Genomic DNA, 58931 nt, shown 5'->3' with positions numbered 1-58931 from the left:
ACATACACAATGGAGAAACATGACACTCTGTCCTATAAATGACAGGCTTACATTGTAAGATTTCTGACTGAATGTGAATGATTTCACAGACACAGATGGGAGCCAGCTTCAGGAGTTCTAATGCTACTAACCTTGCCAATATGAAGGGCACATGTAGAGAGAGCTTTCTCTTAAGTGTCTTCTGAATGATATTCAAAACTGAAAGGAGCTGAGCTGCTTTCAAGCATCATGTTCATACATTCTGGACTGAACAATAATGGCTGAACTTCAGTAAGATTTTGTTCTCCCTGTGAACTGCTTGTCAGATACGATTCTGGCACAGTTATCTGATGCAGCTTAAATATTGATACACATAAAGTATATAGTTGGGTATTCTTTCCAAGTGTTTGGAATGTGTTCAATTGAGGATTGCAGGAGTTAAAGTGTAAACATTTTAAATTTTAGAATATTAACAAAATTAACACATACAGTGTATACTGTCTCAATAGATGCAAAACTCAAAAGTCCAAAAATAGAACAATCAAATCCCCTTTATATGATTAATAAAACAGTTATAAGCTTAAAAGATTTAGATGACACGTCTCAATGTAGCACCTTATACTTTGAAACAAGACTTCAACAATGATTTATTTTTAAACTTTAAATTGTTTCGAAACAACACTTGTCTTTGAGCCCCCCCCCCTTGCATTTTACAATACATTCAACTGTTGGACTGTATTTTGGAGAGGTGGATGTATTTTTGGGTAAACATAAAATCTGGCAACACAACCTTGATGTCACTTTATACGTAACCCTAAATATACATGTTTTTTTCAAATGCCCAGACTCAAGCTCAAGCTTGTTTCCTCCCATCACAGCCCCCCTCTGTGTGTATGTGCATCCATGTACGTATTTACTGTATGTGCGTGCACATGGGGGGAACATGACCCCTCCATGACCTAGGAGGTCCCTTCAGATGTTGTTCTGGATCAGTGCAATGTTTTGCCCTGTGTCCCACTCATCACAGCAAGGTAAGTGCACGACAGACTGCTGGGAGCTGAAAGGAAGGAAGTTTCACCCTCCACGGACCCACTTGCAGATGTTCATCTTTAGGGGGGATCCAAACCACTTTTGCAAACACAACCTCATGAAGATGGTCATTCTCATACTCTCTGCTTAAGTGTAAGCCAGGTTTTCCTAACTGACCTTAAAATGTATCCAGTGTTAAAATATATTGCAATGTTAAACAATGTGTGAGTCATGGCATTCGGTGTATGGCGTGCATTTCTTCTTATGGTGAGCCGATGACAATACATAGTACAAATAGTAGTACTGTATAGCCTAAGGATGTGCTGAGAAGAGACGGGATTTTAAGATGAAAAAAAATCAAAACAAAAATCAAGCATTACTAGATAAATTGCTGCTGCTTGCATTGTGGAGCAAATTAATAAAATTGATTAGATGTTCTATGGTCTTGTTACCAATCAAACTGACTGAACAGCTGGTGAGTAAGTGCAAATTAGGACAATACATTGACAGAAGGTAAATGGCAATTTATGGGTCAATGCACAAAATTATTAAAAGATTACAAGAAAAGTAATTGGAGATGCCTTTCATTCATATGGCAGATAACAAAATGTATAATTTGATTTATGCGTGGTTACTAAGCAACAGCAATTTTTAATTTAGCTGTGATGTAACTTAGTATGGTTTAAGAGCAACATTACAATCCTATGCTGTCTCAAAAGTGTCCATGGTGATTGTGGAGCCAGATTTACTACCAATGGAAAAAGAAAATGGGAACACCTGAGGTGAAGTAAAAGAAATTACCCAAGTAAGGATTTCAGTGTTACACAGGAACCAAGCCCATCTCCATAGATGTTAGTCATAAATTGGTATTGACCACAGCCATTTGTTTGAATTTTGATAGTACCCCCTTTACCAAACACAGAAAATCACAATCATGTATGTATTAAAAAAATCCAGAAATGTATTGAATAAGGTCATTTAAGTGGCTACATTAAGACCAACAACAAATCAAGGAGCCCAAGTGGAAATTAAAAAAGTGCATTTAGGACATAGAATAGTAAAGCACTTTGTTACACAATGTGGTTCCCTATACTTGACAGAATTTTGAATGAGATTATCAGCTCAACAAGTTAATAGAAACCAAATGAGCAAGATGGGCTAAATGGCCTCTCGTTTAAATCCTATCTTAATGTTATTCTTATGATTTCTGTTGTCTTGGATTACCCTACATTCACCGCATCACTTGAAACTAGTTACAGATATGGGTTTCTGTATCGTATAATCCCATATAAATACATTGTGATTCTATATTGTAACACTGTAAATTTGAAAAAGTCCAAGGCGGGTGAATACTTTTAATAGCCATTGAATGTCTTTGGTTTATGGAAGGAAACCAGAGTGGGAATCATTGCATATCTCTTATAATAAACTACTTAACCAGAGTACTTCAGGGTAAAATTGCATTGAATAAAATGTCTGATAAATAATGAACTATTTTAATTTTTTTCTGAAATAATCCTTAAAATCAGTACAGATGACTACTCTATTTACATCATTTCAGACGCAATCCAATTTTGCAGGGAACACTTGAACTCCATTAAAAAATATGTATTACTTCCTCAGCTGAACAGTTCAGAAATATACAATAAGACTCTTCAATGGAAGAATGGATGTACTTTATTTATCCCATATTTCACATTTATTAGTCCCTACTTTCTTTTTGTAGTGTAAAGCACTTTGTAGTGTGGCTTAACTTTACTAGAATTTGATTTTTAAGGGATGAATTGTTGCTGTGGAAATATGTTGATTTAAGATGTGTGACTGCCTTCACAATGTAGTAATGCTCAGGATGTTCATAGACTGTATATGTCCTTACCTTTGCTGTGGATACAGTAATACAGTAATGTGATTTTGGGTCATATTCTAAAGATAGAAGAATTAATTCTTAGGCAGAAGCCCATCCATCTGATAAATAAACACCACTTTATCACAGAGCACACACAAACAATTAACAGACACCAATTAACCTAGTTAGCATGTCATCAATCAATTATTTATTTTCTTACAAAATAATAAAATCAATTGTGTACTTGTAAACAAACTCAGTAAGACACGGATTGTTTTTGCATCCTGACAAGCCTACAAGATCTACAGTATTCTCTTGGGTAAACATTGGGATAAAGCTGAAGAAAACCACAAAAACCAATCCATAAACAGGAAAAAATCTATTTTAAAATTAAACCCATAAAGACCTGACTTAAGACTTCTAAGAAATCCTCTTCACAAAATAAATAGGAAATTATCACATTAAAATAATACAAAAAAAACCTCACAGCCTCCAAAAATTGCTGGATCCAACAATGCAAAAGAAATAATTTACAACAACAAAATAAGTAAAGCTGAAACAAAGGGTAAAAATTAACCTTTGGATCAAGGATGACACTGAGCTGACGCTATACTTTAGCCAGAAGCAAAAGTGCTGTACTGCATGTGCAATGCTTCTGGATCCAAACTTACCATTTTAATACAGCCTCTGAGTTTTCCATTAGGTTAAGAACAATCGTAATAAATATATAGAGAATCTCATGCGCAGTGAATGAGTCTGTTTTTCAAAGTTTTGTACAACATGCAAGGAATCTGCTACTGCATTAGCACCGGGGTTTAAGGTTCTGCCTTCGACCAAATGCAGATCAACGATAACCGAAAAACTAATTTTAAACATTTTAAACATTTGCTGCTTGATAGAATATGTATTCTTTGTACTGCTGATTTCCCACTCGGAAACTGTCCAGAGTCATCACTTCGAGCAAGATCAATACTTTGGCCAAAACTTTGCTCCTCTGCTGTTGCTGAAAAGAATGGGGGTGATGCATAACATTTGGCCATAGTTTTGAACGCCCATAGAATAAATATTCTGCTGGATACAGCAGGCCAAGCTACTAGGTACTAAAATGTTTTTATTTGTTTTATTTCCCATAACCTGTCTGTATCAAGGTGCTACAGTTTAATAAAACAGGATGCGATATTAATTAATTTATTGGCTATGATTGCTTCCAACAAAAATGATTTAGGACTGTTTTGGGGAATGCGGGCGGGGGGATTTAGTGGGAAGACAAACGCTACTCAGAAGCTCACTTTAGTATCCATATACACTGAAGTCTTTTAACAGTGGAAAACTGTACTCCACCATCCCATTTCCCAACTGGAAATATAAACTAAGCCTTTAAATTCCCCTTCAGTATGCCACAATGTTAATATTGTGTACATCTGAAGTTTAGATGTTTATGATACAAAACACACCTGAAATTCATGGTTTTATAAGAAGAAAACTAAAGTTATTGAAAATATATATACTCACTTTGTAAAAAACAGACCCATGTGTTGTAATCAAACATTTTCTCACAATCTTCCTGTTTCCTACCAATATCGAATACTTGATCTAAAAAAAAAACATTTTAACAAGCACCATTAAAGACAATTAGCCCTGAAAAATGCAGCAACTAAACTTTACTGTGCCTTATGTGGAGTGATTAAAATTACACCATTATGCCTACCATAAGTGTATTTACTTCATTTATGCTGTATATTTACACACTTTTTATATAGATTAACTCTATATGCACACAAGGAAAGAAGGGTTTGTGCACTGCTGCAATTTTCTAAAAAAACACAAGTACATAAAAATGCACACACTTGTTAATGTACGTATACAGGACTGTACAAATGTTCTTCTCTCTGTATTTCACAGTATTTTCCATTCTGCCATGTTAACATGCAGTCAATGCCATGGTAAAACACAAACACCTTTTACACAAACTGGATTTCAGATCTGAATTACAGTTAATGGCGCTCATCATGAATTACCGTATATTAGAAATCAGATATACTGGCAGAAATCAGATACTGTGACATTTCACCTTACAGAAAATAAAATATTTTTTATTTTTTTCATTTTTAGGACAGACCTCTCACATTACAAGGAGACAGTGGGGGAGCATACTACTATATTACGGTGAGCAGTACTGAATAGAGAGGAAATATCAAGAGATCCCATTTTAAAAAGTGGGTTTGTGTGTACTGCATGTAATATATAAGATTAATGTTGCCATGCAAATGGAGCCATCAAATAAACCCACACAATTTTAAAGTAACTTACATCCTATGTGCTGTATAAGGGGTCAAGCGACGCATTCAAAGGTTGTGATTTCTGCCCCAAAACATATTACAGAATCTACTCTAACTGAGCAGATTTAAAGAGGAAGCCACCACAATTTATATCCTTAGAGGAAAGCAACTGTACATTACCCTGTTCTATGAGAATAATCTAAGTGAAAAAAATGGTAAAACAGAAGCACATGTACAGCAAATGGTTTTCGCTAGAAAACTCTGATCTGACAGCAGAAGGGACCAACATTCAAAAGGCTGAACGTCCACTGAGCTGGGGGTCCCTGTGCCAGAGGTGGCAGACCCTGTGGAACAAGACTCGTTGGCAACATCCGGTGGTCGCTGTGAAGAAAGTTATTTCTATATCATGACTTAAAGTATCTAAAATTCATTAACTGTATTTACATATTGGTTTATGTACAAAATTCTTCAATCAGTGGCTGTTCTATAATAATTTGAAAAGCATTCCTATACTCTGAGGTAGCACATTAAAAAGAGTAAAGGATATGGCAGTATTTTTACTTAAGGCACTTTAGTGTTAGGCAGCTTATGATTCTTTCTCAGTCCCTAGTGCCACTCTTCACCACCCTACTCTACCATTCTTCCTTTCTCTTTCCCACAGCGATATTCAAAAATCTCTCACGTGAAGCATGGGTGTTCTCACAGCAAGTACATGGGAGACCAAAAGACAAATAGCAAATGCAAGTTTGTATATAAAAACCTTTCCTTAAAAAAGTGCAAAACCCTATTTTTTCATATGAATCTATTAGTCACATACTGTATATATTTGCCAAAAGAAACACAGGGGCAGGTACACCAACAGTCAAAGTCTAAAAAAAAAACCAACACAGGCAGGGGAAACATGACAAATTTCAGAATTACACTGCCCTACCTTATTATTAGGATTTTCCCTGGCACTGAAACGATTGTATTCAAGTTTAAAAATGCAAACATATAATTAAGATCCCGGAAATGGAAAACATATTTAATGGAGTTTGTGATCAAAGTTCTGGAGGAAGGCCAACCCTCGCCTTACTCGCTTCTGTTCACTTACGCCTAACGATTCTAGCACACCTGCCTGTGCACTGGCACTCCTCCCCATCAGCCTTGCAGCACTGCTGTAGCTCCGTGGCTCATTCCTCAGAGAAAGGGGACGGGGGAGGGTGGCTACCAGTATTTTCATTCCTTACAGTCAGGTTGTTGTTCCTTACAGTCAGGTTGTTGTAAATCTAACAAATCCATTCAATTAAAAAAAATAGAGCAGTTTTAAGACTTCACAGACATACATTTATATCAAAAGCTGAGGCTTTACTCAGCTATAGGAGCAGTGAGGCTTCAATACAGAGGAAAAAACCTCGTTGATTAGAGCTATGCATCCTTTTTCCGTGTTTCCACCAGCTTTTCAATGTCTTGATTAAAAAAAATAAATAACTACCAATTGCATTTCTGGGCTGAATATGCCTGAATATTTGTCACATCAAATATTAACAGACAGAAAGCACAGGGTGGGCTAACAGGTTTGTTGCTCAGTATCCCTGATGACATCTTTTTTATATATTTTAAAAATTGAAAACAGCAATTCTTAAAATACTTGTGTTGCAAATAGCTTACTAATCCTAACAGTTAACTGTTTTTGTCAATGTCAACTGATCACGTCCAGGCTAAATGACTAGATGGTTTTTAGGAAACATACTGTACACATTCCACATCCTCTGTGCTTTGTGTGAGTAAGCAGTCATTTTTGAGAAATCGAACTTGAAGACTGCCTTAGTTTGTTTTATTATCACCAGCTATCTGTTCTTAATTCACAACAGCTGGTTTAACAATGACAGCTAAGGCTTGAGACCTATGTGGACTGCTTGGAGATTAACACTGCAAATGCACAGCCCTACAGCTGACTGCTACTTCAACACCCTGAGTTAGATCACAACATCACAGTCAATGTTTGCTTAATAGCAAAGTTCAAAAACAGCAGAATGGTTTTGAGGGGCAAGCAGAAAAGATGAAGCAACTTCTCCTGTTTTGCAACTGGACCCTGTGACATTTCTGAATTCTGCTTCGATGAGGGCAGTTACAGGGATCAGAAACAAACATCACACAGCTTAAAAGCATGTGCTTTGAAAATAAATAAATACCTACAGTCCTACATTATTCAGTACCTGGGATTCTGCCAAGGATGCAAACTCCAATGGACTAAAGGTAGATCATCTGTACTGTACATCTCTGAAGCCTTGTGAAAGCCACTGTAATATTGTTTTCTGTCTTCATACATGGCTTAAATTGGAAAATGCCACAGCACTTTTTGAAGGAAATGAGGGATGAAGATGTATTTAAAGAAAGGCCAAATTAACATTTGTTTTCTTTTTGCCCTAGTTTTATGTTCCTGCTGGACAAAACCAGAGCAACCAACCACATTAAAAAATGGCTAACTAAATAAAAACATTAATCAATTAGTCAAGGACAATAACCCTGTAAATTATTTGGCTATCTTTTACTTTAACTGAAACAGTTTCCAAATTCATAAAATAACTGCTCTCTAGATCAAATGTAAAACAGAAAATAAAATAAAGGAATTGGGGTATTTGTATTCTTCTATCACTGGAGGTTGACTCCTTTCTTCAGGGAGATTTCCCAAGATTGATAAATTCTTTTGAGTGTTCAGTGAAAAAACATAGCTCCTCCACTTCCTCTCTGTAACAAACTAAGATCTGTGGGGAAATGACAGTAAAGGCAAAGAGACAGGATGTAGCAATACTGTCCAGCCCACAAGTGAAATAAGAGACTAAAATGAACAGATAGTAATTAGGTAGAATACATTGCACTGCCAGACTGATTTACATAATGTGATTACTTAAAAAAACACAGGGCAGGCAAACTGCCCTGCAAAAACACAAAGATTCGTTGCTGTTTGTTGCCTAGTCATTCTGCTTTTTTTGCACCAATTCACAACTTACACAACATTTCTCTTGCCAACATACAGGGTGAAAAGCTCAAAGAATGAAGTTTTCCCACTTTGTTTCTCCTTTAAAATTAAAAGCTATAAAACACCTTTGAAAATACATTCAATGTTCACATTACAGTATTTCCCAGGAAATAAATCTCATCAAAAACATTTCATTTGATAATAAATAAGGGTGCACACTGCAACTACCGCACTTTTTTAAAAAATAAAAATATGTACATAGTTTTCTTTTTGAGCTTTGGCATGAAATAAGTGCTCATAAGGATTGGCAGCAACAACAAACAGTTGAGAATGAATAACCACTAAAAGAGATACACAGGCTGTTGTAATGACTGAGTTCCGTAGCTGTGGCCTAAAAAGACCCAGAAGCCTCCTAAGGTCCTCGGGTTCATGATGTCACTGGCGAGGAAAAAGCCAGCAAAGACATCCTTAAGTTCCTGTCATGCCAACAGCATCTTCTGACAGAGCTTGCGTTTCAACAGCTTACAGAGCATGTGAGACAAACAAGCACTAAGCAAACATGTCGCAGACAATCCTGGTCAGTACGACACACAGAAAGTACACAGAAACCCAACTTTCTCTTGCAGGAAAAATGGTCATTAAGACTCTCTTCCAAGCAGGGGCCAAATAAAAAAGCCCTCAATGGCGTTATCAAATCTACAAAGTTGTTTAAACTTAAAAGATTCGATTCAGATGTAGGTTTGAGACATACAAGTCAACATATCCTTAATATACATAATTTTAAGACAAATGAAAAGAGCCAAGACCTTTTTTTTAAAAAGAAAACAAGACGATAGGAGAAGGCTGAAATGGTCATCTGAGCTTCTTGTTCAGGTGGTGGCCATTCTGGTCTAGGCCATCCAGTTTGAGGTGTGTGTGGCTGTAGTGTTTTATGAGGGCACCAGGGAGTAGGGCTACACAGGCAATAGCCAGGAGCTGCAGTAGGGTGCCCCAGGAGAAGATGTCATCCAGAGAGGAGATCTCTGATAAGATGGAGCCAGTCCGCACACAAATAAAGTTGTATGGGATTAAACCTGTGTGGAGAAGACGCACTGTTACAAAACAGGCCTTTCAGTAAAAGTGAGAAGCTGCAGGGTGGCCACAGAACAGATTGTGATATTAAAATGTCTTTTGACAGGTCCTTACACTGCACAGTATGTTAGACTTCCTGTGCTAACATCTCCTTACCGATGAAGACGGAGAAGAAGAACATAGTGATGGGTATGTTGAGGATGGGGGAGGTGACATTCAGGAACCAGTTGGGGGTCATGGGGAAGAACCTCAGGAAAAGCAGGAAGAAAAACAAGCTGCTTCTGTTTTCCTCAACCTGCCAGAAATAGGGATAAGAGGGGAAAACATTCCTTCAAGTTCATTCACAAATATATATGCTTTTTTCTTGGCTATCCAATGTTTAGGCATGGTTTTGAAATGTATATGGTTTTGTGGCACACAAAATACTCATGTTTCAAAGGTACCCGTTTTCGTTTGTTGACTTTGGTAACTGGTAATGGTGTTTTTGTTCTGACTGGAGGGTAGGATATATAGGATATATACTGTATACATATACGGATATATACTGTATACTGTATATATATGCGTTGAATGAAATAGCTTTATTCTAAAATGAACAATCTCTAATTGCTTATTTTTAAATGGGGGGATGCACATCTTTTCTACCTTTTGACATTGTTATTATTAAAAGAAGATGTTTTAAATTGAACATGTGGGTAACGTTTTGTCAAGGGAAGAACATTTTAAATTGTTACACGTGTTGAAGAGTTAAGAGTATTTAAGCAACTAGACATAAACCCTATAGATAAAAGTTTCCTTTTATGGTGTTTTATGTAAAGCAAAAACTTTAACTTTAAGGTGAACATGACTAAATTGGTTTCTAAGCAGAACAGTTATTGTGGTTTTGTGATCTGAATGTTGGGGAAATTTGTATAATTTAATATTATTTGAAAAAAATATAGTAAAATTCCTACTGAACCCTGCATACGAACAATGAAGACTGGGATTATATTGAATTACTGCATCACTGCTGTCATCTAGTGGGCATTTCTATTAATTACAGGTTTAATGTTAACTGTAACAGATCAGGATAATACTTTCTTGGAACAATGATGAACCACTGCTTTTTTTTAAGCAGTATACTTTTAAAGTTTGACATTTATAGATATGTGATAATGTTCTTTATGTTAAATATATATTCTTAATTGTGATTTTGGGTTTAACATAAAATATTCTAAGTCACTGTGCTTTTTGGAAACATATCTGTTAAAGACACCACCACTATGATGATTTTTAGATGTATATAAAGAGTTTTATATATTGTTTTATTCAAATGCTTCCCAATATGACTGAATCAGTTTAAGGATTAAATCTCATTTGTCCCTGAAACCAAAATAATAAAATAAAATATGTCTTAATTAAAACATTGATTTATTTGGCTGAAGCTTTTAACCCAAGTCACTTACAGTATTATCCATTTGTACGGCTGGGTATTTTCCAGAAACAATGTGAGTGAGGGGCCCCGCGCAGTAGAGATACAACTGTAGTGTCTCACCCAGGAAGTGAATCCACACCTGTACGCTTGCAGTTGTGAGTTCAAATAAGCGTTGGTGAGGCGAAACGCAAATGGTTGAAATTTGAACTGGTTATACGCCTCCACAAAACCCTTGGTCCAGCCTTCCTGTGTGGCAGGCCTATCTTTAGAAATAAATCTGTGGATTGGTGCCCAGGAATGAGTGGATTCACTGGGAAGTGACATACCTTCCTCTGCAGCAAGGCGACCTTGTCAGGGAAGAGTCTGACAATGTGCTGCTTCCCAAATGTTCTGGACAGGAGGTAACAGAAAGTGGATCCCATAGTAGTAAGCAGGCAGGCCAGAAGCAGGCCCTGCCAGGGTCCAAATAAAGCTCCTGCTAGCATGTTCTGCAAGAGAAGATCATAGTCAGTGTGATCTGCAATAACAGCAATAAGATCTGCATAAATAGCACATTATCATCACAATAAAAAGGTAAAAAGCTCAAAGTGACCTAAATCACCTGATACTGAGTGTGTTAGGACAAGTACCTGAGAACATAATTCAGAATGGAAAGGAAGCAGGTAGAACAAACTGGGATAAATAAGGGGAAAACACCTCAGCATTGTTTTATTTTTAATCAGTTCCTTAACTCCCCCTTCAAACTGACCTATAACACTCTTGTACATGTCCCTGATTGTCCCTGCACTTGCTTGTAATGTTTCTTAGAAAATGAAGTTATTAGTATTAATACTGCAAGGGAATTAGGACAGAGGCTTTAAAGATTAAAACCAGATTGGAACAATTCTGGTGTCACAGCCTTCATTCTCCCCAAGGAAACAAGAGCTGTATAATTAGGAACCTTAAGCAGTTCAGCAATCCTGCTCAAGTGTTGTGTTTTCTATTTTAAGAGATTCTACAAGTTCCTTTCCCTCCTTAATCTGGAACACTTTATTCAGCTTCTACCTAATTGTTGCAACCCATGACAGAGTGTTAGACACCAAAGACTCTTAAGACTCTCTGTTCAGCAGGCTGACTTCATTAACAGATGGCCCTGAGCTGGATAACTGGGCACAGTGATTCCTGTGAATGACTGTACATCAAATACAGCATTTCTAATCAAATCTAATCAGTTATATTATAACTATCTCTACTATATATTTACTATTAATACAAAAACAGATCTTCAATTATGCCTAATAATAACACTACCAACATTTCATGAAAGGTGTTAGATATGATAAAGATAATATCATCATCAGACGAGTCACTTTACAAAAAAAAAGGCAACGGCAGAAACAGAAATTCAAACTCGTATATATCAATTGGTCTGTGAACAAGCTCACTAAGCACCACTACATTTGTGTGAGTTAAGGTGGCTGAGGTTTCCTTGGCTTGCTCGTGCTGTCAGCAAGAGACTCGTCAGGTTGGTACTACATCTCCTGTGAAGGTTTGTAGCTTTGTCTTATGCCACATGTCTCCAACAGGTGAGCATACTACCTGCAGGTTCTCACTATCCTTGTGCAGTAAATGGTTTGCAGTGATCTGTGATTCAAAACTGAGAGTGCATAAAAACTGAAACATAACTGGCATTCTAGGAAAAAGCTCCCATTTTCCTTGATTGTATCTTGACTATTGGCTGCTGAGCCATATGAATCACACTCGCTGGAGAGACTCACTTCCTTTTTTAACCCGTAAGTGGATCTTCATTGCAAAGATAAAACACAAAGTAGCTGAGGTCAATGCCTTAGTTAAAGCAAAGATTTAAGATTTAAATTTAATAACTGAGGCAGTACTGTATATTATTTTCAGCAACCTGTCCCTGGACAAAAGCTCACATGTCACACAACAATTTACAGCTGTGTGTTACAGATACAACTGATGGCTTCTGAAAAGAATTGAAACACAGGACAATGGTGCTTTACTTCAGGTGTATTTGAGTGTCTCAGGTGCTGGAGCAAGACTAAGTACTGCTGTAACACTGACCAGGAATGAGGACCCAGGGATGGCGAAGGACTGCTTGTAGAGGTAGGCGCTGCAAAAGAGCAGCAAGACATAACCTGTGTGCTCTGTCTTATAGAACTGCAGCAATTCCGCCAGCTCGCGCAACTCTTCCAGGTCTGAGGGAAACTTCAGCGTCCTGGAAAAAGACCACATTTTGTTCTGCTGAAGAAGCACAAGAGGAATATAGCGGTGTTGCTAAAGCTGTATGCCACCAGTGTGCATCCCTGTTACTGTATACAGATTTAAGGAATAGTTTGAAAGTGCTGCAATGGGCACCCGTATTATAAAAGTTTATCTGTAAACACTGCGCCATGAAAAAGGTGATATGGCAGTAGTGTTTATTATTTTAATTTTTGAGTGAACGCATGCTGAATATGTAGGTCTGATGCTAAGGTCCTGTTGGTTAATCATAATATGGGCATCCTAAATCTTCTAAAGTAGCCACTGTGTAAAAAAAAATGCTTCAAAAGTAAAAAAAACCCTGTCTGTGAAATGTGATAGCCGATAGTCAAAAATAGAAGTGAGGAATGTTACCATGGGCTTCTCAAACACAGACAGTATCAAAAACATCTTCTGTTATATTCTGATGAAACTGACTGAAACCTTAGCAGTAGGTTCTATATTAAGGTATGTTTATACCAGACACAACTGAGCCACGTTCATGTTTCCCATTGGCTGCTTCTGAAGACCCTCAAGACATCTGAACTCTACTTGAGTGGTGTGATTAAGCACGGTTGGTTTTAATTACAGTTACAGGGTACCTATAAATAAACTACCAAGGATATTGTTTCCTGTTTCTAGCAGTAGCCACATGTTGGGCCATGAACTTAAAGGGTATAGAACTACAGCACAAAGGTATGAAAATGGTGATACTTTCATGAAAATGCACTGCACATTGTCCATGTTTGTGAGGTGCTTCCTTGCCACGTACTATAAAATGACTAAGAATATACAGTATAATAGCTCATTTTGAGCTAATTTTTCAGAGCAAATATATTCCTGTTACATACCATGCTAAGTCTTACTCTTTCCAAATTGTATTAAAACCTCTCTTTTTTAACCAGGCACTAGAAAACTGGCTATGAAGAATTTTCTGTTGTCTTTTTTCCATGCTATCAGTGATTGTCTGATCACCGTATATCAAGTAAAGGGATGGACAGATTCTACTCCAGAAAAATGACATTGCTGATGTGAAACCAGAGAGTACAGTATAATGGCACCGAATTACCTTTCACTGAAAAATTAGTATCATTAAGAAATGAATGAACCAGGAGCCACTAAACATACTATGGAGAATTTATCTTGAAAACTATCATTCTATTTATCTACTATCATTTAAGTGCTAATGATGCCCTTAACTCATCTGCATGGTTGTTGAAACTCAAGAAAACCCTACTTTAAGCGTTTTGTTACCAATGTCAGCCTATAAAACCTTAAACAGTCTTTCCTCAACATGCTTAACCTTTTTTTCTGATTAAATAAATATTAATTGGTGATCAATTTATGATGAACAGGTGTGGGAAGTACAATGATCAAACATTCCCACAATAAATACGTTCCTTCAGGGGTCCAGTTGGTTGTATTTCACACACCTTAACAAGGGGAGTGCTGAAATTCACAAATTGGTACATGGTTAATAGCAATTACAAATTACAAATCCCATTCTACACTCAATTTAGCAAAAGCAAACTGAAAGAATTAAGGAAATGATTAGGATACGATTAAGAACTCAGCTGGAATTAGTGCAGAAGACATAGCAGTCTTACAGGATGAGGGATGGAAACCAGACAGGTCTCTAAACAAGAGTACGACACAGAAGGGAAAGCTCAAGTCTCTGATTTACATACAGATCACTTCCTGATTTGAAAGATCAGCTTTCTCACGTTGTAACACCAGTGGGCACCTTTTAAAAGTGGCAGCACACATTACCTCTTGTTATACTGTGACGAAGTTCATCTTTGATGGGGCTCCCAAGTGGACTATTTATTATAGACCTAATCATGCAGTTTCCAGCCATACAGTACATACAGTGGTGTGAAAAAGTGTTTGCCCCCTTCCTGATTTCTTATTTTTTTTGCATGTTTGTCACACTGAAATGTTTCAGATCATCAAACAAATTGAAATATTAGACAAAGATAACACAAGTAAACACAAAATGCAGTTTTTAAATGAAGGTTTTTATTAAGGGAAAAAAAAAATCCAAACCTACATGGCCCTGTGTGAAAAAGTGATTGCCCCCCCCTGTTAAAACATAAATCAACTGTGGTTTATCACATCTTTGGAAAGCTGAGTTCAATTTCTCTAGCCACACCCAGGCCTGATTACTGCCACACCTGTTCTCAATCAAGAAATCACTTAAATAGGACCTGCCTGACAAAGTGAAGTAGACCAAAAGATCCTCAAAAGCTAGACTTTCCTCAAAAGTCTTGGGGATCATCAAGATGTTTTCTGGCAAAACTGAGACGAGCCTTTATGTTCTTTTTGCTAAGCAGTGGTTTTCGTCTTGGAACTCTGCCATGCAGGCCATTTTTGCCCAGTCTCTTTCTTATGGTGGAGTCATGAACACTGACCTTAACTGAGGCAAGTGAAGCCTGCAGTTCTTTGGATGTTGTTGTGGGGTTTTTTCTGACCTCTTGGATGAGTCGTCGCTGCGCTCTTGGGGTAATTTTGGTCGGCTGGCCAATCCTGGGAAGGTTCACCACTGTTCCATGATTTCGCCATTTGTGGATAATGGCTCTCGCTGTGGTTCGCTGGAGTCCCAAAGCTTTAGAAATGGCTTTATAACCTTTTCCAGACTGATAAATCTCAATTACTCTGTTTCTCATTTGTTCCTGAATTTGTTTGGATCGCAGCATGATGTCTAGCTTTTGAAGATCTTTTGGTCTACTTCACTTTGTCAGGCAGGTCCTATTTAAGTGATTTCTTGATTGAGAACAGGTGTGGCAGTAATCAGGCCTGGGTGTGGCTAGAGAAATTGAACTCAGCTTTCCAAAGATGTGATAAACCACAGTTGATTTATGTTTTAATAGGGGGGGCAATCACTTTTTCACACAGGGCCATGTAGGTTTGGATTTTTTTTTTCCCTTAATAAAAACCTTCATTTAAAAACTGCATTTTGTGTTTACTTGTGTTATCTTTGTCTAATATTTCAATTTGTTTGATGATCTGAAACATTTCAGTGTGACAAACATGCAAAAAAATAAGAAATCAGGAAGGGGGCAAACACTTTTTCACACCACTGTACATTAAGAGAACTGCAGTTATTAATTTAGTTGAAATTCAAATAGGGATGTTTGTTAACTTAAATTCTAAAAGATGAATAACTGTAAAAGGCAGTATTGTAAGTGTAATGTAATTACAATTGTAATTGTAATGAAAACCACATTCATGATGGTAATAGAAATATCCATTATTTATAAAATTTAAAATTATTGCATAATCATCACTTGCTGAATAGTCCTTGAAACGTGCATGATCTATACTAAGGACTTGTGGCCCCTTTCCCTCTGTATGTGTAATTACAACTGAATTTCAGCTCACACATCTGGATATCGTGAACCACTTTCTTTATCTGTACAAGTTAACATGTTGTCCAGGTCTCTACTTTTATTATTTTTAAAGTTACCCACTGCTCCATCACCAATACAGTAGATAGCATATCAACAGTATGTTTCCACAATGTCAGTCAAAGGTCATCTTTAGCCAACGATTCAGTATGACCCAATAACACTGCAGTAACAAAAATGCACAAAGGGATTTATGAATAAGGAGGCTTTACCTAATATGCTTATAGCACCTTTCAAAGAAAATGTTACTGTTATTTCTCATTCAGTTAGTTGTAGTGTGTCTGGAATAATTTTTACACAACACACTGTTTTATAACAGAGAATCCTTCTCTGGTATTGCAAGTACAATGTTGTGTTTCATGGGAATGCAGCAAGTCTACTTCCAATCAGGTCCTTTCTGAAGTGACCTAGTTTTTATTTGAGCCCAAAATGATTACATAATGACATTCTTTTCACAAGGTCACAGTGGCATGTTGCATGTGTCTGTATTCCTTTTTAGCTGGAAACATAGTTCCCTCTGGGGAAGTAAACACAGGTTCTAAATTTCACTCTGTAATTTAAAAGCGAAAGAAATAATACTCAAAAATAAATAAAATGAATATGAAGTTTAAAACTTGTTCATCCAGATTTGTTAAAAATACAGTTCTAGGTGAATGCATGGGGATGTGTGCCTGAAGAACAGAAAATCCAGACAGAATGGAACCCTTGATTATGTTATTGATTAATTACCAACAACAAAATTCCTTTTTTTATTCACCAGATCAGCATTGCTCAGGCAAATTCTTGACTGCCCATGCTACTTCATTTAAAAAATAAATACTGGACTACACAACAGAGTGTCTTATGACAGTAAAGTTCAGCTTTTCATTGGTGGAGACCCTCTAGCTAACAAAATCTGAAACAAAATCTCTCACGAGCATTTTGGGAACACATGGAGTTGTCTACTCACTGTTTTGCTCCTTCCTCCCTACTTTTTGGAATGTTTCCTTCTATGGAATTTTTTATTTACAATGGATTGATTAGACTGGTAAATTGGCACTGAGATATAGCAGTTGACCATGCTCCCTCAAAGCTCTTGAATATATGCCAGGCAGGGGTGCATTCTGAATGGAGTTTGCATGCTCTCCCCTTATCTGCATAGGTTTTCTCCCAAAGACTTGTTTGATTTTCTCCTGGAATGGACTGGTATCCCATTCAGGTGTAGTTCTGCTTTGCACTCTTTGCTTTTGGGATTACAGTAGTTCTGGGTTTTCCCCTAACCCTTCCCAAAAAAAAGTGGCTTTCTTATAATGGATGGATGAAGGATGATTTGATAGGCTGGCATAAGCAGTTCCACTTTATATACCACCACTGTTTACTGCGTAATCTTGGCTGGTTTATTTTTTTATGGTTAAAATTCCAAAAAAACTAACAAGAACACAGCCCTCAACAAAACGAAACCCGAGACTGATCTGTTATGAATCTTACCCAGCCCTTGAGGAAGATATGCTAGCTCAAAACAGGTGTTGAATACTATGTGACCGTATCACTATCACTTCTGAGATGGTGTGGCTCAAACGGGTTTTAGAGCACGTGGAATTATGGTGCTCAGCACATTTGGTCGGAAAACTTGCATGGCAGTGCTGCAAATGGGATCAGGCGGATTGCAGATTAGACATGATGTGGCCTAACTTCGTGAAACATGGCCATCCCCACAAAACAGGTGTCTGATCTTGTGGAAAACCCCAGCAGAAAGCAAGATCAAGAGCAAGATCTACAGTTACGTGGTGCTATAAATAGGTGATCATCACAGAGGGGAAGAAAATCACTGACCATATTGCATTACTCCTTTTGAATTTGAGCTATACATTTTTTATGTATCTTGTGTCAGCCTGTGAAAGGAAATAATAAGAACATAAATCTATCACAATATTATAAACATAAACATCACAACTTACTGTACTGTATGTTGTGTGTAGAGCAATGATCTTACTTTAATCACTTTCATAGTGTAGGCCTTACTTTTGTATTTTCCTCTTAATACAAATGACTGTCAGCCACTTCCTAACTTTAAAAGGGTAGGGCTATGGTGGAGATAGACATTATTTTTATATCATATTAATAAGGTAACATTACAAACTAACCCTGTCCATGGTTACATAAAACAGGATATTACGTACAAACTGGAGACTGATTTTTCTGATTTCTTTCATACTATCAAACCTTTAAGGGCAGCACCAAATTTGGCAACACATTTCTCAAAAATGTTTAACTAAGAATATGAAATAAAAATAAATAAAATCAATTGTGTCAATGCCATGGTGCCCCTAACCCATAATGCTTGTCTTGCTTTTGAACATTATCTTCATAACTTAATGTATGTAAAAACTGACCATTCGACATCACCGATGTCTTAAATATTAAATTAAAAGGTGTCAGTGTTACCGTTGCATCAGTCCAGGAAAAGCGAACGTACAGTCAAATGAATGTAGTTACTGGGTGTAGTTATTTCCATATTAGAAATGCATGCATTGCTACACGTATTATTACAGTAGAAAAGTCTTATTATTATTGCTATTATTTACGCAAATAAAACGTGCAGCACAAGAGTAAAACGTACCTTTGTGGATATTAGGTACTCGACTAGAGTGCTCGCTTTCATACCAAAAGTCATTTTTAACATGCAAACAGAGGTAATACGCGATATTAGTAATTGATATAGTTGAAGCTCTATAGTAAAACGCATGGCTTCAAAACCAATACAGCCATGTTTAGAATACATGCTAGTCGCATTTAGATAAAGCGGGAGCCTGTTATATGTAAGGTTCTTCTGTGTAGTTGGGAAGTAGTTACTGTACCCTCCAAGTCTTAAAGATGGAAGTCTGTATTGATTATAACACCCCGGTAAAAGTGTCAATAAATAAGCATTATTACAAATCATAGAATTACGCGTTCGTTCTGTACTCAGTTATTACATTTCACTGAACATTTATTTTTTAAATGAACTTATTTTCTCAAACCTTACAGCATCAACTACAGACATCTTCCTTCATAAGACACGTCGTTGAATTTTTACTTTAAAAGCTTATTCCAAATGCCCAACCTTATAAAATGTAAACGTAGTACAGTATTATTCAACAATCCCCGCGGTACTAAAAAAAGATTGTAATGTTTACATTATTCCATAATGGTCACTACCACAAAACGAGAAAACACATGAAAATGCCAACTTTTGACTATGACATTTCGCATGAGTCTGGACCGTAGGAATACAACAAGAGCGATAAAATACAACCAGCTAGTTATGCATGAGACAAAAAGCTTGCAGTAGCGGTGTCTCAGTCTGACCAAGAACGCAGTATCAATTGTAACTTACCTATGTTCTTCCGACCCCAAGTCGGGGTCCGAGTTTTCATTGGACTTGACCGGCTCATCCCCTGTACGAGGGTGATGCGGCCCCGGGGGCAAATAAGTGGAGAGAAGGTAGAGATAGAAAGTAGCCGCAGTGACCAGTAAAATTAACCCCGATATAGATCGCATGGTCCCAGGGCTAGCACTTCAGAGGCTAAATCTCTAGCTCCAGAACTTACAGAGTGACAGCAATGTTGTTTGAGCACTGAGCAACTTAACCTCTCCCTACAGTATCCTTGTGCAGACAGCGGAACTACATTACTGTCGTAACAAAAATAAAGGGGAACATTAAGAACAGTCGGACTGATAACAGTAAGACGGATCACGTGTATCCGTCAAAATATTTCTGCCAAGCTAGCGTCGCTAAATGTAGCTAGCATCACGCTACTCTATGTCAAAGTCCAATGTAAAGTTAGTGTGGTGCTGGCGTAGTTTTGCGTCAGATGCACATGGCCTTGTAGCTTTAAACGTGGACCTTTGAAGTTGCGTATATGCTACAACCTCAGATTAAACATGTTGCAGAGAACGGTTGTTTCTTTTATCAATAAATGTATTGCTTCTTAACAATATGTGTTGCTCAATTAGATATAGACACTCATTCAACAAGAAAATCGATTCACTTCCATTAATATCTACATAAAGATGAAATTTAAAAAGTATCAAAAAAATTGATGGTGTGGAATTTTACTTGCGTAAACTCGAGAGTTTGACCTGAGGTGTGCACTCATATTTTCCTTTCGGGCAACTAAAAAACATAAGGTTAAATGTTTTGGCTGGATCTCACCTGGTTAAAGTTCAAGGTTTCGTAGGTATTTCACTAGTGCATCTGTTAGTGGAACGATAGTATTATCAGTCTCTGTGGAAAACAAAATGGCAGTTTATACTCGCATTCCTGGCTCCGTTGCTGTAATAACGTTGACTAACCCACCCGTCAATGCACTCAGGTAAGCTTAATTTAATAAGTAAAAATAGTTATGTATTCTTGCTGGTAATGTCATTGACAACGCAACAGACTAAAGTTGAAAGGAAAAGTACTGTAAGGCTTTTTTAGTTAAATATTTTCATATGTTACTGGGCAAACTATGTAAAATAAGTGTGCTGCTATAGTCATCTGCACTAGCTGTGCAAGAACGGTGTGCATGCCCTTAGTAGCTATACTGTACACTGAGCTGCAACATTCTGTTCACCCTCAAGCTGCGTGTTCCGGCTTTATAAAATAAATGTCTGTCATAAATTAACATTATTAAATCATCACCACAAAACATATGGTACACCTATTGCCTCTTTTAAAACTTTATATACGTTATGAAGGGTAGTGTAGTCTTTGCACTGTGAACTGTCCTTCCCTTTTTTTCTTGTCCGTCTGTTTATTCATGATGTCAATCAACATTCCCTTTTACAAAGCCCTCAAAATATTTTCTTGCAGAAACTAGGAGTGAAATTATATAAAGTTCATACTATGTAATAGCCTTCACCAGTTTGTACTCAGTTCGTTGGATTAAAAAAAAACCTTGTGGTTTGTGAAGGTTTGCACTTAATTTAATTTGTGAAAAGTGCTCTCAGATCTCAGATCTATAATTTAGGAGGTATGAATTCACTGTATGAATCTGTCTGTGCTATATATATTGGGAATGCTGCAATGTTGATAATGTGGATTGTTGTAATGTCCTCCAGCTCCACAGTACGTAAGGCCATCAGTCAGACAGTAAGGAGAGCTGGTGCTGACCCAGAAGTAAAAGCTGTTGTGCTGTGTGGAGACAACAGGATGTTTTGTGCTGGTAAGGAAAGGACTGTGTCTGTTGTTGACTAAGTGGCAGTTAGGTTCTTGGTTGAAAGTTGAGTGCCCATTCTTTAGCTAAAAAAATATAGCTTAGTATGAGCACAGTATGAGCTATGTAAACAAACTGAACTTGGAACATTAAAATAAGTTATCAAATGCCTGTGATATATTAGTAATTCTGAAAATAAACGGGTGTGGTACAAGCTGATATTCAGTATATATGGGCTTTGCCTGAACACTCAGATGTTGTTTAGCAGGTACAAACATCAGCTAGCCAGTGCTAGAGCTGATAGAATATTAGGCACAAGCTAAGTAAAGCCTAAGCTAAAGTCTGGAGAAAACAGTTGAATTACCTTGGAAGCAGAAATATTCAAGGAATGTCAAACTCATTAAAAACATTTAGATTTAAATTAACATTGGATTTAAAACATTATGCTTTAGATCTACTTCTCTTAATGAGAAATCAATAAAAACACATTTTTTTATTGAAATAGGTAGGTCATGTACTGTACCTATTTGGACTTTGTAACATTGATTTTATCCCCCTGAAAGTGCTGTAAACACAGCTTAGCTGGAAATTATTTTTGAACATGGTATGTGAAACAGTGCACATGAAACTGTGAATGCTTTTAAGTAAAGCAAAAACAAGCCAGACTGGCTTCACCAGACTGGAAAAAAGGCAAATATTAATGACCTAGCAGCAATTCCATTCATATATGTGAGGCCTATAATAAACCCATTTATTTGTTTTCTTAAAAAATGTGCAAATTCATAAGAATGTTTAAAAAATATTGCCAATTCATATTCTTTTCACCCTCTATTAGTTTAATTGCCATTGAAATGTACTGTAGGCAGTGTTCTTGGTCTCTTTTGCTGACCAGAAGCTGCTGTCATGTTTTTTGTGGGTGCAGGGGCGGATATCAGGGAGTTCTCGGGGACGATGTCCGGCCCAGCCCTGGTGCCCCTGATCGACGAGATTGAGGGCGGCGAGAAGCCCGTGGTGGCAGCGATAGAGGGTGTGGCCCTGGGGGGTGGGCTGGAGCTGGCTCTGGGCTGTCATTACCGCATCGCTCACTCGGAGGTCAGGTCAACCAGGAAGCTTTCCTGCACATTTCTTCTCTTTCCTGCACCATCAGTATAATCATTAGATGCCAATAAGTCCTTGTTTGTGTCAAACTGCTACACAATGTAAGGGGCCTATTGGTTTCTCGGTGTCTGGAGAAGCTATGTAGTAGGTCACAGGTAGCACTGCAAACAAATAATTTCATTAGAGAAAAAAAGTGTTTCTGGTTGTGTGACAGGTAGAACATGTTTCGCTTTATTTTCTGTGTATACTATTTGGTTATATTTTTATTTTCAGAACTTGAATAAGTCACGTATTTTATTGTATACAATCATATTTATAAAGAGGACTTTTTGCGAGAAATAGGTCTTCACAGAGTGAAAATTCCCTTTGGAAATGGAATTGTCTGTTTTCTCCTGAACATGACTTGAGTTCTGCTCAAGTTACTACTAATTTGGGGAATAGTTTGTGCAGTGAATTTACATTTATATCTGCATTAGTCTAATTTTATTTAGTACCTAGTGATCAGAGTTATCTGGATGTTTGTGTTTCAGTGGGAGGTAGAAGTCCGTTGCTGAAGTCATTCTTTCTCATACTGTTCTCCTGCTCTTGGTGCTGTAGGCTCGGATGGGGCTCCCAGAAGTCACGCTGGGTCTTCTTCCGGCTGCAGGGGGCACACAACGCTTGCCCCGGCTCACTGGGATACCTGCTGCTCTGGAACTCATTACTACAGGTAACCACAGCAACGTGACTTTGGGGCCTTGCATATAAGGCCTGAAATAAGAGTCTGTGCAGAAAGTTAATTTTGTAACTTTGTTAAATCATCTAACATGTGAAAGACTGAAAAGGTCATATTTGTAAGCAGAGTTCTCTGTAACTTATATAATGGTTACTTTGTCTCCTCACCAGAGGTGAGACTTGTAACCTTTTCTAGTTAGGAAAGGGAGACCACCAAGCAGTGTCTTCGCTAACTGTATTTGTTAAGGTGTAATTAGATTTCCTACAGTGCAGTTCCATATTTAAGGACAATTCATACATGTAGTATGAATTCATACATGTCACCGTACAATTGTAACATACTAAACTAGAAGACCAATTCATTACAAATGCAAAAACAATCTAGAATAAGTACATTGTTCTACACTTTTACTAATATTCCAGAGGAGCTAAACTAGTTCAACCAACTAAATGTTGATTTTGCAAAGAAAATATTTTTTTTCATTATCCATCCATCACTTTTCCAATAGCTTTATCCAGTATAGGGTTGTGGGATGCCCTGGAGTCTAACCTGGCAAGCAATTGCGCAAGGCAGGATACACTCACAGGTAGCCAGTCCATTACAGGGCACACACAGACACCAACACACTCACACTCACAACAGGGGCCAATTTTTACAGAAGCCAATTAACCAACCAGCAACCAGCACAGATCTCAGCATGGTTGGTTAATCCAAAATGGACTATGAGAGGCTACCGGAGCCAACACGGGAAAAACATGCTATCCCCATACAGAGAGCACTACGAGAATTGCTATCACTGCTAAATACTACCATCGTGTCACCAGAATTTCTAATATTGGTGAATAAATATCGATTTAAAGGTGCACTGAATATATAAACAGCATAACTAGGAATAAAATGAAATATATTTCTAAATTCAAATTTATTCATTTTATTGTAACCCTGGCAAGGGAGGACCCTGCAGGAGAAATTTAAGCCTGTCAGAGCTGAAAGAAACAGTCAGAGATAACTGGGAAAGTGAACCTGAACCTTAGGCCAGGAGCAACTGAGAGAAACTGCCTAGATTGTTTCTAGACTCATCAATGAGGCAGAACTGGTTCAATTTTTTTGTCCTTGTAATTCTCTCTGCTGAAGAAAAATGTACAGTATCTCAGAAAAGGAAACAAATAACTCATTTCTTTAGGTCAGGTGTCTGTCATCTGGTTAAGTTCACCTTACAGGTGTCCAAGATTGAAGCTGGTACTTCACAGTGAACAGGATAATGTTTTGTCCAAATGTGCTATGAGAAAAGTGCTTTTCGGTTGATAATACACATCCAAGGGCAATAATTGTGATTCTTTAAAAGATGGACACATTTGTGTTCTTAGAAGAATACGAATGTGTTCATGTTAATGAGCAGAACGTTTACCATGATATTTTGTGTAGAATCTGGTGCCTTTTGTCATGAAGATCAAGCCAGGTCAAAAAGAGACGTGGTAGCAGTATAACAAAAAGCATTAAACCCAGTGAGGAAAACCAAAACGGCCAGTCACAGTCATGGAGCAGTAGTTAAATATAGCTCATGAGGAGACTATCAAAAGCAGCAGGAAATGCTTCTTTGAGGTTATCAAAGCTGGAGGAGGGTTCACTAAATACTTATTACCAGGGTATGAATGAATTTGAACATTGTGCATTCAGAAATATACGCTATTGCTTTTGACAACCATTCTAAGAACTTTATAAAGGTTACAAATGAGAGGAGGCCATTAGGCCTTTGTAGCCCATCAGATCATCCACAGATCTCATTAAACAGTTTCTTGATAGTTTCTTGAAGTCAAGAAACTGCTTTGAATTACAGGTTTGCTTTTAACTCATGTTAAACTTATTATTATTATTATTATTATTATTATTATTATATTGATCTCAATCTCATCAGTTGGGTTACTGATTTCCTAACAGATGGAACTCAGAGGGTGAGAGTCAACAGTGTTTTATGTAACAAAAAGCATTCCTCTACTGGGTCCCCCCAAGGAAGTGTATTGTCTCCCTTACTCTTTGTCCTATACACAAACGATTGCAAGAGCTATCACCACTCAAAACATGTGATCACATTTGCAGATGACTCTGTCATTGTTAGCCTGCTGCAAGCTAACAAGTGGAGCCACGGACAAATCGTTGATTAGTTTGCCAGCTGGTGTGAACAAAACTTCCTCAAGCTAAATGTGTCCAAGACTAAAGACATGATAATTGACTTCAGGAACCCCCCCACCCCACTCCCACCCTAACCTACTGTACATTGAGGGAGATTCAGTGGAGTTTGTAGAACAATACAAGTGCATGGAGACTGTTCTGATCTCCAAGCTAAATTTCAAAGCCAATACTGACTTGATCCTCAAAAAAACAACAGTGTCTTTTTTTCTTAAAGAAGCTTAAGTTTTTTAAGGTTGACGATTCATTGTTGATTTTGTTCTATCGGTCCTTCCTTGAATCTGTTCTAACATTTATTCTGATCTGCTGGTTTGACTACCTGAGAAGCAAGAACAAACTGGGCAGTCTTGTGAAAATGTGTCAGAAGGTCAGTGGTGCTGATCTTCCTCTCCACCATCTACCTTACACGTGTTTTGCGTAAAACAAAATCTGTCTGTGACGATCCTTCACACCCCTTGTTTAATAATTTCCAGTTACTCCTCTCAGAACGCAGATACTCCAAAACCAACAGATTTAAGTTCTCATTCATACCTGTAGCCATATCGTTACTTAACTCTTAACTTCTTTGCAAATATGTATGTATATCGTTTTTCTTGTTGTGTGTTTTTTTCTGTCTGCCTGTATACCAACACTGCTGCTGTAAAACAAATTGCCCTCTCGGGGATAATAAAGGCTCTCTCTCTCTTACTTATTTTGAAAAAAGTGGTATGTGCATATTTTCATCAATAGAATTTGAATGCATTTCTGGTATCTTACCAAGATCCTGCTGCTAAGCCTTTTTAGAAAAACCCTGATTTTTACATTCCAGGGTTCAGTTAGTCTTTCCTACAGTCCATGCTGCACATTGTTTATACATGACAGGGTACTGATTCTAATTTTAGAATAATGAGACTGGAAGTTGAAAAAAAATCTACCTTTAGTTTCACATTAATTTTTAAACTAGGTTGATAAAGTAGAGGAGGATGTGGACTCAATACTACAATAAGGATTTAAAAGCACTCTGGTCTTGCTTTTCTAAAAAAATGATGCCATTAGACCAGTTAGAAAAAGTCAATTTTAATGTAGTGTAGCTAGCTACCTTTGAAAGTTTCTCCTTCAAGCTGGTTGGTCAGTTCTGGACTTGATCGAAACATTAATAATGTGACACACCCAGGTGATTGTTATAGGATCTTCTTAGGTGTGTCCCACGAAAACAGATAAAACAGCAGGTAAAAGTAAGTGATAATTTTATTTAAAATGTGAGGCAAAACAACAGAAAACACATCACAGAAGACTAAGCTCTGACTAGACTTCTTCAGTCCCACTCTATATCACAGCCAGCAGCTAAGCAGTCTATAGATGACTCTAGAAAAACGTGAATCTTCTCAAAACCAGTTCAAATAATTAATTTGCATTGAAACTGAGATTTTGCTACTCATGCGGGCAACACAGCTGGCCATTAATGACTTGAGAATCAAAACAAATACAGCAGAACCCCATTTTATGTTTATTCTCCTTAACCTATGTGTTACATTGTGTGATTTAATAAACACTCACGTGGAAAACTGCACCCTGAGATGACAAGCAATTTGCATATACTGTATATGTGAACACCTTGCAAGATGCATTCAAAGGTTTGTGTAGTGGATCTTACTGTCCAGTAGTGTGGTTATGGAGGATCCACATACTGTACATAAACCTATATTCTCTCTAGTATACAAAAATATGTATTAAACTTAGGTTGGATCAACCTGTTTTTACTCTTGTTCCTGCCCAAGTTTTTTTTTTTCTTTACCTTCTCTGTTCCACTTTTCCATTTAGATCTTATATATATATACTGGCATATCTATACATGTTATGCCACTATATAAAAAGGAACAAGTACTGTAATAGATTTAGTCCATACTGAAAAAAGAAGAAAGAAAACAACGTTTCGGCTGTAGAGCCTTCTTTGGGTATCGGCTCCACAGCCGAAACGTTGTGTTTTCTTTCTTCTCTTTTCAGCATGGAATAAACCTATTACTTGTTCCTTTGCAGCCTACGCATGCTGACGCAGCTACCCACCTGAACCACTATATAAAAATATACATATGCTATATATTATATATATATTGGCATATCCTGTTTGGCCAAATATCAAGATATTTGATACTTTAGTATATTTGGATTTCTAATAGACTTTGTTTGAATGTTCAGTTATTTTATGTTTTATTTTCTGATTCTCAGGATTGATAGGAAATTATGTTACTGGTGTTCTTGTACTACATAAATATGAATAAGAACAGCTATGATTTGAAGCACATCTGTTATTGGAACAAAACGTAGCATTGTGTAAGATTTTCAGCATTATTCTTTTAGGGTAAAATAATTTGTTTCTGCTGACCACTAGCACTGTCTCTCAGGATATCCAGGGATCCCAAAATATTTGCTTCTAAGAAACTGAATCCTAAATATTACTTAATCCTTCATCTAAGCTCTGTTAGGATGTGAAACTCAAGTTGTTCTTTAAAATGGTTTCAAGAATGGATGCTTCAGAAACACACATTTTCCTGATCCTGCATCGATAGATTCATAGAACCTGAATTTCTTACTTTTGATTTCATGCAGTATACAGATCTGAACTTTGGGCAATGCTGCTAATGTTTTGATTAAAATCCCTCAAGTTCTTTCTCACACTTTTTTCATATTAAATATATGTATACATACATATATTCATTACTTTTCATTACTTCATTACTTTTTTGGAATACATAAAGATGTATTCCCTCATCAAGAGAAGCTGCAAATTAATTTAACTAGTATGAGACGTACTGGAATTGTTATAAATAAGACCTTCCGCATTCTTATTTTACTGTAATTGCACAGTTCTGTCATTTCATCTTAGTTGCTAATGGACAGGTGGTGTATAACTGCAGAAGTCTATTTTAATTAACATCAGAAAAGCTTATGTTCTTTTTTGTCCTCTTAAAATCCCTCAATTTTTTAATATATAATAATATGTATGTTTATATATAATATAATACTGAAGTCCTTACACATCCTTGTACATATACCTGACCCTACCATTGACTCTGATCTTAGATAGAACCCTAACCCACAGCCATCCAGAGGTCTTTCCAGTGATGTGAAGTGTGTGATTTAAAGTCTGTATAACAAACTGACTAAGAATTAGGGGTTGGAAGTGACTCCCCTTCCTCCCCAGACAGATTAACTCTACTTTTTTTCTTTCAGGGCGGCATGTGTCTGCTCCAGAAGCCCTGAAGCTGGGGATAGTGGACAAAGTGACCGATGGGAATGTCAGAGAGGTGGCAGTGGAGTTTGCCCGCTCAATAGCAGGTAGGAACACAGAGTGATATATTAATGAAATATTTATGAATACAGATACTGATCTGCTCTTTAAAAAGGAATATATTAAGGGTGTGCATACTGTAGCTTTTTCAATAAATATGCTAAATAAATATTTATTGAAAAAGTCCAATAAATATGTAAAGAGGAAATGCAATACTCGTTATCTAATCTAATATTTTGAATAAAATCCCAGCAAATGCAAACAGAAGTACAAATCAAAGAATCGTGATAAATTTTGAAATGTTATGAAACTGTCAGAATAGAAACCTTACAGCAGTTAGTGTCAGGTTTGACCTGAGTTATCAACACACTCCTGGATCTTGATGCACAGACCTGATCAGCCTCTGGACAGTTTGCTGTAGGCTGTTCCACCACTCTTCTTGTGCAGCTGCAGCCATGTGGCTCTGGAGGTTTTACTCTGGCCAGTTTTCTCTCCTGACCTGAGTCCAGTAAAATATTGGACAGCCATGTTCACCTGCTGTTGATGGCATCGGTTAGTTGGCCTCTCCAATGATTTATTGGACTTAAGTCAGAAGAGAAGTCTAGCAACAGCATTTTGTTCTTTAAGTCATATTATTGTAAACTTAGCACTCTATTTTTTCATTGTTTTCTTGAAAAATCAAGTTTTCTAGATTAGCATGCATGCACTGAATGAAGTAACTGTCATCTAAAGGATGTTGTCATTTAATTGCTGCAGAGTAAGGCTACCATCTACACCAGTTGGATTCAATCAACAACATCATACCTCCAACACCACAGTTCCTGGTTAGAACAATGCAAGTCACTATAAAAGTCACCATAACATCTTGGCAAGGTCACAACTGGGTTCGGCACTGAGTAAAATAATCCACCCCCCTCTCTGCCGCTATCACAGAAATAGGAATTTTGCCTCTCGACTGTCAGCGTTCCCACTGAGAACAGATCATTTTCATACAGAGGAGAAAGTAAAGTAATTCTGCTGATTAGAGGGTTATTTCATCTAGGAATGTCTTGTAGTGTAACCTAGAAACAATAGCAAAAATGCTTCAGACTTTTATTTTCTAAGTATACACTTCTAAAATAATTTGTGGTGTTTAGAAGCTTTTATATTTAGCGCAGGTATAAAAAAATGAGAAAAGGTGTAATAATGCTAGTATAGGATGTGCAAAGCAATTGTTACAAAAAACAAAATAAAAAATCCATTAATAAAAGTATGTGATGGTTCAGGGACATTGTAGTGACCCTCTATCATCCACACAGTGTGGTCTCTTCCTCATAGAGGTGGTTTCCTGGGTTCTGCCTTCAGACAAAAGTAATCTTTTGCCCTCTGGGTGTTAATTAAAATAATGACTTTTTAAATGACTATATAGATTTCCAGTTGATCCTTTTGGAAATTGTGGCTTCACTCGTATATCAAGCTCTTTGCTCTAAGTGATTTTATGAAACCTCATGACTTGAACTCTGTATTTTGTTATTCTTGTGTTTCTCAGCCACAGAACTACTCCAGTCATCAAGAAACCTGTCTGAGCCAATAACATTATGTGGTTGATGAGCTACTGATATACAATTTGGACTGTTCTCATTATGGAACATCTGATAAGGAACTATTCATAACTTTCAAGAGATCTATTGACATACAGTAGTTAGCATTTTAGCTTGTATTTGTGCATGATGGCTTTGGGAATTTAGAATTTGGGAAGTCCTTTGGACCACTGCATGGATGGTGGCAAGTAAAAAACTATGAAATGTAAAAAGCTTAAATCGTGATCTCCATGTATACATGTACTGTATGTCTAGGTTTGGGCAGTGTTTGTATTTTTTGTGTAAAATTGGGATTATGTTTTGTTATTTCTTTTGTTTTATTTGGAAATGAAAGTGTTTGCAAAACTGATACTGGACAGATGTTAAACACTCTCTTGTGACACAAAATTTGTATATGGATAATAACTGTAAAGGACATTTGTCAGCAGCCATACAGTATCACCGTGCAACTCACAACTGGCAACCCACTGAAGCTATGCAGGTGTGAGCCTGGTCAGTACCTGGATGAGAGACTCTGGGGAAAACCTGTCTCTGAGAGGACATTTTAAGAGCAGTCTTTGGCATTGCAGTTTGTAAGCAGAACAAATAAAAGAATGATGTTACCACACATGAGACATAGGAAATCCCTCTTAACACACCACAAAGTGAATTAACAGGAAAATAAGTGAGTGTTCTCTTTTAAAATAAGATTTAGGAAGTGAAACCCTACATTGTGAAACTCTGACTTTTCTATTACTTTTTACTTATAGGACATACTTTTGCCCTCTTAGTTTAGAAGTGTTTTTTAAGCTTTAGTACTCATTACTGGTCAAAGGGAGCCAAAGAATTTCTTTAAGAAGATTAAACTTATTGCAATCTGAAGCCGTGTGAACTATAATTTAGATAAGTTATTAAGATTGTTATTGCATTGCGCAGGATGTTAAAGTGAAACCATCTGTGCTGTGGGACTAGTTTATAACATTAAAAACAAGAATGATTACTTTTACTTTTTATTAGCAAAACTATGTCATTTTTATAATAACCCATGTAATCCTTTGATGCTGAAATTTAGGGAAACAAGTTTTTGTTGTGGTATAGTTTCCTAGATGATCATTGATTGAATTTCAATTTGTAACCAGTAGAGGGAAGCAAAGTCTTTCCAAAATAAGGGATGCATTTCAAATTCCAGTTTTTCTTTTTCTGGTTTTAATCTTCTATTAGGTGTTCCTAATGTAAGAGCTAATAAATGACGTCATAAGGAACAATATTGTAATTTAATCCAGAACTTCATGATGTTATCTAAACTCTCAGTACCATTCTTCTGGATAGTGGTGTCTCTGTCCATTTCATATTGTAACAGTTTTCACTTCTTTTCACAGCCTGGACCATATTAAGGTTCTGTTGTAAAGCGTGAAAATTAAAGAAGAATACAACATTTATTGGCTTTACTGGTTCCAGATAACATTACTGCCTTTCTGAGAGTATGGATAGTTTATCTAGGCAAAAGCCAAGATACTGAACAGATGGCAGTGTTAATTATTTATCAGAATTCTACTCTCCAGATATGTTTAATGCCTATCATGAGTTGACTGGCACTTAAACATACTGGAAAATATGATTTAGTGCACTGTGTGCATGGGATTATAGAGAGCATTTATGCTAAGCTTTAGCCCTCAGAGGATTGCCTTTGAAAGGTTAGTTCAATTTGTAAATTTCAAGTAAAGAGATAGAGTTTTTCTTGTCTGTCCTCTTGCCTAGGTTTATCTGTATCTAAGTCATTCACTTTAAGAAACAATGCTGCTTTTTCACCGCAGTTAAAGAACCGTACCCATTACAAACCATCTTTGTAATAGCGCTGTGTTACCTCTGAGAATACTTAAATGAAGGTGATTAAAGAACTTCTGAGCCTGATGTTTAAAGGTCCAACAACCACTTCACAATATTAAAAATAAAAAAAATCAACTGTCATGCTATCCTCAAATTTGAGAAAACACTTTCGGCATCTTTGCCTGTTTTCATTGTTTCAGTACACTCTGCTGCCAGAAGTGTTCATTGTAGTTTTTTAAATGTTCATAGTTTTTTACCTTCAAACGATGTTATGTGACTGTTATGTTGTGGATATGGAGCAAAGTATTTTCAATAGGCACTTGCTGCAACAGCATTGCCTTAACACATTTTTTCTGTATAATGTTCAGAGGTGTTCGAGGCTCCCTCTTGAAATATAGCATGCCAAAACTGATGTCAGAAGACGCTAGGGATGCAAAGAGTCCTTCGGTAATAAAAACCTGTTAATAAGCTCTAGTGGCAAATCCTGCATGTCTGAATGCTGGATGAGGTGGAGAACATAATGTGAGTGTATGTATGCAACTGAAAGAGAGGAGAGCTCCTCTGGTTTTGTGTTAAAATAAATGTTTCATATCCTTGACAGTTGTGATCAAAATTCCTTTACTCTTTTGATGTATTATTCAAGGAGTTAAAGAAGATGAACATTATTGGAATATTAATCACTTTCTCTTTTTTCTTAGCTTATTCTAAGTATTTAATTTGTAATAATTGCTGAATTGGTTTATAAGAGACTGCTGCACAGAATGCCAACAGCTACAGGGTTGGTACTAATGAGGCTTCGCTCTAAAATGTTGGGGAGAAAAAAAAAAGCACAAATGTTGTAAGAATAGACAGACAAATTCACCCACTGCTACAAAGAGAATTATTATAACACTTTTCGACAGATTTTTTTCTGGAAAAAAGAGTTCAAGGAAAGGTCTATCTTACCCTTAAAATGCTACGTGCGCATTTTCAGTGTATAGTGAATTTAGCTTGTTCTCTTTTTCTTAGGAAAACTGCCTAAGATGTTACAAATTCATTACTCTGGGAATCTTCTGGCTCTGAAAAAAGACACATTAAATTTAGCTTTTTAAAGCTAGAGAAAGAACTAAGTGTGGAATTAGCTTATATATTTTTTAGTTTTTAACATTTATATGTGAATTATTTTTTATCTACGATACCTATATGCAATGCCTATTTGACATAATTGTGCTGCATTTGGGTCATAGGGTAACCCCCGTGTAGAATTTCAGTATTGTTTAATTGTTCTCTACCAGCATGTAATTAGGAGATGCTTTAAAGAAAAATATTTTTTTCTTGTACTGTATGCATTTGAGTGGCATGATATTTCTCTTTTATCCACTGCCCTAATTCAAAATGTGACTGGCAATAAATCATGTAATACAACAGGTAAATGATAATATTCATTCATATGAGTAAAGAGTCTTTATGGGTTTATTTTGCCACACTCTGTAAATATTGAGTCCAAAATAATTAAGAATGCATTAAGGATGCTTGGCTGTGGAGGTAGATATTCACAAGGTCTGCGTACCAGGGTCAAACTCTATAATATCTGGCCATTCTTGCAGCATTGTATATACTGTGATGGAGGAGTTCCCGTGTCTCCTCCGACAAACAGGAAATTTCCAAACTCATTCCACTGTTTGTCCCTGGAGGAAGGTTCACAACTCCACTCATCCCCATTAGTCTTTTCTGACCAGAGTTCATCTCTCAGTGTTGCCACTCAAGTCTCTGTAGATGTGACTAATGGACGTATTACATTTGTTTTCTTATAGTCTCTCTTCTGCCTTAAGAAGCTTTTAGGTGTTTATTTCTTGCCCGTCTAACTGCCATTAAAGCTCTTATGAACGAATCCATTTACATTACTATCTAATGGATCTTCTAATATTGAAAGCAGATTGTTTGTTAGTTGTGTGGCTTTTGCTTCTTGTTCAGTGACTTGTGAGACATGAAGTAAGGATAGAAATACGTTCTTAATTAAAATTAATTTACCCTAAAAACACTTTACCTTGTTAATACCTAAATGGGAGTAATTTTATCTCCCACAGTAAAAAAAGTCTTGTTCAAATTATTAAGCCAAAGCAATTGAACCAATCATGACTGACTTCTTTCTTGTATATTTTAATTATGAAACTAAGTGGGTGTTAAATGTGTTATAAAGCTTTATAATAGATCGAGGTAAATATACAGGGGCTTGGCTGTGTGATGGAAAGTGGTAAAGACTGACCAGTAGAAGTCTGTTCTCTTGTAAATGGATCTGCATGACAGGCCAGGTGCTGTTCACACATCCCTAATTATAGGCTGGCGAGCTGGAGCACGAGGCTCTTAGTGATGGTGATTGATTAATTGACCATTATGAAGATGCAGAAGAACTTATGAATGATTAATCTGTCAATCAATGTATCCTGGCTATCTAATGTACTGACAGCTATAAAACCTGTACAGTTTCTGTATGTAATCAGAGGCTGAGATATGTAGTTGTGGAGAAACAGACTAAGCTGGAAACTATATATCTTTATGTTTATTTTCAGCTATTTGTTCTTAATTAAGAACAGATTTTGAATCCCATGAGTGGCGTTATTTCTGCTTACCTGATTGTTGGGGTCTGAGCCCACTTCAACGAAGAATGCAGGCACCCCAGTCTGGGGGGTGAAACTCAGAGCAAGAGAAGCGAAGCTCCACACAACCACAACTGCAAAGCAGGGCATCTGGGGAAAGTCAGGTGAAGGTGGGCAGCAGATCATTCCCCCCAGATGTCTAGGGAACATCAAGAAAGCGAGGGCTTAGGTCTCACCTAAATGTGCATTTTAGGAAGGACCACATCTTTATTTTTTAAGATTTTTTTAAAAGAAAAACACATAGAACAATATTTGCACAACATCAATTGGCATCCTACCAAATGCCTCCTTATCTTGTTTTACAACTGCCTCAGGATGGCTTCTAGGCTCCTCGGAAATGCTGAGTGGCAGATAGATGCCAAGGACCAGCAGGAGGTAGGGGACACTGCTTTTGCTCTGTGGGTGAAAAGGGACATTTGTCATGGGAAGATAACTATCATATACACTGTATACAGAGCCTCTGTCAACTCTGATTACTGTCTTGTTAAAATAATTGCCTCTTGCCTTGATTCCAGCCTGGCAGAGGAATGTGCTTATGGAGGGAGGTCTGTGTATTAGCCTGGGGTACTTAAACACAAGAACCATGCGGCCTGTTCTGTTCCTGTCTAACATTAGTCATCTCGGTTTTACTCCTCTTCCCTCTCTGCCTCCTACAGCTCACTAATAACTGCAGTTCTCTGGGATTTGCAGGGGATAACCTTTTTGTTGTGTTTCCCAGTCTGCACATAAAGATGACAGTCTTTCTAATAGATGCCTTCCTTTGCTGTTTTTTTCTAGTAACTGCAGGCATTTTTGTACTCTTGAGAGAAGGCATTGTCTGTTCACAAATAAGTTCAATTCTGCATTGAATTAGACAATGACATTTCTGTATAATCAGCATCAGAAGTGCAAAGCAAACTGAAAAATATCCATTGAGGCTCAGTCTATGGTTAGAGAATTATGTAATTAATTCATGTTAGGCACTATTTTCTGAAAAAAACTCAAGAAAGCATTCATTCTTTTATTGTTACAGCAGTCAATTGGGTTTTTTTGTAAATGGCACAGCAAGCAATGTTTGTTTGAAAATGCATACAAAATATGCTTCTGGGAAATTGCTTTGAACTGGAGTATTTTTGTAAGAGTGGAATAAAAGATCACATAACTGCTCCTAAAAATGTATTGCAGGCACAATTGCACTTCTGTTTGCATTGTCCACCTTTGGCTTTTACTTTAAATCTTTCTAAATCTTGCACCTTTCAAGTAGGCAAGTGAGCTCTTCTTGCTGGTTTGCAGTGCGACTTTCCGGTCGACTGAAATGAAAAATGAACCCATACCCTTCTGCATGACAAGATCTAAATATGGTTCACTTAAAAAAACGCTTTTCCTTTTGGGAGCCAGAGATAGGCTACTTGCAGTAAGCCAGGAAATTGCTTACTTCAAGTAGCCTAGAACTATAATTCTGAGGGGACGGGAATCTATGAGGCATCAGCAGTTGGGGAGGGCTTTCCATCACATACTATGTCACCTTAGTTTTGGTGTTTAAACCTGGTTGAATACAGATCTCCATGAATGCAGATTTACATAAGGACAACACTGATTTATAGTTTTTAAATGATTGTGTAGGCTGATCATGATCCTTCTACTCTGAGTAATACAGTGGCTTAGATTTTAAAGTATTTGTTCATCCTTCCTTCCATTACCAGTGAGCAGTGTATTCATTTTGAGAGGAAATGTCTTCAGATAGAATGTTTGAGTGATAGAAAATTACCATTTAAAAAATATTTCAAGCAGAGCAACTTTTTTTCTGGTAGTGGGTCACATGCTCAAATACAGCATTTGACCAAAATCTATACTTCTGTAAACAATTTCAGGGTGGAGAGGAGAGATTTGAAATGGCAAAAAGTTAAATCTGACCTAATGTGGAATTGTTGAATCATGGAAGAGACAGGAACTAATTAGCAGACATGAAGAGAGTGTTGCAGAGAGTTTTGGGGTAGATATTGAAATCACACTGTAAAACTGCTAGGGTTACTCCAGTATTGGCTCTGTGAAGATGTTAGATCTGTTTGAGCTGGGAGGATTGGGGTTGCGAAAAGCACATTTTTTAAATTTATCCGAGATCCAATAAGTACCATAGGTTTACAGAACATAACATTGCTGTTGGTAGAGCTAGTGACTGGAATGATACAGAGGAAGATCAGTTTTATTTGGTACCACTGGAACCAAATTTAGATGGTCTCCTGTGACAAGCAATAGGCCTAGGGGACTCATGTGTTACAGAAAGCGGTCTTTCCAAATCAGTCCAGTGGGAATCCATTTGTCTCTGTGGAAAGGAAGCTTGTAAAATCTGATGCTTTTCATGAGAGCAGAAAACACAGTAGTAAAGCAGGATTAACAGTACTGCAATGTCCAATAACACATACTGTAATGTCACAGTGGTTTGTAGTATTTAGCAGTTGGATAGGGTCTCTCTCAAAACACAGTTATTCAAAAAAAGAAAAATTGAAAGTAATTCTATAATTGAATAATAACAGAAACAAAATCACTTTCTTTATTGGCTATATCATTGGAATATGTTTTCATGTTACACATGGCTGGAATCTAATATTATACTCAGAGTTAATAATCATTTGGTAGCACATTACAAAGGAGTCCTGCAGAGGTCTTATTAAGCTTTAAGGGTTATATCTGCTTACATGCTGTATTTAAATTGGAATTAGTAGCTCTCAGTAGTATGTAGGAAAGCAGTTTTACCCTCATGCTGTGCAAGTTCCTCATAGAGAATATGATGCATACTGTAGTTACATCCTAATTGCTGTTTAGAAAACAAATTTGCCCTTAAGGCTATTTGAATGAAATGAAAAATTCCATATTTGCTTTCGAACATCAGTAGGGTAGCACAGTAGTATTTTCAGCATATCTTTTTAACCTGCAGCCATTCTTTTTTTTTATCAAACATTAATGTTATAATGTTTAATGCCTAATCTATAAGAACTACTGAACCACATAGTAATTACCACTGAATTAAGAGGAGTAATTATTTAGAGTCTGATAAAGACAATTAGTAAATGTCATGAGAATTGTTGTGTCTGTGTTTCATGATATACTGTAAAATACTTTTAGGAGAAAATAATATAAAAAATATGAAATGATTTGTTTAAAATAATGCAGTGTACTAGAATTTTGAAGTAATTTATTTTCTTTCATCTTTAACATTCTGAGTTCACTGGAATCTCTTATGGCTATTTCACTATAAAATGTTTTATCCCTCTCTTAGTAAAATGTGCACCCTTGGCAGATACAGTAGCAGAAGGACTATAATGGGAAATGAAAGAACTATATGCTCTGAATTGTGGATGAGAATAGGATTTGTTCATAGACAATATTTATTTTTATGGGTAACACAATATCAGTAAAAAATTAAAAATGGTGGCATCATTAGACAATGGAGTAAAAATATTATGATGGTGGGGTTTATTATGCAGAACTATGCTGTTAATATTCAGAATTCATATATATTTGTTTGCAATAATGTTTTTTTGTGATATGGTATTGCACCAAGAGGAAAGCACCATAAGAATTTTCAAGAGGTGTCCTGACCTCCACCACTATTTCTGAACCGCTTTTCACGCTACAAATGACTTCACATATTGTAATGCCCATGGGAATGGAGGCTCTTCTACCCCATCCACTGTCAATTAAATCATCACTTACCTAATTTCCTTGGGTAATTAATTCTCCTTCTCTGGAACGCTCAGTCATCGAGTTCTTCTGCCTCAAGTGTTGGCATCTGCACTGACTAGTGTTTGATCTTTCGATTCTGAATATTCTGCTTGACTTTAATTTTCTGATTTTCCCTTCCTGCTGCTTTGACCTGATCTTTGTCTTGCTCTGAGCACAAGCTTGGACTATTGACTACTCTTTTAGTAAACCCTCGGTACCACTGTGGGTGAATCACTGGCTTTGACTTCTGCATTATTGACCATGATATTGTACACTAGCTTTACCAACCCTGTGTGCGCTCCCACACCACTCTGTGCTCACTCCTTCTCCAGTCCCTGCACCCCAGTTGGTGAGAACAGCGACATTACACATATAGCTTTGCACTTTATGCACCATTGAGGTGCAGCATCAACCACTTGGGGAATATGCAGTAATCATTAGATTTAAGCAGATCCACTACAGAGCAAATAAGTTAGAACTAGGTAGGACCAGGGTGGAAAATGTCCAGGACACTGGGGTTATCAACTCTTCTCTTTTCATTGGATCTATAATACCCAAGTCAATAGAAGCTCAGTTTAACCTTAGTGGATGGTACCTCTTACACTGTAGCACCGTACTGTATGTCTGGTCACCATAATTGGGCAGTGGATTGGAAATTCTGGTCCAGAGAAAAGAGCGCCATCTAGTGGGCGACCGAAACCATTTAGAGCAACAACCTTCTTTTTCTTGGAGGTCTCGCGTCCCAGTACTAACCATGCCCATCTTTGCTTAGCTCCTGAGATTTGATGAGATTAAGTTACAAGATGGTAATGCTGCACAGCAGCCGTTGTCTTATCATTTATTGTATATATTTTTCTTCTTTCTGCTTCATCTCAAAGTACGTGATGAGCAGAGCAATCATATTATTGGAAACTGTGGCTCTGAAAGTTATTAAATGAGGAAATTGTATTCTTTTTTGCTTTTCTATTGTTTTTTTTTATAAATTGTATTTTTCACACTTCCCTATACAGCTTGCAATGACCTACAGTATACCCATTGCTTGGTTAGCTAGGCTCTGGTGCCCCTACAACCCTACATTGGGTAAAGCAGTTAGAAAACGGTTGGATGACCTACAATATAAGTCAAAACATTAAAGCAAATTTTACATTGGAATCCAAATGATCATATTAAATATTTGGGTTGCTGTATTGTATATAACATTATACATAACAATAAATACACGAGGAACAGAATTAGTAAAAAACAATAGCTATGGTTAAAATTGTGCAGTTCCATTTAGCTATGTAATATAGCTTTCTTGTCAGTTCTTTTGTACAGATGCAGTCATACTGCAAAGAACATGCCACCCAACACCTTTTTATGTTTTAAAAAATCTGATGGAGGACTGCACTATTTTGTAAAACAGCCAGATGGTGCAGTGAATTCTTAACATACCGTGTGTCTGTGCAGTAAAGTATTAACGCATTAGTGCTTTCTTGAGCTAGCCATACTCTACAGTAACACTAACATAATTTGTTACTTTTATTAAATGTAGTATACATCATTAGTAGGATTTGTGCATAAATAGTAATTTTATCATCATTTTATTTTAGATTTTGATTGTAAAACATATTATAAATAGTGGCTTGAAAAACATATCATAGTTTTGAATGACTCAAAGGATGACTTAGAATGGTTGCATACTGTAAAAGGTGAAAGATGTATACAATATGAAGAGAAACCAGAATACCTCGTATTCAAGTTTGAGAGATTGGCTGTTCAGTAGAAGAATTCTTGCCTGTCAAACGGCAAGGTTCGAATCCTGGCCAATGCCAAGCCCCATGGGGGTAATTTTTAATTTCATTCTATATTGACACTTTTATTAATTTTATATATTAAAATGTGTTAAATATTAAATTAATATTAGAAAATAAAAAAAACTTTCAAAAAGGGGGTCCCATGTGAATTCCTTCTGCATGTGTGATGGTGACAATAGATAAAAGCGTTTGGGAGTTTTTCACCTACTGTACGTAAAGTTAATTTTGTAGAAAATGCAAAAAACTGAACTAGAAACTGTAGATGAATTCAGTAATGGATTTGGAAATGTGCATGTTAACACATTATCAAACAAGGTGAAAACATATCACTAATTTAGCAGTAAGACTGTCGTTAAAATAAAAAGCTGTATTGTAGAACATGTTGTAATGTATTTGTTGTGTTTTAAATGATCAGTTTATATACAGTATACAGTAATGTTGGAATGAAACCTCGGGGCTTTTGCAACTCTAAGTTAGTTTGCCACTACAGACTTTTACTTGTTCTTTTTACTTTGTCACTAAATTAGACATCAGGTAAACAGAACCTCTGTGTTATCTTATATTTCGTGTTTTTTAAGCTTTGTAAAATTAACCTTAAAATTACAGGTTGTGTGTGTGTCAGAACTGAGCATTTCTTTATCCTGTACTTTTGTTTTCTTTCAACCCAATGATAGACCAGAAGTAGACTGCTATTTGGTATTTTTTGACAGATTTTATGTTAATATGGTAATATCAATGACCTATTTGTTTAGAAAGCTTAACTTTTTGTTTTTGCACCATTATCAGCTCATACTGTAAGAATTACCGTTTAGCATGTACCTACATATGACAATATAAAAGTGAATAACACAAACTCAAAATTGGTTCTAATTACTGTATACATCGTGTATGAGTATTGGATTCAACCTTTCTTGATTAAAGAAACCTAAAACCCCTAAAGGAAAAACTCATCATTACTGTATGCACTGTATGTAATTTAATAATGCAATAATTATATTAATTTTCCTGTTTTAAGGCTAAAACCGCAACTCTTGTGGTTACATTGATATTGCAGACATGGACATGCATACCTCGTTAATTATAATTTTTTTTTACATTTATACTTGTTTCTTTTTAACTGCATGTTACAAAGTAGCTACATAAAGTATGTACTGTAAATAGAAACTGAAAAATATAGACATGCATTTAAATAACCAAATCCATTGTAATATCAAGGGATACCAAATCATCCTATCCCTATCACCCCTTCCTAACATTTCATTTCAAAGCCTTACATTCACAGTTTAATCTGTGCAGCTTTCACATCAACAATTTGTAGCATGTCAGAGATTTTGAACTGTTTTGGTCAGTAATCATTGCAACACCTAATGGAAACAAAACAGTTTGATTAATATCCACAAATGTAGCAAATCATTTCAAGTTTCACTCGCATGATTCTTTTTTAAAACATTTCCATGCGCTAGACAGCCAGCTGCTAAGAGCTTAAGAGATTGTGAATGTAAAGTGAATATTTAACAGAGTGATATAATAAAAATAATATAACATGTCAATATAGTATACATATTAGATTTTATTATTAGGCAAAGAGTTTATTGAAAATATATATTTTTATATTTAATATAAAAAATATAGTGGCTTTAAAAAACACATTATATTTCACTATTGCTATGGCTAACAGCAGTGAACTTCACCTTTCTTATGGTTCCCCTGCTTGTCTCTCTTAGTATTACTGCAGTTTATAGGGATGCAACTGATGCATCTCAAGTGTATTTGGAAATGGAATGGTAGCTGTTAATGCCACAGCTGTGGACTGCAGTCATCTGCGCATGAATGATAGGATATCCTTGTTCTTCTTGTTTTGTTCTTCGTCTTCATCATCTTTGTCTTCTTCTTTGTTGACTTCTTCTTAGACTTCTTTTTTCTCATCTTGTTTCTTGGACTTCTTTCGTCTCATCTTCTCCGATCAAAGTTGGTAAGAAAGGGGAGGAGGGAGATTGTTGCATAAAATCTCTAATCTTAAAAGTGTGTAGTTTATTGTCTTTTTAATACCACTTTCTTATTTGAAAATGTACTTGTAAAAAAGCATTATACATAGTGGCTTTAATGATTAGTTTTATATAAGCAAACCTCAGTTGTTCTGTTTAAAGGCATCATTAAATTCTCTTATTCTCTCTGAACAACTGGTAGAACTGGTTTTTATTCCCACCATTTACAATATTCACATTTTGCTAACTCATTCATGTTCATTCAGTGTTATTAATTATTTTTTAATATAAATAAAATAATAAATAAAGGAATACATTCCTTGGCCGGGAATTGAACACAGGACCCTAGCATCAAAACTTGACCGAGTTCAAGAATTCAATGCAGATGTTTATGACGAAAATGGAATATGCTACCAGCTATGTAAATATGTTATATTTAAAATAATAAATTAATATTGTTAATGACATTCAGAAAACTTATTTTTATTTTCAGCTACCAAAATGTCTCTTTATTTTCATGATTCCATATTAGTATTACATATTAAGTGGATTTAATGAAGAAGGACAAAAGATTAAATGAAGCTAATGTTTTCATAACATCTAACGCGCCACAGTTGCCACCTATCGATCTTTTTTAGACAGTCAAAATTCTTTGGACAGTATAACATGGTGTGGTAAAGTCATTTTGTTGCAGTAATGCGTTTTGGTGCAAAGTTTCTGAGCAGTGACTGCTTCTGTACCTTAGCTTTGTATTCTTGTTAGTAGGAGGCCAACTGATTGCTGTTCAGCACTGATGGTACCTTTTTAAGTGTAGAATTCATGACCCGCTTTGAATATGGAACGGGCTGAATATGGAACGAATTCAATAAAATGTTATAGATTTTAGTTTAAACAGCTCTGTGTAATCTTGTAAGAAGGGACAGAGTCAAATGAAGAAACATAAAGGGCCTTTTAACAAGGTTAAGAAAAACATTGATCCACATCATTTCTTCAGCCAGTGTGCTGATCTCATCTTGCCTGATGTGTTTACAGAGATTGATGTGTATCCAGGAATCTCTCTTAGTTTCCTTTCTCCTGCTATCTCAAAATGTAGGTGTTTATGCAACCAGGATGAAACTGTTCCTATACTGAAAATTCACATTGTCTCAAACCATTAGTCACACTACTTTTTCTTCATTTGATAATATTATCTTCAGTACTACTGTATTTTTTTTAACTGTAAGCGAAAAGTCTTGGAAGATAAATCGAAAGTCGAAAAACTGTCTGAACTTATGTGTGCTCACTCAGAGGCTTGTGCAGCGTAAAGGAACATGAGACACTAGTATGGAGTTGATCGGTTTTAAGTGCAAAGAACAAATTGCATTAAAGCAAACTAAGAAATACACTAAAATAAAAATAAAAAATTCCATTCACGTTAACCCCAATTTAAAGAATAATTTCAGTTTTTCCAAGTTTTCTTTATCAGAAAGCTGCTTAACCTGACTACAATTGCAGCAAGTACATACTGTAACTCTTCTTTCCCCTGGACAGGATATGTGTCTATTGCTTGTTCTATACATTTTTTTTCTGCCTTTAAATTAAATTCAAGTTTTGAACAAAGCTGTCAAATGCTGTTCAACCATTTTCACTACTGTTTCCTTTATTAACAGGACAACTGGCAACATATATACAGGCCCACCTCTTTTTCATCTGTCAATTCATTATCAAATCATTTTTGATGTGAGTTTTTCAAACTCTAAATAACCTCCCCAGGTGATTATTGAAAATATGGATATTATTATTGTTAGATTTTTTCATTTAGATTTTTCTAAAATCAAGCAAAAGTTACAGTGTGACTGATCATATAAAGATCATGTAAAGACCTTCACCTGGTTGCACTCTATGTCGGAAGATTGCTGGTTCAAATCTCAGATGTACCAGTTAATCAACTTTCCTGCAATAGTGCTTCTCAGCTGGCTGTGTGCCACAGGGTTTGGGTAGGTTTGAAGTTTTAGCCTTATAGAACAGCAGAATTGCCTGGCACCTGTGTGTGTTAGCAGCTGGGACAGCTCCAGTCCTTTGTTTGATGCCCTAGGCATACTTGTGCATGTCTTCGGTCATGATGCAAACTGATTATCAGTTGAGGCTTGCCAGTATTTGAGAGGAAATTAAACATTCAAAAGAACTAACATAACAGGCTTTTACTAGTGATTTGGACATTGTTTTTTTTAGAAACACTTATGGAAACCTAACCGGAATGAAAACGTGAGTACATGCTCAGAAAATAAGTTATCCAGCTCCAGGAAAGCTACCTGACAATTGTGTGCTTTTATAGTACAAAACTGTAAAGTAAACAAGATAGTAAACTCCAATAAAAGGGCTCAATATTTATTTTTCTTTTCATTGGGTGCCACTCGAGTGCACTGAAGCATGTTGTAAGGCAACAGTTTACATCTTTGCATTGACTTTTACTTTATGTTTTTAACAGGATTTGTGTGACAAGTGGTCCTTGTTTCTGTGCAATGTGTAGGCATAAACCTACAAGTTAAAATAGTAGTATTAGAGATGGGCCAGTGTGTTTTAGATGTGTGGTGACATTGTGAGCCAAGATTTGTTTTTTTTCTTGCAGGCCATCCCTTGGGCCCTCGGAGGGTGAGCTCATGGCCGGTTCAATGCCCACCAGACTTGGGTCGTCTGCTGGAGGGAGCTCTGATGAGGATCAGACAGAGCTCACGAGGGGCCATGGCGCCTGTGGCCTGTGTGCAGGCCCTGAGGGCAGCAGCAACTCTGTCCTTCACCCAGGGTATGGAGATGGAGAAGGCACTGATGGCCACCCTATTTAACTCTGGCCAGGCCCGTGCACTTCAGTACCTCCATTTTGCCCAGAGAGCTGTGGGGAAATGGAGCATGCCCAGTGGAGCATGCTGGCATAACACCAAGCCCAGACCTTTCCTCAAGGCAGGTGTCATAGGTAGGTGAGAAAACATTCACTGCACATAAAACCTGTGGGATCTTATTTTCTAGTGAGATTGGGTTTCCTGAAATCAGAGGACAGTGCTGATTTTTATTGAGTCATGATGCACACCTAGGATACCAGGTATTTATGTTGAATAACTGTATTGACCCAATCAAACACTTTAAAAAGAAGTGTTAAGTCTAGTCATATTGTCCTTTTATATGCTCCCCCCAAAAGGAATCCATACAGGCAAACATACATGCCATTTGACAGAATATATCTAATATTTTTATAGTATACCCACCCACTTTGGAATCTCTAACTGTGTCTTTACATCTTGTGAATAAACTCTGTAACAACATGAGAATAATGAGGCAGTGCATACAAGCTCCTTTCAGCCACCCACCAATTGAGTTATTCAGCTTTTGAGAATTACAAGCTCAACAGTGACTGATTTGACTCAGTACCTCATCTCAATGATGTTATCATTACTAACCTGTAGGCACCCAGGAAGTCATAGTGGTAACTTTTATTTGAAGAAAAGAGCCCTGACTAATTGTAACCTAGTCCATTAAAGGACCATTGAAACGTGTGAAATCCATAATACAGTACGTTGAGCTATTGACATTATCAAGGACTTAAATGTGCCATGTCTGGATTGTACAAACTGATCTTTTCTTAGAAGGAGCAGCTCACTGGTTGAGCAGCTAAGGAACCCCCCTAATTTACATATTTTTATAACCTAATATTGTTGAAATATCTTTTATTGATAAATGTGTTAAATTCCTGAGAAAACTAAACAACTGCATTAGATCTAGCAGTAGTCTGTGCAGTTATGATCTCTTCAGTCCGCTGAGTTACTTTGAACTTTGAGGTTAAGGTTTCACTTTCATTAGACAGACATACAGTATTCAGACCTTTACACAGTTTTAACATTACTGCTTTAAACTTACAGTTATGTCACTTTGAAGTAGAAATTAATATTTGTTAAAAAAAAGCATCCTACTCTACACCTTCACAACAAAAAACAGACAGAAAGGAATAGATAATATTAAAGAAAAATGTCATAATTGCATAAATATTGAAATCCTTTAATTTATTTAGGTGCACAAATGTACTGTACCTTAACGAGCCATGCAGTTAGTTGAGAGGCCTTGGTCTGTTCTCAATAATAGTGGCAAAAGGTTTTGTAGTGGTACAAGACTAAATTTGATTTTTTTCATCTAAATGCAGTGTCTTCCCATTTTGAAAGTGTCTGTGTTAAAAGAGAATTTATGTTTACCCACCTATTAATCTACCATATCTTGGTCTTTGAAATATACAAACTTTATTTCATGATGTGACAGTTTTTGCTGGAATTAGATTCAATGGATTAACTTTTTTGAAAGCTTTTGAAGCTAAAGCCTAGATCTTGCAAAGCTTAAGTGAAACCTCAAAAGAGCATAAAATACCTTTCCCTGAGGTTAGATTTAGACAAGATGGTCAAGATGCAGCCACTGAAGCAAAGGGTGAACATAGACATACAGTACCCATAAAATGACTTCTGTGCCTGCTGTCAGGTTGGTAATATGTGCTCAAGCATCAAAGATTACATTTATTTTATTGAAGTTGGAAGTGACCTTTTTTTAGTTGTTGAATGAGCACGCATATCAAATTACACTTCATAATATTGCAATGATCCTCCCTTATTTTCAAGACGTTTATACATATTATCCTAATATTTCAACACCAAATATAGCATACACATAATAATATACAGTACAGTAGAGAAATAAAACTTTGGAGAGAATTATAACAAATTTATAATACACTTAATTAAACATTGAAGTAGCCTAAACTGTACTGTTCAGTAATTAAACACAAAATAAAATATAGGAAATAAAAAAATAATAAAGTCACTTAGTTGGTTTGTTGATATGATTACAATAATACGATAACTGACTTTCTGGTCTTGAGACTGTGTTTGGAGTTTCTGACACTGCTCTTAAATGGTTCAAGTCTTACCTCACTGATTGCTGTCACTTTGTCTCTCTTGGGGGATTTAGGTCTGAAATTGGACCCATTAAGCCTGATGTTCCTCAGGGCTCGATACTGGGCCCCTTACATTTCGGCATTTACATGTTTCCACTTGGTCAACTTTTAAGATCATATGGCATCAACTATCATTTCTATGCTGACGATACTCAAATCTACATCCATACCAAACCTGACACTGATGTGGCTGTCTCTATTCTATCTAATTGCATCTCTGAACTAAAAATTTGGATGACTCAAAATTTCTTTAAACTGTGACAAGAATGAAGTCTTGCTTATTGGCACCCCCCATCAACTCTGTAAAGCCAATGCTGTAAACCTATCTGTGGATGGTACTTTAGCTTCAGTCTAAATTGAAAAACTTGGGGGTGATATTTGATTCTGACTTGACATTCGACCCACATGTGCAGCATATTGTCAAAACATCTTTCTTTCACCTCAGAAATATCGCTGGACTACACCCTATGTAATCACCAACTGTGGCTGAAAAGCTGATCAACACATTTTTCTTCTACCGAATCTGGAGAATTCTCCCTAAATCCACATTGAATAAACTCCAGGATGTCCAAACTTCGGCAGCCAGAATCCTGACCAGGTGTAATGCAAGTGTTCACATTACTCCTATCCTGGAGTCCTTGCACTGGCTTCCTGTCAAGTTTCGTGTAGACTTCAAAATCCTCATGCTCACCTAATTCTAGTCTCCTATCTGTCCCCTAAGCCTGTCTTTAATAATAATTAATAATAATAATTGCTTCCACTTATATTGCACTTTTCTGGACACTCCACTCAAACGCTTTACAGGTAATGGGGACTCCCCTCCACCACCAATGTGCAGCATCCACCTTGGTGATGCGAAGGCAGCCATTGTGCGCCAGAACGCTCACCACACATCAGCTATTAGTGGGGAGGAGAGCAGGGTAATGAAGCCAATTCATAGATGGGGATTATTAGGAGGCCGTGATTGGTAAGGGCTAAAAGGAAATTAGGTCAGGACGCCGGGGTTACACCCCTATACTTTTCAAGAAATGCCCTGGGATTTTTAATGACCACAGAGAGTCAGGACCTCGGTTTTACATCTCATTCGAAGGATAGCGCCTTTTTTACAGTATAGTCTCCCCATCACTATACTGGGGCATTAGGACACACATAGACCGCAGGGTGAGCACCCCCTACTGGTCCCACTAACACCTCTTCCAGCAGAAACTTTAGTTTTTCCCAGGAAGTCTTCCATCCAGGTACTGACCAGTCTCACACCTGCTGAGTTTCAGTGGGTTGCCAGTTGTGAGTTGCAGGGTGATATGGCTGCTGGCGGTTTTGTTCATGGATTAACAATTTGGAGCATTTGTAACGGTCATTAGGGATTCATTTTGCACTTCAGTCTCTCTTTGTTTTAATTTCAACTCTATGGTTGACAGGACCTTCTCCTGTTATGCCCCTAAGCTCTGGAACTCTCTCCCCAAGGATATCAGAGAGTCACTTTTCTAAACTCCTTCAAATCCAGGCTCAAAACCTTCTTCTTTAGAAAAGCTTTTACTTAACTGGTTCTGTTCTTTACCCTTCTGCTCCTACTGTATTTAGTCCCACCATCTACTGTCTCCTCTAACTGTGTATTCTCATCAAGCATATATTGTGTATTTTTTTATTGTTGTTGTCATTCTGTAAAGCGCTTTGAGAAGCCACCTTTAAAGGTGCTATATAAAATAAAGTTTATTATTATATTATTAATAATAATGGTTACTCATGATTTCCAATGCAAACAAAAAGAGATTGAAGTGCAAAATGGATCTCTGATGACCGTTACAAATGCTCCAGTTTGTTTATCCATGAACGAAACTTAGTGGATTGCTTGCTCTTTATTTAACATAAACATTCCAGAACTCAAGAATTGTCTTATGGTAAACATGGAAAGTTTTTACCTAAAGTTGAATTTATGCAAGGCATGTCTTACATGACCTGGGGAGAGGGTAAACAAATAACAAATTGCTAAAAAACATATTTCATATGTACCATTTTTGTTGCTTGTTGCTTGTATAGTATAGTATAACATCAAACTAAATCTTAAAACACAAGAGAACAACTTTAATGTAAAAAGTGAAATTGTTTAACACCGTATTACTGGTTAAAAACTAAAGTTTTCTATTTCTCCTTCTTGTCTGAATGCATCTTGAGCTCCAGGAATACAGGCTTGATCCGGTCACTAACCGACTGTGACTGGGATTTCCCAAGATGTGGCACTCAGCCACTTGCTGTCGGTAGGATAGGAGTAGTTGACAGGGCCGGCTCACTCCCAGCAACTCCTACACCCTTCTGGGTGCTTACAGAGATCAGGTTCTGTCAGTGTCAGATGTGCAATCCTCCAATTGCACCTCAAGTACATGACTGTGAATTTATATGAAAAAGTCTTAAGTCAGCCTTTAAAGTAAATAACTAAAGAACAGGTCTTAACCTTGCAGGCATCCTTAAAGATCAGTGTAATTACTGAATTAAGTTCAAAAGAGCCAATAGCATGTTCTAATAGCTGGCTAACTGATTATTTTTTGTAATCCCATTGGCTCAATGGAATGTTGCTGACTGTAGGGTTGGTATTTAAATTTGGCAGCTGGGTTGAAAGTTTAGTTTATTTCACGTCTAGATCTTTTTTATTTGTATTTGCGTGTTAATATTTTTAACAAGCAGCATGGGGCAGCTAATGAGAACACTAATCTTACTCTTCACTGTCCACATCCACCATTTACACCAGCAGCTTTGGTGTCTAGTAAAGAGTTAAAGCAGCAGCTTGTTTGTGCCTCAGTTCCAGTCATACGCATAGCTTCCAGTCAGCACAGTCAGTCGGTGTCCTGCACTCAGCACAAGATGCCTTCACCCTCAGACTGACCCCTTTTCCCACATGCCCAGCATTCCTCCTTTGGCACTCACATCTGCCAAACCACCTGCTCAGTTTTGAACTGAAAATAAACAAATGCAGAAGTCTGCAGTTGTATTTCAGTATAATTACCTTGAACCATCACTGTAAAACCCTGTCTTCTACCTTTTTGCATGATAATGAGTGTAAATATTCTAATAACTAATTTTTCTGAGATGTGCAGGGAGGTGTCCTTTGTGTTATGTTTTTGAATGAAGTGACAGTATTCTTCTGGTGAAGGATCCGAGGATAGCAGCAGGATGAGGAGTGGTGTCTGCGCTCCTCTCTTGTTTTGTACCTATTGCTGCTCCCCTCTGCTGTAGATGGATGATTATTTTATTATTAATCCAGTGGACGGAGCCTACAGAGCATCTCAGTCTTGTCTCATAGGGGGGAAGCATTGTCTGCTCATTGCTTTGTAGGGCCGGAAGTGCTCATGGCAAGGAGAGAGAAAGACAGTGCAGAAGAGATGTGATAGACAGGGGGTGATGAGTGCCAAAATGACAGCCTGTGCCTTGACAGAGTGGGCACAGAAGCTGCCCTTTGCTTTAATTTTTTCTTCTTTATGCTTATTTTGTGCTTGCCAGTGTCATATGCATCCGAGCAGTGTTTGAGGAAAACATTGAGAATTGCCCCAGGCATTTTAGGCAAACATTTATGTAAAATGCAGCGATCAGCGGGCTGCATCAGAGAAATAATGAAATAAAAGTGTTTTTGACAGCAAGACACTTGTTTTGGCCAATACACTCTGAGGCAGATCTGAATACCCCCAAGTTAACAGTACTATAACATGTCTCATCAAGGGAACAGTGACATGTTGATCTTCTTCTAAAACATTTTAGTTTTGTTTCCAGTGCTGTGAAAATCTGTGTTTGTAGTTGATCCATAAAATGTCTGTTGTTTTAGAAACAATGCCATTGGCAGATGTTATGAATAAAGATGTAACTATGTTTCAGATTGTGCCCCGGACTGTGTACCATAAAAACAAGAAATATGCAGTTATTATTTTTAAAAAATAATCACTATTCCAGGCAGGAGCAGATATCTTCAGGTCTGCCTGCTGAAAATGTCTTTAGACTTTTAGGTTTGGATAACAATTTGATTTCTGGTCAATGGTAAGCTCAGCTGCCACTACGAATTGGCTTATTTTAATTCCCAGACATGAATTCCTCCATAGTATAGAGCTAGCACTTAATGGTGGGACCAGGGGAGGGCACTTAGTAATAGGTAAGATGAGCTCCAATCATTTTGCCGCCAGCATGCCTGGGATTCATCCAGTTCCGTTGTCTTTCAATTTCATGAGTTCTGCTTGGAAAAGAAAAGGGAGGAACTAATAAATGTGGTCTGTGTGGAGACATGCTTTTATAGTACATTTGATTTTAAACTGCCTTTGCCTAAGCTGTGTTTTATAGCGTAGCAGCTCTTTGTTAATGAAAACAAATAATTCAGAAAGGCCTCATCAATTCACCAACTGCTTCCCTGGGCTGCTTATAATATTACAAATCATGCCATAAACCAAGCTAGAAAATAACACTAGGAAAACCAAAAATGGCACTTTTAGCTTTAAAACTAGGCAAAGAAATAAACAATAGGTTAATTCAATATTCTGCATTAAGTCATCAAGATAAAATGAGAACACGGAAAGACTAATTTCTCTCCATGAGGATTGCCTGAAATTAAGTCTCTGCATTTACACCTTTGAGAATAAGTTGTGCTGTGTTAACAGTTCTGTATAAATGTCTCTTATTGCTCTTCTAAACAGCAGGCAGCCTGGCAGTATAAAGCAGAACAGGATCACAAAATAAGAGTCATAAAACAAAGGTACAAGCAGAGTAATCTTAATGTGCGATGTGTGTCCATCACTCCATCTACCTCTCTTCTAGAATAATAGAAGACGTTTATTGAATTGGTTTTATGAATTATGACACTGAAAATGTTCCATATACATTTTCATTTGTTAATTCCATCTCATTAAACTGCATGTAGAAAACTTCCATCTAATTCTGCAAAGAAAGCAATGAATGTGCTTCAGTTTCAAGGGCTTGCAGCTCTCTTTGCAAAACCTATAGACATACCCTGCTACAATATTGAGATTTTTTCCACTGGCATTACAAAACTTGCTCTTACAGTTGAGATACAAATTACGTTTGAAGAAACTGATCATTTAAGCCTTGCTTTCTTCCTGATGCAATGTTATTGCTGCTGCATTGAGATTGAGTTTTGGAAAGATTTTCATACTGGATTATGGAAGAAGGAGATGGTTTCTAGTAGTTTCATGTCAGTTAAGTTTTGTCTTGTTTTTAGTTTAGAAATTTAACTAATTTGTCTAAGGTTATTCTGCAGCTGGCCTGACAGTAGAATGACATAACCTAGCATTTGAACGTTGTACTCTTATTCTTCACAAGACTGCCTGAAAAAGACCCACTCATCAGATGAAAGAAAATACCCCAAGAATATTAAACTAATCATATACTGTGCAGCCCACAGAAAAGACTAGTACTGTAGATCACTTAAGTGTGTTTTAATGTATTCTGTTTATGTCTCTTATAATTTTGCTGCTACCATAAATGTGGCTACAAATAATACCACTTAATAATAATCTGTCTTGAATTACATCTATTAAGATTCCTATCTCCTTTAATTTTGTTTTTCTGATGTACAACATGTCCCTTTGATATGAATGTTTCTGTATTTAATTTAACAGTTGAAAATAAGGCTTACACTGTATAATAGCTGAAATATTTCAGGCTTCTCCTTGGAGAGTTTTTTTTGTGGGAGGGGGTTGACAAAACTCATGACTGGAGGTAAGTTTAAGTGAATTGAGGCTTTTTTACTTTTATTTCACCAAACTAAGGTTTTCCTTTAGGCAATTATGTTCTGCTTCCCTGCAGTCCTCTGTGGATTTCTCTTCTTTAGTTTTCAAGCTGTTTCTCAATCAGATATGAGCAAATCGCTTTGCTGGTACAACAGGCAATAAGTTGACCTTTTTACTTCCATTCCCCATTGAAAATAAAATGGACTCCTTCCTGATGAAGTTGCCAGAAAAGCTTTCCTGTGTTTACATGCAAGCCTGAGGCATCATGTTTTTAAGGTTCACTGGTCCAAATCACCACTTAATCTTGCATCACTGAATTGTCTCTCTTCTCTGGAAAAGCTGTTGGAACTTGAAAACTGCTTCTTCGGTTCTGGAAAAAAACATCATATGGATTCCTTGCAAATGTGCAGGAGCAAGAGACTCTCAGCCAAGTGCTTTTCAAGTCCTCAGGAAAACTTTTACGCTATGAGTAATTTACAAGAGCATTTGAGGTCAATTCTTTAAGACTAACAGTCTGCTGGAGGAAAAGATGTTTGATTTGTTCACTTGAGCTACAATGCAATGACAGGCAAGCTTCACACATTTAGGATGTGTGAAGGTTCAGATTCAGAAAAGAACAACCTGTCCACAAATTGCCACATCCAAGCTTGTCTCTTTTGGCAGTTTCTGTCAGCCAAAAGGCTTTTTTTGCACCTACCTGCTGCAAAGCACAGATACTGGGCTTTGGGATTTAGAACTGGGAATGGATTGAATTGTGGAATCTTTGCCTCTTTGCTAATCATCATTGAATGACTGAAGTGATCTTGAACAACATAGTCAATTGTGTAATTAAAGATAAAATAAGCAGTTAAAGAACAGGCTGAATGAAAATTCTGTTATGGGAATTTCATCCAATCTGTGCTAACTTCTTATCTGTATCCTGTAAAGGTATACAGGTAGACACTTAACACGATTATACTAAATACACAAACTTATTATGCTATGAGTGTAGTGTTATGTTGACCAGCAACAAAATATGAATCCTACAGGATGTGTACCAGCGTTTTCCAATCTTTAGCAGTGCTAGTGGCTGATATTAGGTATGAATTTATTTCTGAATAGATGTGTTTTTAAATTGTTATGCCAATTTAGGATTAAGTAATGGAAGAGCAAAAATCTTTGATAGAAAATGTTTCAGATAAAATTCAGTTTTAATTGCTTTAAATCTGTGATGTCACCCTGATTCTTGTATGTTAACACAATGTCTGCAGATATTGGGGTATTAGCAATGTAACAGTGTTTCTATAATGTTGTTACAGTGCATGTCTTTATTACAGACATTCTTTGTTATACAGGCACTGACATATTACAAAGATACAAAAGTTAAGTAACAGCATATTATTTTCCATTACTTTATATAATTCATTTGACAGAGGCGTACAAGTTTGATTAACTGTTTCATACATCCATTTTCTAAATACTTAATCCAATTGAGGGTTGTAGTGTGAAATGTGAAGCCAGAGCCAATCTTGGCAAGCAAACAGGTCCAAGGTGGGGTACATCCTGGAAGGAACGCCTGTCCATTTCAGGGCGCATAGACACACACGCACGCCTAAGGCCAATTTCCAGAAGACAGTTAACTTACCAGCATGTCTTTGAACTGTGGGAGAAATCCCACACAAACACATACATACTGTTCAGACTCCACGCAGATAGCATCCCAGGTCCTAAATGCAGGGCTCCAGCTCTGGGAGGCAGTAATGCTAACCACTGTGCCACCATGCTGTCTAATTAACTGTTCCTGAACTTAAATCTCATAGTACTGCACGTGATAGAGTAGGTTTTAAAATGAACAATTGAAAGTTTATTCCATGCTGAAAAGAGAAGAAAGGAAACACAACGTTTCGGCTGTGAAGCCTTCTTCGGGTGTGAGAAAGACGGGGAAGTCAGCAGAGATTACATAGCATAGGAGAACAAAACCCGGGAGTGTAGGGGAGGCGGGATCAGGAGGAGGCAGTGTGGGCATTCAGGTGTGCAAAGTCGAAAGAGGTGAAGAGAGGTGTGAAGTTGAAACCTGCAAATGAATAGAGAGGATTAGAAGGATATGAGTCTGTCATTGCGAGAAAGAGGAAAATGTGAACCTAGTTTCAGGATAATTTTGGTTTTGGATGTATTTCTGCAATAGAAGTTAAGAAACCCTTCTTTGAGAATGCAGACGGAGAGATCAGTGTGATCATGGCCGTTAGAGGTGAAATGAGAAACTATAGGCTTGGAGAAATCTTTGATCCTCACAGCCCTAACATGTTCTCTGAAGCGGTCTCTGAGTCTCCTTCCTGTTTCCCCGTTGTAGATAGCTGGGCATTTTGCAGGTGATATGTATTCATATGATATGAATGCTTCATATGATATGTGATATGTACCTGCAAATACATATCTAACACCACACTCATTCAAGGCCCCTCAGGACAATTCCGGATCACTCAGATGACATCTTGTACCTCCGGCAACCTTATTTACTGCATCTCTTGCAGAAATGCCCATTTTTGTGTTTCCTTTCTTCTCTTTTCAGCATGGATTAAACCTTTACCTGTTCCTTTGCAGCCTATGCATGCTGACGTGACTACCTACTTGAACTAGGTTTAAAATGTATATTTAATAACAGCTATAATACTGTATCTGTTTTTTCTACAGGGCTAGGAACCATGGGGAAGGGGATTGCTGTCTCCCTGATTAGAGCAGGTATCTCGGTCATTGCTGTGGAAATGGGGGAGAAACAGCTTGAGGTGGGGAGGAAGGCTGTCAGTGCCATGGTGGAGCGAGACGCAAGGAAACTAGGAAGGGCACCAGCATTGGCGCTCATCAACTTTACCCTCAACCTCCAGGACCTTTGTGACGCTGACCTGGTGATTGAAGCCGTCTTTGAGGACATGAATCTAAAGAAACAGATCTTCAGGGAGCTGTCTTCAGTCTGCGGACCCAGTGCCTTGCTATGCAGCAACACCTCTGGGCTGGATATCGATGAGATTGCCTCTGTCACTTGCAGGCCTGAGCTGGTGGTGGGAACACATTTCTTTGCTCCAGCTCATGTGATGAAATTGCTGGAGGTTGTCCGTGGATCCCGCACATCCCCTGTGACGGTGGCAACAGCAATGCAGCTGGGAAAGAGGCTTGACAAGATTGGAGTCTTGGTGGGCAATTGCTCAGGTTTTGTAGGAAACCGCATGTTGAGGCCTTACACAGAGCAAGCCTACTTCCTCCTGGAAGAAGGAGCCAGGCCAGAGCAAGTTGATCAGGTACTGGAAGAGTTTGGCTTTGCCATGGGCATTTTCAAGATGAGTGACCTTTCAGGGCTGGATGTGGGATGGAGGGTGCGGAAGGAACTTGGGCTGACAGGTCTCATACTCCCATCTGGAGCAGCACCACGCATCCGATCAGGTCACAGGTATAGCCCTCTCCCAGATATCCTGTGTGAGAAAGGGCGGTTTGGCCAGAAGTCAGGTTGGGGCTGGTACTTGTATGACAAGCCAGGAGGCAGAGTTGCCACACCCGATCCATGGCTTGAGACCTTCTTGAAAGAGTACAGAAATATACATGGCATCCATGCACGCCGCATTGACCCCCAGGAGATCCTGGAGCGGTGTCTCTACTCTCTCATCAATGAGGGCTTTTGCATCTTGGAAGAAGGGATTGCAGCAATGCCAGAGGACATTGATGCCATCTATGTGTTTGGGTACAGTTGGCCAAGACATAGGGGGGGCCCCATGTTCTATGCAAGTATGGTGGGGCTGCCCAGAGTCCTAGAGAAGCTGGAGCATTACCATCAGGCTCACCCTGATGTTCCCCAGCTAGAACCCAGTGGCCTGCTGAGGAAGCTGGTTGCCAGTGGGAGCCCTCCGATCCAGCAGTGGGGACAGGTGATCAAGAAACATAGAAGTCACCTTTAAAAAGGTGGAAAACGTCTCAGCTGTTTGGTTCATTATGGGATAATGCGGGCACAATTGAACTACATTTAGATATTCATAAGAGGCTTATCTTCTGAGAAAGCCTTCATGTTTGCTTTAGCCTTTCCTTAATGATACTACAGTATAATTTACTTTTGTATTCAGCTACATTAAAAATTGCTTGATTCATGCTTTGTGGTAATTGGGGAATTTACATTAACCAGTGCACACCGCGCCATTAGCACAGATTTAAACTCTGTTGGTTTTTTTTTTCATTTTTATTGCACGTTTTAAAATAATTTGACCATGAGTAGTCTGACCTGTGATACTTAATATCTGAGATGTTTGAAGCCAACAAATGCCCCCTCCACAACAAAGAACAAGATATTGTTTCTGAAACAGAGGACATATTTAGTTGGAAGCAAAAAATTAAGAAAGTGGGCATCATTTTTAAATCACACGTTTAGTCACAGAACAAAATTATTTAAACGATATATTCAAACTTAAATGTATTATAAACATAATTAAAGCTTGCTATTAAATGCTTTTAAATGCATTAAATGCTATTAAAGCTTGCTTTATATTTGATGAAAAATACTAAGTTACTTAGTTTACTGAAACTCAGTCATAATAATTCTGTGCCATAGTATAGTATATTTTGGGCACTTTCATTTACCTGAAATGTGATTACCTGTACTTTTTTTATAATACGATATATATTTAACTATGCACTTTATAGCCTGAATCTGAAATACATGTGAGATTGTGAAATCATGTGAAAGAGCAATGTATAAAATAAAAATAAATCGATTTTTTTGTTTTAGCTTTGATTTTCCTTTAACTGTTAAATGATTTAAATTGAGTGGCATACTGGCATGCTGTAGATGCCTTTGGATAACCATTTTAAGTACACAAATCTAAATTCAGGATTGCCTTTACTTTCACTTTTGAACAAGACCCAGTGTTTAACAACGTGGTTGAGTTTAAGTACCTTGGAGTCTTCTTGTTCATGAGTGAGGGTAGCGGGGATCGTAAGAAAGACCAGCAGATTGGTACAGCACCTGGAATAGTGATGTACAGTACCTAATCATAGCAGTGAAGCAGGAGTTGAGTTTTCAAGGTGAAGCTCTTGGTTGTCCAGTAGATCTACACTCCCATCCTCGCCTATAGTCACAAGCTTTGGGTAGTGACTGAAAGAATGAGAATGGGTACGAGTGGCAGAAATGAAGTTTCTCCATATGGCTGCTGGGGTTGGCACTCTGAGAGGACCCTGGAGTAGTGGTTGCTCCTCTGGATTAAGAGCCAGTTGGGGTGCTTTGGGAATCTGGTGAGGATGCCTCCCAGGCGCCTCCTTCTGTACTGGAAACAGCCCACTGCGAAGAGACCCTATGAAGCTTTATTTCCCTGTCATCTTTAGTTTTGCTATTATTGCCTTAATAAGTTTATTAGTAGATGGTGGAGGAAGATGAAGGGTGATCTATCTCTTGGACCACCATTTCGGAATTATCAGAAGGATGTCTTCCACTGGTCAAATATAACAACTACAAGAGATCCTTGGGAAGAAAATGTTAAAACAAATCTAAAACTAACATTATGGTTTTGTATTTGTCATTGTGATAAAGAACATTGGTAAGTAGAACAGGAAACAATAAGGATAAGTGAACAACAGGAATTCCTATATAGTAAGCAAATGCATGCAACTGAGTTTGATTTAATCTAAATAGAAAAGTCTTTGAAAACTTATATCTTTATTCATGTAATTCAGGACTTCATTAGGACTGACTACTTTTGACAATTGTTTTTTTTTAGTGTTTAATTTAATATTCTATGTTTCACAAATGATGTACAATGAGCAGGAAAATGGGAACGACAAAGCCACTTAATTGGGGGCGGGGCCACCACAAGTAAGGCATGCTAGCATCTGGAATTCTCTAGAAGGGATGTGACACCATTCTTCAATCAACTAAACTCAATCAACTCAATCAATCGAGATTAGATTAATTCAAGTCAATCAGCTCATCACCTGGTTAATGGACGTGGAACACGCTGTCTCAGGTCATTCACTGTCATTCCAGAATATCCCATAAATGCCATCTGCTAGGTGTTTGCCCAATGTTGAACTTTATCTGAATCGTTTGTAGATTAATTTGGTGTGTCTACAATGT

The 58931-nt window shown here is 37.3% G+C and overlaps 2 protein-coding genes across 4 annotated transcripts; one reads left to right on the top strand and one right to left on the bottom strand.

Annotated features, from left to right (window-relative positions):
- Window positions 1-3048: 3048 nt before the first annotated feature.
- On the bottom strand, window positions 3049-19849 carry tmem41aa (transmembrane protein 41aa). Of its 2 annotated transcripts, none has more exons than XM_088931173.1 (5): window positions 19584-19849; window positions 12645-12798; window positions 10907-11068; window positions 9323-9461; window positions 3049-9168 (listed from the first exon to the last, which is right to left on the bottom strand). In XM_088931173.1, the coding sequence occupies exons 1-5, from the start codon at window positions 19745-19747 to the stop codon at window positions 8948-8950; spliced, it is 840 nt and encodes a 279-aa protein (XP_088787299.1). In that variant the 5' UTR covers window positions 19748-19849; the 3' UTR covers window positions 3049-8947. The 2 variants fall into 2 exon arrangements, with proteins under 2 accessions (XP_088787299.1, XP_088787300.1); XM_088931174.1 differs by having other exon boundaries at window positions 12645-12821; window positions 19634-19849.
- A 157-nt stretch (window positions 19850-20006) lies between these two features.
- ehhadh (enoyl-CoA, hydratase/3-hydroxyacyl CoA dehydrogenase) lies at window positions 20007-57589 on the top strand. 2 transcript variants are annotated; one of them, XM_088929852.1, is made up of 7 exons: window positions 20007-20562; window positions 21293-21396; window positions 22310-22479; window positions 23083-23194; window positions 28598-28702; window positions 44769-44942; window positions 55517-57589. In XM_088929852.1, the coding sequence occupies exons 1-7, from the start codon at window positions 20489-20491 to the stop codon at window positions 56767-56769; spliced, it is 1992 nt and encodes a 663-aa protein (XP_088785978.1). In that variant the 5' UTR covers window positions 20007-20488; the 3' UTR covers window positions 56770-57589. The 2 variants fall into 2 exon arrangements, with proteins under 2 accessions (XP_088785978.1, XP_088785977.1); XM_088929851.1 differs by having other exon boundaries at window positions 44769-45110.
- Window positions 57590-58931: the final 1342 nt, after the last annotated feature.

This window comes from Atractosteus spatula, chromosome 13 (assembly GCF_055471065.1).
Source record: "Atractosteus spatula isolate fAtrSpa1 chromosome 13, fAtrSpa1.hap1, whole genome shotgun sequence".
Classification (NCBI taxonomy): domain Eukaryota; kingdom Metazoa; phylum Chordata; class Actinopteri; order Semionotiformes; family Lepisosteidae; genus Atractosteus; species Atractosteus spatula.
This window is presented reverse-complemented; position numbering and strand designations above follow the sequence as displayed.

Coding starts and splice junctions, on each gene's coding strand:
- tmem41aa (XM_088931173.1), bottom strand. CDS start 19,747: ATGCGATCTATATCGGGGTTAATTTTACTGGTCACTGCGGCTACTTTC. Junction 12,799..19,583: donor TTGGGGTCGGAAGAACATAG/GTAAGTTACAAT, acceptor GTCTTTTTCCAG/GACGCTGAAGTTTCCCTCAG. Junction 9,462..10,906: donor TCGCCTTGCTGCAGAGGAAG/GTATGTCACTTC, acceptor TATTTCTGGCAG/GTTGAGGAAAACAGAAGCAG.
- ehhadh (XM_088929851.1), top strand. CDS start 20,489: ATGGCAGTTTATACTCGCATTCCTGGCTCCGTTGCTGTAATAACGTTG. Junction 21,397..22,309: donor CAACAGGATGTTTTGTGCTG/GTAAGGAAAGGA, acceptor TTGTGGGTGCAG/GGGCGGATATCAGGGAGTTC. Junction 28,703..44,768: donor GTTTGCCCGCTCAATAGCAG/GTAGGAACACAG, acceptor TTTTTCTTGCAG/GCCATCCCTTGGGCCCTCGG.